At 26.1% G+C, this 72,089-nt stretch overlaps 5 protein-coding genes across 10 annotated transcripts; 2 read left to right on the top strand and 3 right to left on the bottom strand.

Moving 5' to 3' along the window:
• The first annotated feature begins 17,484 nt into the window (after positions 1–17,484).
• On the top strand, positions 17,485–23,706 carry eEF2 (eukaryotic translation elongation factor 2). The gene is made up of 13 exons (XM_011503998.1): positions 17,485–17,578; positions 18,233–18,447; positions 18,530–18,723; positions 19,000–19,208; positions 19,375–19,608; positions 19,912–20,025; positions 20,130–20,276; positions 20,466–20,706; positions 20,805–20,972; positions 21,158–21,447; positions 21,597–21,989; positions 22,865–23,122; positions 23,609–23,706. The coding sequence occupies exons 1-13, from the start codon at positions 17,576–17,578 to the stop codon at positions 23,675–23,677; spliced, it is 2,535 nt and encodes an 844-aa protein (XP_011502300.1). The 5' UTR covers positions 17,485–17,575; the 3' UTR covers positions 23,678–23,706.
• Positions 23,707–26,974: 3,268 nt separating this feature from the next.
• Positions 26,975–31,018, top strand: Snx1 (sorting nexin 1). Its single transcript, XM_011503997.1, has 7 exons — positions 26,975–27,267; positions 27,706–27,954; positions 28,236–28,482; positions 28,558–28,722; positions 28,853–28,974; positions 29,062–29,361; positions 30,515–31,018. Exons 1-7 carry the CDS (start codon positions 27,178–27,180, stop codon positions 30,860–30,862), a joined length of 1,521 nt encoding a protein of 506 aa, XP_011502299.1. The 5' UTR covers positions 26,975–27,177; the 3' UTR covers positions 30,863–31,018.
• A 7,863-nt stretch (positions 31,019–38,881) lies between these two features.
• LOC105365758 (E3 ubiquitin-protein ligase MARCH8) lies at positions 38,882–48,651 on the bottom strand. The gene is made up of 5 exons (XM_011503996.1): positions 48,467–48,651; positions 47,930–48,021; positions 40,841–41,021; positions 40,338–40,603; positions 38,882–39,232 (listed from the first exon to the last, which is right to left on the bottom strand). Exons 1-5 carry the CDS (start codon positions 48,581–48,583, stop codon positions 38,971–38,973), a joined length of 918 nt encoding a protein of 305 aa, XP_011502298.1. The 5' UTR covers positions 48,584–48,651; the 3' UTR covers positions 38,882–38,970.
• A 3,309-nt stretch (positions 48,652–51,960) lies between these two features.
• Positions 51,961–53,087, bottom strand: LOC105365756 (E3 ubiquitin-protein ligase RNF4). 6 transcript variants are annotated; one of them, XM_011503993.1, is made up of 3 exons: positions 53,048–53,087; positions 52,356–52,554; positions 51,961–52,277 (listed from the first exon to the last, which is right to left on the bottom strand). In XM_011503993.1, the coding sequence occupies exons 2-3, from the start codon at positions 52,541–52,543 to the stop codon at positions 51,986–51,988; spliced, it is 480 nt and encodes a 159-aa protein (XP_011502295.1). In that variant the 5' UTR covers positions 52,544–52,554; positions 53,048–53,087; the 3' UTR covers positions 51,961–51,985. The 6 variants fall into 6 exon arrangements, with proteins under 6 accessions (XP_011502295.1, XP_011502296.1, XP_011502293.1 ...); XM_011503994.1 differs by lacking the exon at positions 53,048–53,087 and adding an exon at positions 52,977–52,994; XM_011503991.1 differs by lacking the exon at positions 53,048–53,087 and adding an exon at positions 52,641–52,678.
• A 4,918-nt stretch (positions 53,088–58,005) lies between these two features.
• Positions 58,006–69,592, bottom strand: cnk (connector enhancer of ksr). The gene is made up of 15 exons (XM_011504077.1): positions 69,471–69,592; positions 67,283–67,872; positions 66,692–66,802; positions 66,082–66,332; positions 65,070–65,596; positions 64,240–64,756; positions 63,305–64,094; positions 62,243–62,711; positions 61,996–62,125; positions 61,405–61,884; positions 61,174–61,314; positions 60,156–60,796; positions 59,230–59,640; positions 58,727–58,941; positions 58,006–58,533 (listed from the first exon to the last, which is right to left on the bottom strand). The coding sequence occupies exons 1-15, from the start codon at positions 69,526–69,528 to the stop codon at positions 58,315–58,317; spliced, it is 5,550 nt and encodes a 1,849-aa protein (XP_011502379.1). The 5' UTR covers positions 69,529–69,592; the 3' UTR covers positions 58,006–58,314.
• Positions 69,593–72,089: the final 2,497 nt, after the last annotated feature.

Below are 72,089 nucleotides of genomic sequence, written 5' to 3'. Positions count from 1 at the left end.
TCATAAATTTAATTAGTGGAATAGTTATTTATATAGTTTTCAGTGTTTTTCGCTAAATAGCGTCAGTAGAATGATAAATATTTGTATAATTTAATTAAAAATTTACTTCCACCTTGAGTCTATTAAAATTAAAAAAAAATAGTGAATAATTGAAAAAATAATTTTAATTAAAATTTATTACAAAAGGGAAATATTATTACAAAATATTTCGTATGATAGATATAATAGAGCTTGTTTAAAATATTAAATTTTAAATAAGTGATTAAGTTACAATGATGAAACTGAAATAGTTATATTTAAGACTGCAGTGAATCTTATAAATTTATGTAATTTTACCTTAATCAAGATGATAATTTTATTTGCAGAAACGTGTTCAATTGTAAAGCCAACTTTAAACTGTGTACTGATTCTCGGGGCTTCGGCAACACTTTCAATTCGAGGGGCTCTTATCGTTTACAAAGGTTCTAGTTTACGGTCCAACCAAGCTAAGAGCGTTGTAATAGCCATTGAAAATATTTGACAGTTTATTCGCTCAAATTTTCTAGCATTATATATATTTGGCACGTGCCAACAAAAATTGCGTCTAAAAATTTTTATAAACTGTCAGTTGAGCTGCAAATTAGCTCACTTTCCTCGAGTAATATTATTCATTTAATATTTTGCATTTTTATCTGTACGATAATAAACAGCAACCTATAGTATTAGAAGAGTTATTGTACCTGTTATAGTTGAATTATATATGTGATTTTAATTAAACAGATACGTTCAATATTAATAACAAGTATTTTTATTAATTCTTCGCGTATCAACTGTTAATAGTATTGAGATATTGAATTTTAGTTTTAACAAATTCAGGCATTTAACCAAATTATGTTTTATTATTGTTATTATTTGAAAAGTAATTCTACAGATATTATAACTCATGTGCATTTTGTATTTGTACCTCGTATAAAATGAAATTTGGGAATATCGTTCAAAGCTTTTAGATATATAAATATAGAATATATAAATTTATTCTTAAAACAAACTACTGTTAATTACAGCTTCAGATAATACGATTTTTTTTGTTATTTAAAAGGATTTAATATAATATATTTTTTATATAAATGTTTTAAAAATATATTAGATTATTGAAAATGTATTAAATTGTTAAGCGGATCTGAAAAATAAATAAGTATAGTATAAGAATATTTAAATCAATAATTTTAATTTTATTTATATTTTATATAACTCTAGGACAAATTTTTACAAATACCGAATAAACAGTTATGTTTAAAATTAGTTTAGTAACATTTATAAAGCATATAATTTATTAAATTGGACATTTATTTTTAATTAATTATTAATCATTCAAAATAAACGAATTATATTATATTATATCATATTATAACGAATTATATTATCATATTATAAAATAATATATTTTCTGTAATTTATAAATTAATTAGTTAATTTTAAGAGTCGATCAAAATTTAATGAATTTCTTTTATAAATTGTCATATACTTTAATATACAAAAAAGGAGTTAATAAAATAAAGTAAAAAAACCATTTAGTAAAATTTAAAAATTCGCGAATAAATTGGATACTATTTACTATCCAGGATTATTTTTAAAAAACAATGTCAACTACAGTGGAAAAAATAATCAAAGAAGAAGTTCTAAAGCAAACAAAAATGGACTCAGCTACGATTTCTAAATTGAATGAGCATAAATTGATCATATCATCGGAAAAACATAGACCAAAGAGAGTAACATGTTACGTGTGCGGACGAGAATTTGGCACAGCGAGTTTTCCTATTCATGAGCCTAAATGTTTGCAAGTACGTATATAAATTATTCTTAAAATAATCTAACTGCTTTTTACTAATTACTGTAATAACAGTATTTTCTTATTCTTTTAATTAAATTAAAATAGTATTAAATAACAATAAAAGTAAATATTTTCTTGACATTTTCGAATGACTAATTATTTTTTTAAAAAAATTACAATATTATAATTTATTACCTAAAACTATTTCTAACGTTAATTTGTTTTAATTTTATTTATTCATATCAGAATATTGAGATTTAAAAATAAATATGAATAATAAATAGACTTTTGATACTAAATTTTATTTATTTAACACTAATCTCAACTTTTTATTATTTTCAGTATTGTATTATTTTATTACCATAATATATACATATATACATATAATGGTATATTATTAAGTTACAAACTAAAAAAATATGCTCATTTTTAATAATAGAAAAGATTTTGTACTTGAATATGAGTCTTAAAGATACTTTAAATATGATCTTAAATATTTTAATATATACTGTATATATATGTATATATATACATATATATACATATATATGTATATATATGTATATATATACATATATATACATATATATGTATATATATGTATATATATTTATTTCCCACTTTAGGTAAATTAAATTTTAATTTTTATTATTAATCAATGACTTAAATATTTAAAAATACGTATAAAAAGTGAATCAATAATACTTTTTTAAATTGAAAGCTCAAATAAGAGAAATGCATAATTTGTTAAAATCAAAAACATTCTAGCATCATTTTTTAAAAAGAATTTTATAATTTTTTTAAATTCTGGAAATAATGAAAAAGCACTATAGTTACCTAAAAAATAAAATTATAAATTCTTTCAATCAATATTTTTTGTTCCCGGTAAATAATTGATATGCTATCGGTAAGTTGTAAATGTTACAAAAAAAATGTTTTATAAAAATATTGATTAAATAAACAAGTTTATACTTTAACATAAAAAAATATATTTGTATATTACCTAGAATTAAATATTCCTTTTATTTATTTTTTTATTATTTTTATTATATATTTATTATTTTTAATTTATTTTTGAGAAAAATGCTTTATAAAAATTTTCAATTAATATAGAGATTTATATTTTTAGTTTTAGTTTGTATATCAATAAATAAGTAAAAGGATACATTTCCATTTCTACTTATTTGTATCATAATTTTCATATGAAAGTATGTGTTCGGAAAATAATCCCACAATTTGACTAGTCAGCCAAACGTGCAATAATTAACGTAGAACAATAAAACCTACTAGATGTTATGTGGGGTTGCCGGGCAAGTAAAGGGTGAATGCACTAATTAATAATTAACACATGTCTTTATTATTTCTATTTATTTGAATTGATGTACAAAAGGGTGAATTACAGACGAACTTTATATTTCTTGATAATCTTGTGGTGTTGAAATATATTTACTATGAATGAAGCAGGTTATAATCTATTGAATATTATCGCTAAGAGGTTATCATGATTGTAGTGCTCTGATCAAACACTGGAATGCCATTGTGTTTATCTTAACACGTGTGTAGTTGCCTTTAAATATCGGTCGTAAGAGAGCCGAGATGGAGCGCAAATTATTCTTAATTTTAGACTGAAAATTTGTTATTGCTTGATTCGAAATTTATCTTATCAATTTAAAAAAATATCAACAAATATTGACATTTCTTATTGGCTTTTTATTTTATGTTATAAAAATTACTTCAAACTATTATTCAATTATTAAATATTATTTTACTATCAGATATTATTTGCTTCATGCTTTTCTTCATTAGGATAATTGACATGAAAGAACTTCTTATTAAAACTCAGCTAGCTAAACGACTCATCTCTCCGGTCCTCCTCCGTGAGAGTAGGTCGTGACCTATCCTTCACTGTAAGAAGTATTTGGAAAGAGTAAGTGAGGGTACATTACGTAGTCCCTTCTTAAATGGTTCACTGATCCCGCTCCACTTGGGGAAAGAACTTCTTATTAAAACTCAGCTAGCTAAACGACTCATCTCTCCGGTCCTCCTCCGTGAGAGTAGGTCGTGACTTATCCTTCAGTGTAAGAAGTATTTGGAAAGAGTAAGTGCGGGTACATTACGTAGTCCCTTCTTAAATGGTTCACTGATCCCGCTCCACTTGGGATCCCTTCTTCCTTTATTAATTAACCAATCAGTGGTTGATCTTGGGTCGCACAATAGATTATGCACGCCTTCATTTCCACTTCCTTCCGGGCTCAGTTCCGAATTTGCTAATCGGGAAAATGTCGGAAGGTGGCGAGCCTTTTCCACTGGTCACCTCTATTTGGTTGCCTCATCCCTCTCTGGGCCTTGGCTAGAAGAAGGGTCCGCTTGGGCGTGGTCAATTTTCCAATACGATCGACCAGATGTGGCATAGCCAAGAACAATGCAAGCATTGTCTTAAAGGCCGAGTGCGCACGTATGGTCATTGCATGTTGTTACACGTATGGTCATTGCATGTTGTTGCACGTACGGGTTTTGGGTTGCAGTAAAATATTTGTACTCAATGCTTCACGCATATCTGATATTCGTTCTGAATCTACTTTGGGGTTCTCCCGGCAGTAAACCCATTAGGTTCTACTGCACTGGGAGTATGAGCACGTTCCGTTAGAGTTTTCCAGATGTTTTATGACACTAGTACAAATTATTATGAGCAGGAAAGTTTTGAAGTCTTAAATACAATTTTCATGACATTACTTGTCAGATATTTTATTGCCTTTACTAAACGGAGTCTCTTATTCTCAAACAGTATGTGATTAGATTTATGTTCTTTTTTATATTACGAATTATATTTTCTTTTTTTTTCTATCCTTATATTTTGAATTAAGTAAAATTAAATTTTTGTTTTTGTAAATTATTATCAATTTGAAAAATTGTTTTTGCTGGAAGTAGAATAATTATTGTGCATTTTAAATAATTGTATAATCCAGTTTGTTCATTCATTTTGAAATTAACGTTAAATTTATAATACTTTATTAATTTGTACAATTTTGATATGGAAATTTATATAATACTTTAAATTACTGTATAAAAGTTTAGTTATAGTAAAGATAGTTATCATCTTTAAATTTAAAGACATTTATTTAAACATTGTCGTCTCTCGTGTAATTAATTTAAAAAATCTTGTGTTTTTCAATATTTCATTAAAAATTATGAAAACATGGTAAAATGCATATCTATGTATGTATATCGAATCCACTAGGGTTCAATATTAATCAATGTTATTTTCTCTTAAATATATCAGTGCATTCAGAATATTGAAAATTAAAATATTCACAGTGAAACTTTATACAATTTTATACATGAAATAATATATAAATTTTTTTAATTTTTATTGTTATTGTAAGTCGCTTTAGCTAATGAACGGATTTTTATGTGTATATACACAATGAAGGAAAGTAAATAATAGGGCAAATAATGAGAGAAAGAGAGAGAGAGAGAGAGTGGGAGGGAGAGAGAGGGAGAGGGAGGGCGAGAGCGAAAGAAAAGAAAGTGTGATTTTTAACAATAAATCGGATAAACAAAAATTGTATTTATTTAATTATCATTCGATGTATTATTATTATTTATTTGTAATATGTATGTATATATGATGAGTGAAAATTGAAGGATTAATTGATGAATTCATTTAATTATTATTTATTATCCATAAATATGGACAGAAAAGATATTTCTCTATTGACACATCAATAAGTATCACATTAAAATTAATAATAATTATTAATATAAGCAACAACTTTCTATTAAATAATGAAAATAATTATACAAAATTGAATTATATTCACAAAATTGTAAATACATATTGCACATAATACTTACACATTTAAATATACATAAAAAATTAAAAAATGCATATACGAAACTATTTACATTAGATAAAAAATGTTTTTATTTTTTATTTTATTATTTATATATATTTTATATATTTATTTATAATACAGATTGATTTTGTCCTTAATTTGATTATACTTTTCATTGTAAATTTAATAATACAAATATTTTATATCTGTATTTATATGTACGTGTGACGTCACTGATAAGGTGGCGGCGATGATGCCGCCGTTGCCGCTGGCGAGAGATAAGCGCTATAGCGGTTCGAGGGAGGGAGGATATGTATACCGTGTATTAGTATTGCTGCTTACTTAGTTGACGGGAGCCGTGTATTAGTGATCCGTAAGAACGTGTGTAATAGCGTAGCTTACGTGCGTTGAGGTGGATCTCAGTGGCAGCGTTGATAGGTCGAGTGAGATTGGCTTCCGTTGAGCTGGAGTCGATTTGTGCAGTGTTAGATAGCCGAATGAGCTTGGCTTTCGTTGAGCTGGAGTTGATCTGTGCAGCGTTGGATGACCGAATGAGCGTAGCTTCCGTTGAGCTGGAGTCGATCTGTAGAATGGCGATCCGATCTTGATGAGTGCTTGGTTGAACTAGTAAAAGGTCGAGAGCGGCACATGCAGCTCCTTAAATATTTTCGGACCGGTATGCGGCGGTAGCGCATCGGTGACTGTTACTATGCCGCTATTTTTCGTGACGACAATAGGGCATAGCTTTGTAGGGTTCATGTGTTATTACTTCTCGGAATTATGGTCGTACATTCGACTATTTTGTCGAATTGTTTATGACTCGGCGCGCAAGTTTTTCGAACTAAGTATAGGTGACTTTACCTCTCCCACTTTGTTTACCGCGTAAAATTGTTGTAATCCGTAACACTATTATTTCATCAAACTTTATTAATTGTTATTGAACCATACATTTATAATAAACCAATTAATCATAAGGTGATAATAATGTTTATTAATTTCAGTATATTTATATTTATTTGATTACTATTTAAAACGTTGAAAATAAAAATAATAAAATGTTTCTAGTTTAAAGATAAGTTGAACATAAGTTTTTAGATTGTAATTGCTTTATTGCAGTTATTTATATTTTTTATATTAATAATAAAATACTTAAAAATTTGGTAATAGAAATGGCGCCGGGAGAATATGGCATTATCAAGTCCTCAGCGTCTCAAAGTTCCTCAACGACCAAAGTTTCCAATTGATCATGAAGATTGGAATAATGCCGCTTGGAAGCAGAGCCAGGCAATATATTAATATTTTAATGCATAAAATTCAATTGATAATATTCATTAATGTATTTCTATTTATATGTGTGTATATTAATTTACGTTTAAAAACAAAAATTAAAAAATATTCTGTAACAGTTACATAGCTATATTTAATAAAATTTTATAAAACTAAATTTATATAACAGTATACGTTTACGTTAAAGATATAATTAGAAAATATATTAAAAATATAAATGTAAAGTTGTAACTTATATTATTTGCTTATTTATATATTTCAATTATACTTATATGCTTACTGCTAAATAGAAAGTAAATATTTCTAATTGTGATATGAAAAATACATACCATTAATTTTATATACAGCTTTTTTATTTAGAATCTTTTTAATGTAGCTATTGATATTTATAAAAGAGCATTTAATACATTTAATATATAAATATCTTTTCATATATAATTTATTATCTGATATTATTTTTTCATTAAATATATAATAATGATAAATTGTTAATCATCGATGTATTTAAATTATGCAGTTTAGATAAGATAATGAGTATCTTAGTACGTTATACTTCATTTTCATTTGTTACAGCAACAATTAATTATGATATCACTGTTTAAGGCTCTTCTAATTCCATGTCAAAAATGCAAAAGAACTTTTCTAATAGATCGACTAATTATTCATGAACGAAGTTGTCGTATTTCAAATAAGGTATTTTAGTTAAATAAAGAAATAAAATTTATTAATTATATATTATGTCTTACACTATTATATGAAATATATCAACGAATAAAACAATTTTCATTTAAAAATGCACGAAATTTTAAATTAAAATCATGGAACTTATCATTTCTTAAAATCCAATAATTTATAAAATTTTAAACATTAATATCAATTATTTTAATAACATTAATTTTATTTCTGGTATAAAATAAAAATAATATTTTAAATCTTTAGTATTAATCAGAACGTGTTAATTGTGCAGTATGTATTTTATTCATTGATTAAAATATTACGTACGCACAGTAAATATGAGATATAAGCTATATAATTAATGTTCGATTTCATTTAACAGAGACGCTAATAAAAACAGCATTGTTAACAGCAACAACCATAATTGAATAATATATTGATAATATTAATCGAATTAAAATCGATAATATTAATCTACAAATAATTAATAAAAGTACGAGTGAGAATCAGATTACAACGATTTAAAAACCTTAAGCTGGCGCTGGTTGAGCAGTAATATCTGAAAATCCATATCAACTTTCAATTATAGCAATTTTAACAAAAAAGTTAATTTGCATCAACACAAAAGAAAAAATTCCTATAATCACATATTATTTAACAAAAAATCATTTTAACTATTTATAATATTAATTTTATTATTCATTTTTTAAATTAATTATTATATGGGGCCTATTAGCTTTATGATACACGATTTCTTTTATTATTAACACTTCATTAACATACCCTGAATGCGCATTATATATGCTTTTTATATTGTTTCAATAAAAATTCTGATTGAGAATATATGCTTATGTTGTCTGAAAACGTAAAATCTGTACATAATTGCATCTTTAATGTAATAAGTTTTTTCTACTATTGAATAAATAATACTGACTAGAAGGTACTTTTTATTTATTATTGAAATGAATAAATATATTATTAGTTCTTTGTTATTTAATATACTAGTCTCAAAGAAGAGCATACCAATAATATAGCACATATTTGAATATATAAATATTTAAGCAATCACATAAAATGAACATTTATAATAATATTTAATTGTATAATATTATTTGAAATAATAAGCAATATGTAACTTAAAATATTTTATTAACCTGCTTATCAAATATTATAATATATATTTTTTATGATTGAGATGATAAATATATTGAAAAAAACAATAACAATTAAATATTTTAAAACAAGTATAAAAAAAATATTTAATTCTATTTTATTTTATTCATGGGTATTATAAATAATAATAAATATAATTTATATATTTTACAATGTCCTTTTTATACTCAATTATACACATTAGATAGGATAAAAAATTGTCATATATCAAGCTTTGTTATAACAGTCATGAGAGAATACTACTCTCGACTTCTTTGCTTATATAAGTGAACTAAAGAAGTCGATTAAAAATGTTGAATTTAGAATTCGTAAAATATAATTGACTTAAGAAATTAATGGAATAAGTAATTATGTATGTGTTACGGATTACAACAGTTTTAAGCGGAATACAAAGTGGGAGAGGTATGAGCGCGCGAAGCATTATTTGGTAATCATTAGCCAACGGACTCAACGAATGCTTCTAACCGAAAAATTCGAACATACGACCATAATTCCGAGAAATAACAAATGAACCCTACAAAGTTATGCCCTATTGCCGCCACGACAAATAGCGGCATAGTAACAGTCACCGATGCGCTATCGGCGCAGCCAGTTTGTACAAGAATATGTAAGTAGCTGCACGTGTCGCGATTACTTCTTGCTAGTACCAATCATGCACTCTTCACAGCGGGATCGCTATCCAACCTTGCCATCGCCATTGGGAGGCCATGGCAAGCATCAAGCAACCTAAGGAACCAATAGTGATGCCACAACTATACTGGCACCCACGCCTCCGTAAGCAACGCAGATGCTGGTTCCTTACTACTTCTTCTAGTTAACAAGCACCCATCATGACAGGACCGCCACTACTCTACACTCGCGGTTTACGCCCGCATGTAAGTAACGCCGACGCTCGTTCTTACGACTACTACTACAGCGGTTCCTGCCAACTCAAGTAAGATGCGACCAGACGGTCGGTCTTACATCTTACCCTTACACCGCGGTTCCCGCCAGCTCAAGTAAGATACGACCAGACGTTCGTTCTTACATCTCACCTCTACATCACGGTTTACGCCCACATCGAGCACACGAACATGCAGTTCCGTTGGCCAATGTTTACAAAACAAATTTTCGCGCGCTTACACCTCTCTCACTATACATTCGGCTTAAAACTGCTGTAATCCGTAACATTCCGCCCGCTATCATCAATTCATTGATGATTAGAATTCGTGTCTTCGGTGGGAGCTAGCAGGACTAGTAGAATGTGGGGTGGTCTTGTGATTGTGGTTGAGTTATCTTGGGCAAGCAGTGTGGAGATTTCCTAAAATGTCAATTATCCAATGGTATTCCACATTTACCTTGGCAAAGCTTACTATTGATACCCATTTTTTATATAATGCGAAATGAATTCATATTCTTCTTATGCTTGGATAATTTCTTAAGGGAGGGTTGTCGGGTGATTGCGAGCGAGTTCCGATGACGTGACATATATCATGCTATCCTTGCCTGGTATAGTTTGTTTCTGTCTCTTGTAGCCCTGAGTTATTCTGTCAATGCCCTTATCGCTGTGTTCCTGTTGAATACTTCCACAGGGGTTGACTTGTGCCCTTTTTGTAGAATTGCTTAGACGGCCTGAATCTCCGTCATTGGTAATGTGCTGAGAATTCATTCAAGATGTGGTTGGACAAGGTGGGCGCGTCTTATTCTGGACTTCATCCTAATAAATTTTATATTTGTACAGTTAGTAATACAATTTACTTATGGTTGTTTAACGGTATTATTGCGATGAGGACAACGCGATGAATTAATTGCCGTTTTTTTCTCACTGGTACCGCCCGCCATGCTGCGATTTTGTAGTTGAATCGGGTTCCAGTTGTAGTGCAGCGTTTTCATCTCAAAGGTCATGACATGTCTGTCAATGCGTGATGAGCGGCACGGCCAATGTGGGTTGTAGCCGATGTATTAGTAAGACGAAAAAACGAGCGACGCGTAACAGTAACTGTTGGCTAGATTTTGAATTAGATGTAGAGGGTGGAAAGTGAATCTTTTCAATCCTTATGTAAATATAATGAGCGATATGAATGACGTTGCGATCTTATAAGCCTAAGCGATTTGATTTACTATTAGAACTCCCTGAACTTGTATTTAAGTTTACTACTCCTTTTAATTAGTATTTCCTTGCGAGGAGAAAAGGTTTATATGTATTAGTATTGATTGTTCTTGCTCCTCAGTGGGCCTAATCATCTGAATTGATTTTAACAATGTCGTTGTTGTCCGAACCCTTGAGTATCTTAATTCGATGTTTGTTTTGCGGGATTTATAGTTATTTAGTTGTACAATATATCCTTAGACATGTTGTTTTGGGCTAGAGATGATTGTTCTTGGGCTTAGTTTTATGGTTTACGGTTTGAGTTATCAGGTGTGTAATGATGAGTAGAGGCAGGATGTAAGAACGAGCGTCTGGTCGTATCTTACATGCGTTGGCGGGAACCGCTGTATTGGCGGGAACCATTGCAGTCGTAGTTGTAAGAACGAGCGTCGGCGTTGCTTACACGTGTTGGCGGAAGCCGCTGTTGTCGTGGTCGTAAGAACGAGCGTCGGCGTTGCTTACATGTGTTGGCTTGCCTAATTCTCGACACGGCTTTCTGACATTCGCTGTTGCAGTAGCACAGCATGTAGGCTCTTCCTGCACTGCGCCCTTTGTACAGTATTCGTGGTTGACACCTGTCGTTGGCCAGGTGTTTTCAAGCGAGTTAAATTCCATTGCGAATATCTTATGTGATTCATCCCTGGTGTCTTGCGTAGATGATATCTCATCCATGTTGGAGTTTGTGCTCCATGTGCTGCGCGTGGTTGCACCTACTGAATCCTTGATCTCCCTTTTGTCTTGGGTAGACATGTTATTATAATAAGAGCAGTAATAGTGTACTTACAGAAGTGAAGAAAACTCTTTTGTAATCAGTGATCCGTTTACACTTGTTCGGGATTGAAGCAGTCCCATGAATTTCAAACAAAAGAAAGGTCATACACGCAGCCCGGCATACCGCACGTGCGGACCGAGGCGGGCACTCGAGAAAATGTTTACAAACAAAACTCGGCAAGTCCGAGCAAGGTTACGATTTGAAATATTATTTACTGCCAGCACTCACAAAAAGGGACGCCTTCGAAACTTCTAGAAGCTTCGTTTTCTCACGCCAAAGGAAAATTTCTGGAAGGGACGCGCATCGACACTGTTGCCGGCGCTGAAGACGCCGCATGCACATTTAAGCGCAACGCGCCATGAGGCGACGCTCATTCGTACAATCACTTCGCTCTCCATCAAGCGTAACTGCCGGTCAGTGCAAGTATACTGTAAAGACGCCGCGTGCCCACATTTTCGACAACATAAGCTCACTCGTAAAGTTCACTTCGCTCTCCATCAAGCGTAACTGCCGGTCAGTGCAAGTATACTGTAAAGACGCCGCGTGCCCACATTTTCGACAACATAAGCTCACTCGTAAAGTTCACTTCGCTCTCCATCAAGCGTAACTGCCGGTCAGTGCAAGTATACTGTAAAGACGCCGCGTGGCCACATTTTCGACAACATAAGCTCACTCGTAAAGTTCACTTCGCTCTCCATCAAGCGTAACTGCCGGTCAGTGCAAGTATACTGTAAAGACGCCGCGTGGCCACATTTTCGACAACATAAGCTCACTCGTAAAGTTCACTTCGCTCTCCATCAAGCGTAACTGCCGGTCAGTGCAAGTATACTGTAAAGACGCCGCGTGGCCACATTTTCGACAACATAAGCTCACTCGTAAAGTTCACTTCGCTCTCCATCAAGCGTAACTGCCGGTCAGTGCAAGTATACTGTAAAGACGCCGCGTGGCCACATTTTCGACAACATAAGCTCACTCGTAAAGTTCACTTCGCTCTCCATCAAGCGTAACTGCCGGTCAGTGCAAGTATACTGTAAAGACGCCGCGTGGCCACATTTTCGACAACATAAGCTCACTCGTAAAGTTCACTTCGCTCTCCATCAAGCGTAACTGCCGGTCAGTGCAAGTATACTGTAAAGACGCCGCGTGGCCACATTTTCGACAACATAAGCTCACTCGTAAAGTTCACTTCGCTCTCCATCAAGCGTAACTGCCGGTCAGTGCAAGTATACTGTAAAGACGCCGCGTGGCCACATTTTCGACAACATAAGCTCACTCGTAAAGTTCACTTCGCTCTCCATCAAGCGTAACTGCCGGTCAGTGCAAGTATACTGTAAAGACGCCGCGTGGCCACATTTTCGACAACATAAGCTCACTCGTAAAGTTTAAAATAAATATATTATATTTTTCAGCCTTGTCCGTTATTGATTTCCTTTAAAATTATCCTGCCGAGAGACTAATCCACTGAACTATTGAATTGGCAGTTCGAGCCATAAGCTAACCCTTTAAAACCGAACAACACTGTTGTTATAATTATGATTATTTTCCTTAGTATTTGATGCATGCACTGATTTCGAAGGACCAAATTGTCTGGGATCCGACTAAAAACCTCCTAATGATGGTGGGTGGAGGCTTACTGGCAAGTCGAAGGGGCAATGCAATTTTTCAATACTGCCCTTAATGTTTATAGTCTTCCCTTTTATTAAATATAATAAATAATTAATAGTTAATAATCTATGAATATCGGAGTGAGTGTATGATAGAATGAATAGATGAGTGCTTGTTACGGACAAAAAATTGAAAGTCACAAGTGGGAGAGGTATGAAAGCGCAATTCAGTTGTTAAACAAAATACTAGCAACGAACGTTCCAGGCTATGCCATGATGACGTCACGACCACTATCGTCATGGTAACAAACATCAGCTTTGGAGAATTAGTGCGATAATATTTAAGGGCTGCGCTTCACGCAGAGCAGCTCAGTTTGCCTCAGTCTATTAATAATTACACAATCATTATAAAATGCACTATATATTTTCTACCACATCTACAGAAACCACGGTTTAATAATATATAATTAAGTATTAATTAAGTATCAATTAAGTATTAATCTACAAAGAAATAGTAACGTTTATTCTAAAATTATTAATAGTGTATTAGTGAGTATAAAACAATAGTGAAATATAAAATATATTAAAGCAACTCATATATAAGACAAGACCGATGTAACATAGGCTCGGCATTAATCATATCACTATTAAAACACATTATAGATAAGAGCGATGTATCATAGGCGCGGCATCAACATACTACTATTGAAACATATCACAGATAAGACAGACGTATCATAGGCGCGGCACCAAAGTATAACACAAATATCAACAATTTAATGTATGCTAAGATAGCATTTATTCATTATACAATAAAAGAAGAATACATTCATAATACGTAACAATAAAGGAAACTTTATATTTAATCTATTATATTATTTATACTTCATAATTAATTATTATTATTATTATATTCAATAAAGAAGCAAAGATAAACATTAAAGGTAGTCTTGAATAATTGCACTGTCCCTTCACTTGCCAGCAACACCTCCACCCACCATCAAAGGAGGTTTTAAAGTCTGATCCTAGACAGTGCTTCTTCAATAATGTTAGTAGCGATAAGTCTGTACGTGTATTCTTGATAGCCTGGAGGGTGATTCCCCTTCTTCCTTTGGGTTGAGTAGTTGTAGTGTATGGAGTGGTGGGAGAAGTGGGAGAGTGTTCTTTGGCCAATGTTTACAAAACAAATGTTCGCGCGCTCACACCTTTCCCACTTTGCATTCGGCTTAAAACTGCTGTAATCCGTAACATGAAATATGTTTATTATATTGTTTATCAATATAAGGTGATATAATTTTTTGTAAGTTTTGTTGTAACTGAATTTTATTTAGGTTAATATTCGTTTCCAGGTAAATCATATTAGTTTTATTATTAATTTGCACTTATTTTCAATAAGTTGTTATTAATGTCGGACACACACGAAGACATTGGTAATCGTGTCCGTTTCGTATTAGGTTATGTTTGAGAATAAGAGACTCCGTTTAGTAAGGCAATAAAATATCTGACAAGTAATGTCATGAAAATTGTATTTAAGACATCAAAACTTTCCTGCTCATAATTATTTGTACTAGTGTCATAAAACATCTGGAAAACTCTAGCGGAACGTGCTCATACTACCAGTGCAGTAGAACCTAATGGGTTTACTGCCGGGAGAACCCCAAAGTAGATTCGGAACGAATATCAGATATGCGTAAAGCATTGAGTACAAACATTTACTAAAACCCAAAACCCGTACGTGCAACAACATGCAATGACCATACGTGCGCACTCGGCCTTTAAGACAATGCTTGCATTGTTCTTGGCTATGCCACATCTGGTCGATCGTATTGGAAAATTGACCACGCCCAAGCGGACCCTTCTTCTAGCCAAGTCCCAGAGAGGGATGAGGCAACCAAAGAGAGGTGACCAATGGAAAAGGCTCGCCACCTTCCGACACTTTCCCAATTAGCAAATTCGGAACTGAGCCCGGAAGGAAGTGGAAATGAAGGCGTGCATAATCTATTGTGCGACCCAAGATCAACCTCTGATTGGTTAATTAATAAAGGAAGAAGGGATCCCAAGTGGAGCGGGATCAGTGAACCATTTAAGAAGGGACTACGTAATGTACCCTCACTTACTCTTTCCAAATACTTCTTACAGTGAAGGATAAGTCACGACCAACTCTCACGGAGGAGGACCGGAGAGATGAGTCGTTTAGCTAGCTGAGTTTTAATAATAAGTTCTTTCCACTATTGTGAATTAGTGTACAGTTGAATTGATCTCATCAAGACTGGATTGCGTGGGACCTGACCACTTGTGGTCTCACTTGGAGACAAGGAAGAACTGAAGGGTTGCAACATTGCAAGGGAACGTAATAACAAGCCATCGAAGAGAGACTGGAAAATCACGATACACTGCAAGTAAGTCCTTACAGCTAGTACTCATTCTTGATTTCTCGGCTTATGTAGAAGACGGACGGATAAAGTCCAACTACGGAAGCTTCCCGGACATACTCTTGAACAAGACCAGCTATAAACGCCACATTGGCTTCGCAATCCCTCCAACTGCAAGTTGTTCCAGCCACAGATGGCGCACAGCTTCGCATAACCTCCATCTCGGCTCTCTTACGACCGATATTTAAAGGCAACTACACACGTGTTAAGATAAACACAATGGCATTCCAGTGTTCGATCAGAGCTTAAGATAAACACAATAGCATTCCAGTGTTGGATCAGAGCATTACAATCACCATAACCTCTTAGTGATAATATTCAATAGATTATAACCTGCTTCATTCATAGTAAATATATTTCAACACCACAAGATTATCAAGAAATATAAAGTTCGTCTGTAATTCACCCTTTTGTAAATTAATTAAAATAAACAGAAATAATAAAGACATGTGTTAATTATTAATCAGTGCATTCACCCCTTACTTGCCCGGCAACCCCACATAACATCTAGTGGGTTTTATTGTTCTACGTTAATTATTGCACGTTTGGCTGACTAGGCAAATTGTGGGATTATTTTCCGAACAGGTTAATTTACCAAATTATTAGAAATAAAATCTGTTATAAATTGCCCATTATTGCACATTATGAAATTGAATTCGTATTTATAAAGTAACCATGGGATTTCTAGGGCTTTATGAGAAAAATGAATAAAATTGCTGAATGTAGTCATTTGGTAATTCAAGTGATGTACTATTCATATATCTATGTTATACTACATACTAACACTAATTTAATAGAAGAGTTCAACAGACGCATAAATAATCTTACATGAATAATAATATTATTATTATTAATATTATTATACACTGACTTTTTAAAAATAAATAACTCATAAATATAAACTAAATACTATCACTTTATTCTTCAAACAAAATTATTTAAAACTATAAAACGTATTTGTTTCTTTTCTAATTTTTGTCATAATAAATATCTAAAATATTTATAATTAAATATTTTTTTCAATAACCCAAATAAAAAGTTTGCGCGAATATAATTTTTTTAATTTATAATATCAATATTTATTCTATAAAAAAATCTTGATTGAAAATAAACATTTGAGTGAAATTATTTATTATTTTAAGAATTGAATTAAAAAAAAAGTAATTGTTATATATAGTTTTAAGTAAAAGTGTCACAATATATTCATATATAAATAATATAATTTTTTAAAAAAGTTACATATGTTATTTATCTTAATTTTAATTTTGACAATATGAAAAATAATTATTTAATGTTTAATAATATATGCTTATATAAAAATTAAATTACATTAGATCAATCAATTTTATTTAATACCATTACAATTATAAAATTGATTATTTCATAGAAAACTTATTCAAATGATTAATTATTCATTAAAATATATATATTCATTATATTTAAAAGTTCGAATAAAATTTCTATTTATCTGATAAATTTTATGAAATATTTTTTAAATTAATTCAAGTAAAATAATTAATTATGTAAATTACACAATCATTAAAAATTGTTACCGAACTTAAGGATTAATCTAACAAGGAATCAGCATTAGTGGCGTTCTTATTGGTTGTTATAAAATAAAAACTCGAAATTTTAATCGAATCGAAACTCGAATTACTTATGTGTCCCTCAGCCTTTATCTTCTGTCTACACTACCTCTAGTGCTCACCAGTGTCGCCAGTAGCGTAATATACTTGCGCCCCTCTTTCACAGTCTTCTCGAAGGAATTCTAATTGCAATCGTTCTTTTCCAGTGGGTCCGCCATTGTTGGCACACGTATATTTTTGAGTAGGTTTGCTGTAATCGGATAACATCTAAAATGGTACGTAGCAAATATAAGAAATACTTGAAACCGCGTTTGCCGAATGATCAATTATATATGAGATATAGAGTCTTTTGAGTCACGATTAACCGTTGATTCTCAAAAATCGGAAAACGACCGTTTGTTATAAATTGCGCAACTACTTCCATTCTTATCACCATATAATTTTCCATTTATCCTATAGTCATTATAAATTATATTATGATTCATTTATGTTCATGGATCGGTTTTTAAATTTTTTGTCATGCTAATAAACAATATGTAGAAATTTGTGGAAAAGCATACAAACTTGATTTTAAACAGCAAGATTCGTTTTAACCAGCCAGCTGTAAATGTTCGCAGCAATTTCATGAATTTAATTGTTTCCGTGTTTTCATTTTCATTCTTTTTTTTTTACATCGATATTAAGGTGTGAAAGTGATAAAATGAGTAATAGTTGACCATGTGGATGGCGGGAAGGTCTACTTTAACTTTACACGTGTTAGAAATTAAGATGGTTTTACCCGCCGTTAACTCAATTGTTAAAGGCAAACAGTACATTAAAAAAAAAAGGTCTGACGATATTTTGTATTAGTTTTGTACGGTTTCAAGAATTATGTTTAAAAATTAATATATTATTTAAAATTATAGTCACTAGATTGTAACTACTTTTAGGTGAATTTCACAGTAGATGAAATCCGTAGCATGATGGACAAAAAAAAGAATATTAGAAATATGTCTGTTATTGCTCATGTAGATCATGGAAAGTCAACATTGACTGACTCCCTTGTTTCTAAAGCTGGTATTATTGCTGGTGCTAAGGCTGGGGAAACAAGGTTCACTGATACCCGTAAAGATGAACAAGAGCGCTGTATTACCATAAAATCTACGTGAGTTAATTAATAATTTATTTTTTATATTGTAGGATTTTATTGTTATTTGTACATTAAATTGTGGATATAATATATTTAGGGCTATTTCTATGTTCTTTGCACTTGAAGAGAAAGACTTAATTTTTATTACAAACCCTGATCAACGTGATAAAGATGAGAAAGGTTTTTTGATTAATCTTATTGATTCCCCTGGACATGTAGATTTTTCCAGTGAAGTCACAGCTGCTCTTCGTGTAACTGATGGAGCTCTTGTTGTTGTTGATTGCGTTTCTGGTTAGTGAGTAGGAATAATTTTATAAAATTAAGAATTTAAAATATAAAAACTTAGAGATTAAATTGTTTAGATAAAAATGTAAGTGTAAACATGAGAAATTAAAAAAAATATTTTTTTAGTAATTTAGTATAATTAGTAATTTTATAATTTAATGTTTTTCATCCTTTCAGTTAAATTATTCTAATTTTTCTTATATTTATCTGTTTATTAAATTGTTTATAGTAAATTATATTTATTTTAATGTAATCTTTAAAATAATTTATGTATTCTATCAGGTGTATGTGTACAAACTGAAACTGTATTACGTCAAGCTATTGCAGAACGTATTAAACCAGTTTTGTTCATGAATAAAATGGACCGTGCTTTGTTGGAACTTCAATTGGCTAGTGAAGATCTTTATCAAACTTTCCAACGTATCGTGGAAAATGTTAATGTTATTATTGCTACATACTCTGATGATGATGGGCCTATGGGTGAAGTTCGTGTAAGTAAATTCTGATAATAAAATTGAAATATTTTATTATCTATATTTTAATTTGTGATAATAATTTATTTACAAATCTGTTTTGAAAATATTTGACTGAAAATACCCAATTAAACAACAGAATTGATTATACAGAAATATTAAAATTAATTTTTCCTTATTTTAGGTGGATCCAAGTAAAGGTTCTGTTGGTTTTGGCTCTGGACTTCATGGATGGGCTTTTACTTTGAAACAATTTTCAGAGATGTATGCTGAAAAATTTGGTATTGATGTAGTTAAATTAATGAACAGATTATGGGGAGAATCGTTTTTTAATCCTAAATCAAAGAAATGGAGTAAACAAAAGGAACAAGACAATAAACGTTCCTTCTGTATGTATGTCTTGGAACCTATTTACAAGGTTTGTATTAAGTTATTTTAAAACTGAAATAGTTCTTCTGGCACATTGGCGTCTCTCTTCAGTGTAGAAAAGGTTTTTTTTTTATTAAAGAAACCAATTCATACACAATGACAGTGATGACATTGCATTAACAGAAGAAAATTAAAAATGTAACATTGTTAAAAAATATCATTGAGCCTCTATCTTTATGCTCTATAGTGATATCCTATAACATCGAAACTACATTATATTTAAAATAGAAAATTATGGTACAGATATTAATATTTAATTAGTTTTGAAAATATAAATTTATTTATTTTATAGGTTTTTGATTGCATAATGAATTATAAAAAAGATCAGTGTGAAGATCTTCTTAAAAAACTGGGAATTGTTCTTAAGCCCGAAGATAAAGATAAGGATGGAAAAGCTCTTTTAAAGGTGTTGAATTTATTTCAGGATATAATTTATACAAAATAAAAATGAGCATATTAAATATTATAAAATCTTTACTTAATCAATATATAAAATGAATAACTTTTTAGGTTGTCATGCGAACTTGGTTACCTGCTGGAGAAGCTTTGCTTCAAATGATAGCTATCCATTTACCATCTCCAGTTACAGCCCAAAAATACAGAATGGAAATGTTATATGAAGGACCTCTGGATGATGAAGCTGCTATTGGTATCAAGGTGATAGCTTTTCATTCATTAAAAAACAAATTTAATTTACTTAATATTTAGATGATGATTGTTCATTCACAGACCTGTTCTGAAAAATTTTGACAGATTTAAAGAACGGCCAACTGATAATTTAAAAATATTTCGTATTTATAACTTATTTAAAAATTAACAAAATTGTAATATTAATTTTCTTTTTAGAATTGTGATCCAAATGGACCTCTTATGATGTACATTTCAAAAATGGTACCTACATCCGATAAAGGTCGATTTTATGCCTTTGGTCGTGTATTTTCTGGAAAAGTTTCTACAGGAATGAAAGCTCGCATTATGGGACCTAATTTTCAACCAGGTAAAAAGGAAGACTTGTATGAAAAAGCTATTCAGCGTACAATTCTTATGATGGGACGATATGTTGAAGCTATTGAGGATGTTCCTTCTGGTTAGTTATATTTAAAACAAAATTAATCAAATATACATTTATAATATGTTTTATACATTAATTATAAAAATATATTTAAAAATATTCATTCATTTCAGGAAATATTTGTGGTCTTGTTGGTGTGGATCAGTTTTTGGTAAAAACTGGAACTATTACAACATTCAAAGATGCTCATAATATGAAAGTCATGAAATTCTCAGTTTCTCCTGTTGTTCGTGTAGCTGTAGAACCTAAAAATCCTGCTGATTTACCAAAATTAGTAGAAGGTATTATTAATTTATATAATTGTACAATTTTATTTTAAATTTTATAAATTTAATTGATGAAAGTTTTTTTTGAGCACTGGGTTATGAAATATCGTGATTATCATTGACAATCTGAAAAATAATTAAAAGTTTATAACATATGAAATAAATTACAATATTTTTTAATAAAACTATTTTATTTACAGGACTTAAACGATTAGCGAAATCAGACCCAATGGTGCAATGTATTATTGAAGAATCTGGAGAACATATTATTGCTGGGGCAGGTGAATTGCATCTTGAGATTTGCTTAAAAGATCTTGAAGAAGACCATGCATGTATACCCATAAAGAAATCAGATCCAGTAGTGTCTTACAGAGAGACTGTTTCAGAAGAATCAGACCAAATATGCTTGTCTAAGTCTCCTAACAAACATAATCGTTTATTCATGAGAGCACAGCCGATGCCGGATGGTCTTGCTGAAGACATTGATAATGTATGTTATCAAAACTTATTATTTTGACATATTTAAAAATTATCGATTTTTTTTAGAGATACAAAAAAAGATGAAAATATATATATATATATATATATATGTATATATATCGTTTCTATTACTTTAATTAATATTATTTTGTATTTTAGGGTGACGTCAATCCAAGAGATGATTTCAAGATACGTGCTCGTTATCTAAGTGAAAAATATGACTATGATGTAACAGAAGCCAGAAAAATCTGGTGTTTTGGCCCTGATGGAACTGGACCAAATATTCTTGTTGATTGTTCAAAGGGAGTTCAGTATCTTAATGAAATCAAAGATTCAATGGTTGCTGGTTTTCAATGGGCTGCAAAAGAAGGTGTATTATCTGAAGAAAATCTGCGAGGTGTGAGGTTTAACATTTATGATGTTACATTACATGCGGATGCTATACATAGAGGTGGAGGACAAATTATTCCAACAACAAGACGTTGTCTTTATGCTTGCCTTCTCACTGCTTCTCCGAGACTAATGGAACCAGTTTATCTTTGTGAAATACAAGTAAGCATTTATATACATGGATATTTTCTGTTTATTATAAACTTATTGATTAAAATTAAATATAAATTTTCAATAAGTTATTAAAAAAAAAACCAATATAGTTATAATTTAAGTATTGATGTTGAATATGTTCTAAATAATCAATATTTTCAATTTTCTAATATATGAATAAAATTAAAATATTGTTTTATAATAATATAATAATATAATAGTGCTAGAACAGCAACTACAAATATAATATTTATAATATTATAGAATAAATAAAAATGTCTTATGCACTATTAAATATGTTAATCTATAAATAGTTTTCCTTATTAATTGTATTATGTTCACGATTAAGTTTATGTTAAAATTTATTTATCAAGTAAAAATTAATTACTTGATTTTAAAAATCATTTTAGAAATTTTTATTTGAAAAATAATTATAGCAATTAAGAATTTATATTCTTAATAGATAGGCAATAGATACATTGTAATAAAATGGTTCAGTTTATATATTAGTAACAAATTTAAAATGTGTATATATTTCATTAAATATAAAAAATATTTATACAGTTTTTTCCAAATAGTAGTCTGTAAAAATAAAATACTTTAACGATATTGCGGTAATCTACATAATTTTTTCATTACTAATTCTTACATTTTGTAAACCATAATTATTATATTCAAAAGTAATTTCGATGTTAAAAATGTTTAATGTTTTATTTATTACATGCCTTAAAAGAATGTATAAATCTTAAGAAATATATTTGGTCTGGTAATTTTTAATAAAAATAATTATTAAAATTCTTGAGTAACAAATTTTTGTGTGTATCCATTGAGAATATCACAGATTTAGTATAAAAATAATGCATTAAAAAAATTATTATTTGTAGTGTCCAGAAATTGCAGTAGGTGGCATCTATGGTGTACTCAATCGTAGACGTGGACATGTCTTTGAGGAGCAACAAGTGGCTGGTACCCCTATGTTCGTTGTAAAGGCATATCTTCCGGTCAACGAATCCTTCGGTTTTACTGCCGATTTACGTTCTAATACAGGTGGTCAAGCTTTTCCACAATGTGTATTTGATCATTGGCAAATTCTCCCAGGAGATCCTTTGGAAAGTGGAACTCGTCCATACCAAGTCGTACAGGTAATTAAGTCATTCATATTTTAATTTTGCCCACAGTCATAACTAATGATTGGTCGTTTGTGATCATATCATTTTTAAACTTGTGGGAAAGAAATTTTGTTTTTTAAGTTTCTGCTTCCCAATTCTTATTTTGGTTTGCCGGAATAGGGAAACATACAATATTTTGCATTTAAATAGTTTAGTTCTTAAATCTTCATAAATAGTTTTGTGTCTTAATAAATAAATGAAATATTTTATTTTAAAAAATTAAAACACATTTCAGAATAATTTTAAAATTAATCTATGTTTGATTGATATAATCAATGTTTTCTATTTTGTATCTGTTAAGCATTAATAGATTTTTCATTTTTTTTTAAATATTTGATGGTTATTTATACTAAATTAAATTCTCGCTTTTTATTATAACATTTGATCATATTTAATTAGACTTTTTAATTTATATTTAATTTATGTTGAATATTAATAATATGAATTTTGAATTTTCAGGATACTCGTAAGAGAAAGGGTTTGAAAGAGGGCTTACCAGATTTGACTTCATATCTTGACAAATTGTAACCATCATGAATGCACGCATTATATTTAAATAATTATTTAAATATTCAATTATTATTGATGGAGCTGTATACGTCTCTACCAACGGTCGTTATATGAACTTTGTTCCTCCGCGCATTACCGTGGAAAATAAAAATTATAAATATTACAAAAAAAACGAAGAGCTATAATAAATTGTAATTACAGAGAAGAGTTGAAGAAAGAACTTACTTTAGCACGGGAAATACTATTTTATACATTTATTTAATTGAAGTGAATATTAATCGCTGTGGCATATCTTAACAAAGCCATTGGCTTTGTTTAAAAAAAATTTATATACAATATTGAAAAACGTGATTGTATTAATTTAAATTTTTTTTTTTTTTTTTTTGTTACTATTTACCCTATTGTCCTTTTACGTTTTTCCTTTTTGATTGAATAAAATAGACGTTTCTATCAATTGTGATAAAAATTGTTTTTGATTTTTGAACGAATATTTAATATTATATATGAAAAAAAGTCAAAATAAGTGGTTTAAATAATGTTTTTAATAAACTCATATAATTAAAGGTAATATTGAAAATTAATGTTCTTTTAAAAAAAATTTCTAAGGCAGCTACATAATTAACTTACTTTGAGTTTCAGACTTCAGAACTTTTAAATAAATGTATCTTCATAGTTTGAAAAACATGATCTTGTAATATATGAATTATTTACATTATTATTTTAATTTCAAAATTATAATTATGATATTCATCTTTAAAAAGCAAAATATTTAATAATAAATTAAAAAATTTTTAAATTTATGGAACAATAATAGATGTTTATTAAATCGAATTGATGGTACTTTAATATATCCCTGCTAGTGATTCAGCAGCCAAAAAGATATCTTGTATATTCTAGTTAATTTACTATACCATTCAGTATGTGAAACCTAAAAAATTGCTATTCATTTATCTATAAAGTTAATAAAGTCAACAAATATAATTAAATCCATTTTTGTATACATACTAAATGATAATACTGCTGTCATAAAATATTTTATATTTAATTTTTTTATTTTACAAAAGGATATTTTCAATTTGAAATTTTTATTAATATTGACTGCATAGAAATTCATTAAAAATAAATTTTACCTGCAAATTAGAAGCTATAAAATTACCAATGGTTATCGTTAGAATAATATCTGGTATTGATTTTTGGTGTTTTGTTATTATTGATTATTATATTGATTATTGATATTTAAATAATTTTACTATATACACAAGTCATTTGTGTAAAAATTTGTAAATTTAAATGTCTTGTGATCTTCAAGAATAATTACTCCCAAGTCACCATTTTTCTTGATTAACTTCTAATAAGAAATTTTTTATATAATTAGAATACTATTTGGAATAAAATTGTTTCGTGTAACAGTTATTTTTTCTCGAGCTGCTTTGACTCCTGCAGCAAAGCCAATTGGCTCAATCTCATCAAATGTTGTTTCAATTTTACTTCCACTATTTTGTAAAAAAATTATTAATTCATTGAATTGATTATTAAAATTAATGTATATGTTTACCTACAGTATAATATAAATAATAAAACAATTTTTTAGGATGAAAAATAACTTATTTGAATTGATTTTACAATAAGGTCAAACTTAAGATATTGAATAAAATCTAAAAATTATAGAGAAATTTAATGTACTAGAATTATAAAATTACTTTAAAAATTTGTTATGTATTAATTTAGTTTTCAGTTTAAATAATTTTTCTTATTAAGATTTTATACAAGGTTAAATTAAAATTATAAAACTTTATAAAGTTATTTCTTTAAAAATTAAATTGTTAAAAAATATACTGTAATTAAATTAACTGATTATATATATTTTATTTATATACCATACTTATGGATGATTTTTATGTTGTAAGTTTGAACAAACTATTTTTTATTTGTTTTTAAATAATTAACCGGAAAAGTAAACTACAATTTTTAAGTAAATTTTAATCTGTTATATCTTTTTATGTTATACTTTATTATTTTTTTCAATTTACAGATATTGAAATTTTGTGTAAAAAATACTTATTGTAGTGTTATTACTTATACTCACTATCAGTGGCATTTACAAAAACATATTGGAAAGCTTCACTTATACGAGCTATTTTAGATTTTTTGTCAATTGCTACTATTACTTCGTCTCCACTCAAATTTGAAATATATAAATTAACATGACTCATAAGTGGATAATTTTTTAATATATTTTTTTAAATATATTAAAATTATATTTTAGGATTTTAAATTTATGTAAAAAATTTTTTAATTTCATTGGAATAATTTTTGATAATACATAAAATATTTAAAAATTAGATAATATCAAAATAGTATAAATATATTTTACATTAAATTAAACTTTAAATATTTAATGATAAAATTTGCTAAAACTAAAATATTTACAATAATTAGATCATGTAGATTAATATCTAATGTAATTATTTCATTTTGAATAGATAAATACAGTAAAATAAAATAAATAATTTTGAAACTAATATATTTAAATACAGAAATGAGTATATCATTTATTTTTTTAATAGTTTTTAACTTTAGAATTGAAAAGATACATTATTATTTAAATGGTTAATTAATTTTTTTATTAAAAATTCTTCATTTACAATATATTAATGCAATTTAAATATAAGTACAATTGCTTTTAAAAAAAAGTGAAAATATACTTACAAATAAATTGACCCATTTGTGGATCAAGTGTGAACATTGTAAATAATAGAAGATACACTAACCAACTATTAAAGTATTGTTAAGAGTTGAAAATTCTGACTTTTTTCGATGAATTCGATCCCTGATTCCTCGTTCAACTCGTCAATCATATCGTTAAGCGACACTAGACAATTACTTTGTTAATTATTGCAATTTAATTTTAGGTCAGCATTAATATAATACGTTAGTTAATTGCAAATCTGAACCTGCTAAAGCGCAAAATGCAGATATATAAATACAAATAAATATGTTTCATTATACTCGTATATCACATAAACGATAATATCAACGCGAATCCATGTGACAAGTCTTTTATGCAAAAAAATATTTTGTGTCGATCTTTTGTGAATGCGCCATTACCATATTAAAACACCGTTGCAAGGATAGCTTGTTTTTCATATCAACAGATGGGTAGTTTTTATCTCTTACTTAGTTTTTTTGGAATTTTTATTAATATAAACAGAAGTTTTCAAAAAACTTATTATACATTAAGTATAAAATATATACTTAAATAAAAAATTGCAAATTCTATGAAATAAGTAAGTATCTGTAAAATATAATTTTATTCAGATACTAAAAAAATATATATTATTCATGTACAATGGTATTCAATACCTCAAATAACATCATAATTTGTAACTTCAATCGGAAGATTTGTTTTTATTTGCTGATTATTGTCATTATTAATAGGTAAATCTTTATAATAATAGTGTTGTACTCGGAAACGAGATAAGGCGAAAAAGAAAATTAGGTTTGACAGCTTAGTAAAAATGGCTGACAATAACGAATTTCCGCCCCTTAGCAACGATGGTACGAAAAATGATATAGATGATGATAATGTATTTGCTTCTGCAATCCAGGTAATACGTAAGATCAACAGTTTTTATTAATACCAAAATTTACGTGTTAACTTTGTAAAAGAGAATTTGATAAGATATTCCATTTTTATAAATTTGATTACCTTGTAAGTGATTTATTAAAATATTTCTTATATTAATTCAAACATTTTAATATTTGTACTTAAATCATACTAGGTTCATAATTGTATAAAAGTAAAAATTAAAATGCTTTTATCCAAAGATTTTGATTAATAAGCAATGTCTATTCTTATAATATTTACAAAATCATAAGAATAAATCATTATTCATAATTGTTTTATAAAGGAATGTTTTATTTAAAAATATATATACATAAACTATAACTTATATAAAATGTTAGAATTAAGAAGTATAATATAAAATTATTCAAACTATTCATTACATAAACCTATATACTTAATTTTAATAACTTACATTTAGGAACATAATGCTCAAGAAAATACTTCATCATATAATGGTGAATCAACTATTTATGCAGAACTACCAAAATTATCATTGAGAGATACTGTATCAAATAATTCTATTTCAATTCATTCAAATCCTGCTGATCTTTCAGATTTAGTTATTCCTATTCTAGATCCAATGAATATTGATATTGATGATTTACATGACGTTCCAATTAGTGATAATTTAATATCTAATAATATAAAAGCTGAAATAGTGGATGAGGTATTTTATTTGTAATACTAATTTCCTAATTTTATTAAAATATTTTTAACAATTTATATCTTATTTTATAAACAAAATTTTAATTTAGAATGTTGATAAATAAAATGAAATATAAATAATTATATATAATATTTTATATAAACAAAATTATTTGTAACAAAATTTTATTTTTATATATAGATTATATTAATAATAAATTGTTAACAAAACTTTATTTTTATATATTAATTTGTTACAGATTAAACATATATATTTAGATAAGTATTTTAAAAATTTTTTAGGTATCAAATGAATATCCAGATATTTTTATTGAAATTATTGTTGCTTCACCACAGAAAGTAGGTGATGGAATTGGAGCATATGTTGCTTATAAAGTTGAAACCAAGACTAACATACAAATATATAAAAGAAGTTGTTTTGGTGTAAATAGACGCTTCAGTGATTTTCTTGGTTTACATGATAAACTTACAGAAAAGTATTTACGCAATGGTAGAATTATACCTCCTGCTCCTGAAAAAAGTGTTATTGGTTAAAATTATTATTTTATAATTAAATTAACATTATTACAAACTAATTATATAAACTTTTATTATATACTTTTAGGTACAACTAAAATAAAAATGTCAGGAGAAAAATGTCAAGAACAAAACTACGGTTCTTCAGAATTCCTTGAGCGACGTAGAGCTGCATTAGAAAGATTTTTAAATAGACTTGCAGCTCATAATATCTTTCGATTAGATCCTGATTTTAAAGAATTTTTAGAAGCAGGTAATCTTATTTTCTTATAAACATTATTATATTGCTTAATTTTGGTTTTAAGTACTCCATATCTGAAAAAATAAAATTAAATAAAGTAAAGATTAGTATAAAGTATTTTACAATAGACATGAATTTTCAGATATAGAATTACCTAAGGCTACTAATACGTGTGCTTTAAGCGGTGCTGCAATGATGAGACTATTCAATAAAGTTGGAGAAACTGTAAATAAGATTACTTATAAAATGGATGAAAATGATACTGTAAGATTTAATTTCTACAGTATTTCAAAATTATAAGCAATAAAATAGTTTTTAACGTTTAATTTTATGAAAGTTTTATTATTTCAGTGGTTTGAAGAAATGGTTAATCACATTGACTCTCTTGATATTCAACTTCGTAGCTTACATGAATCAGTAGAAACCTTAACAAATCAAAGAAAGGAATTAGCAATTTGTACAGGTTCTACAGCTCGATCTATAGCAGTTCTGGGACATGGTGAGCCTGGAGCTTCTCTCGGCAGAGCTTTGGCACAATTAGCTGAAACATTGGAAAAAATTGAAATAGTTAGAAAAGCCCAAGGAAATAGTGATCTTTATCAATTTGGTGAAATAATACGTGATTACGTAGCTCTAATTGGAGCAATTAAGGTAAATCCACTTGTATCAATGTCTGATAAATAAATATACAACTGTAAAATAAAATATGTTGCTTGGTCTTACATACATAATATAGATTAGGTAGTCAATATTGTGCTACAATTAAGAAAATCCCTTTGCAAACTAAAAGGCCAAGATGCAAACTTGACCATTTTTTTTAAGTTCTCTTTTATTTTACGTAATTTTGTTTAAAAAATTAGCATCTATGATTGTTAAGTATTTGGTTATTGATCAAAGTTTTCAATATTTAAACTAACTTCTTTGGGAATAACACAATAAATAAGAATAATAAATTTCTCTTCTTAATGTCAGAACTCATATCTATATATATATACATATATATATATATTTTTTTTTAATTATTAATTGAATAACGTAAATAAAAAATATAAAAAAGGATATGATATTAGAAGTACAATTAAAAATATATGTATGGCAAAAACTAAAATCTGGATTCATTGACGAAATGTTTATTTTTTTGTGATCTTCATTACTTTTATCTAATAATAATAGTGATTTTTTCAAGTTATTGAAAAATATTTTATTTCTTATTATTTTCTTTCTTATTAATTTCAGCATATATTTAGAAGTGCTGATAAGATATATTAAAAATGTTTAAAAAATATATATATTTGTATATTTTGTGAATTAAATTATATAAATATAGCTTAATTTATTTAGACATATTTTTTATTTTAATGAATTAATTAATTTTACACTTTGAAAGAATTAATAATTGAAAACAAATATTTTATTTAAAACCACAGATATGTATTTTTCTCAGTTGATAATTTTTATTAATTAAAAAAATATATATATTTATTTAAATAAAAGTAAGATAATAACATAAAATATTTTCATTACAATTTTGTTTATATATTTAAATAAATATAAAATTCTAAGAATTTTATATAACCTGCCTTTAAAATAAATTTAATGCCCTAAATTATATCAGAAAAATAAGATAAAATATACTACTATTGAAAGATACATGTAAATTTTTTTAATTATATATATGTATACATAACAATGTACAAGTTAATATATTGAAATAAGTTATGGACTGTTCAGTCATTTTGATTCTTTTATACTATTTCTTTTATACTATGAAAAATATTTTAAAACAATTGTTTACATTTATTAGGATGTTTTTCATGAACGAGTGAAAGTTTTCCAGAACTGGCAACATGCACAAATTATGTTAAATAAGAAGCGTGAACAAAAAGCACGTATTGAACAGTCCAGTCGCTCAGAGAAAACTAGTCAAGTGGCCACTGAAGTCATTGAGTGGGAAGCAAAAGTTGATAGAGGTCAGGAAGAATTCAACAATATTTCAAAAATGATAAGAATAGAGGTGGAACGTTTCGAAATAATACGAATACAAGATTTTAAGAAACAACTTATACAATATCTTCAAATGATGCTGCAGCATCAATATCAGCTTATCAAGCACTGGGAGAGTTTTCTCTCTGAAGCGAAGACCATTGCCTAAGCAAATATATAAACATTATAAACTACACTGGACTGTAAGTACATGAAAACAAGAGAAAATAAAAAAAGTAATTCATTGTGAATTTATGCTAATAGCACTTTTTAAATTATCAAAATATTATATTTAACATGTTATAGCAAGATTTAACCTTTTTAAAAATTGATTCTGTCATTTTTTTATTTTGTGATGTATTGTGTGTATACTAATTTTTATTCATGATGTATTTTGTTTTTCTGAAAGTTATACATATGTACACTTAAGAGAATTTAGTAATGAATATGTTCAGTAAGTTTTTAGTTAGAATTGTTGAAGAATTTTTCATATTTGAAAATGTATTTGAATGATTTATTTATTTAGTTCTACACTGTACATATGAAAAATAAATTTCTGTAATTTTCATAACTTCTAAATAAAGTAAGATAGTTTAAAAACTTGTATATTTAATTTTAAAACATTGTAAAAATAAAATCAATAATTTATTACGAAAATAACATTTTTAATAAAATATTTAATAAGAAATTTATTCTACATTTTTTGTTTAATATTTATATGGTTATATTAGTTAATAAATAATTTAATTATATAATAATGAACAGATTATGTATTAAAATTGAATTGTTTAAATATTTTAAATAAAATAAATATTGCTTATATATTGTTTATATATCTATTCTTCTATTAAACAATTATTAAAATATACTAATTTTTACTAAAATCTTAAATAAGCGAAATACAGTAGCAAATGCATTTAAACTTTTATAAAAGTTTAAATGTTAAATATAATTGAAATGATACTTAAACAAGTTCATAAATTTATTAATTATAATCACATTAATTTAAATAATTAGAAAATGAAATATATATATTTGGAGGAGAAGATTTATACATTAATTAACAAGTAACAAATATTTTTAATGTACTCCTCTGCTATTTATTAATTCTGTAATGTGTAAAACTGGTGCGCAGAAATAGACCAGTTAGAATTTAGAAATATTTTTATTCATTTACACTGTGTGTAATGGATCAAATCAAGGACTCAGAATTACTATTAATATTTATGAAATATGTACATTCTAATAGTATATATAAAAATAAATCTCAGAATGACTTTATTTTCATGTAAAGAATATTATTTTTAAGGAAATAAGTAATGGTATAAATCGAAATAGAAAGAAGAATTAAAAGTGATAAACTAGCATTAAGAGAATGTGTAATTAAGATAAAAATTTAATTTTAAAATAATATTTCTACCAATATTAAACTTCAAATTTATTCAGTACATAAACGAATAACATTTAACTAAGTTTGTAACTAAATTTAATTACATGGCGACTCGAATAATTACCAACATAAGCGAAAGGAATTATGAAATGCGAGATATATAGAGTCGATAAATGAAAATAAAAAAACTATAAAAAGGATATACCAGCGAAGATTTGAATACTTTTAATCAAAAACTGTTTTCATATTTTATTAGTAACGGTTTTTCAATTTAATTTTGTTTTGCATAAATTCACTATTATTAGCGATGAAGTAGTGAAAGATTCCCAATCAAAGTTTACTATCGACACTATTTTATGGCTAAAAACCTATTGATAAAAGTCTTACAATTAATTTTTAATTATTTATTTTGTATTTTCTTTTTATGATACACCATTCTTAAAAAGCCTAAAATTGTTTTTTATCCTTTTTTATTCCACATTTTTCACTTCATGAGTACCTTAACTACCTATATGCATTTTAACAAATTCTGCTTGGAGGTTGGCTGCCTTTTTGACAATACGGTTATATTAATATTTATTATCTAACTTTTAATGTTTTAAATTTTAAACTGAATATTTTATTTGTTTTTTTATTTATAAAATAATTTTTAGAAATTCGACATACAAATGAATGTAAAGGAAATTACAATCTATGTATCCAATAATAAATGGTATTGTTAAATCCTTTATAATATAATATATTGGTTTTTATTTTATAGTTATAATTAAGTTATTATTTTAAGTTATAAGTAATAACATTTATTTATCGATGTTCAAAAAATTTGTGAAGTTTGTACTAAATCTTTTTCGTTATTTACAAGATTTGAATATTTATAAAATAACATAAATTTTGATACTTTTTACTTAATCTTATTGGATGATAAGTACTTGCAATTTTATATTTTATCAAAATCTCATTATATTTAACATTTAACATGGAACTTATAAATTCTTGATAATCCTAAAAATATTTCTTTACTAATATGTAAAAAATGTTAGATAATAACATTTTTTAAATACGCTGTATATAATTCAATAATCTGATTGTTACTAAAATTTATTCATTTTGTTATTTATTCATACGATTTTAGGATTATTAATAATTAAAATAATAGTCATATATAATAAATAAATTAGACACAGAAGTATTTTCCTACTAATAAAGCTTTTCCTAAAAAAAGTATTTTAGTTTTATTATATATATATATATATATACTCGTATGTAGATAAACACATATTTTTCTATTAAATAAGATCTTCCTAATATATGGAATTAAATGTGATAGACGTAGGAAACATTTACTATTACATCATTGCTTCATGAATAACTACAATAACTAAAAAATTTATATAATATATTATGTATCTCCATAAACAATGTATTATAATCTAATGAAAATGATAATTCAATTAAATAACATTTTTTTATTAAATTAAGCTTTACAATGTACAAATTCAAACAACTATAATACATTTTTCAATATTAGAACATTACTAATATGAAATTTAAATAAATGATTAAAATATTAAAAATATCATTACTGTAAAATATGCCTGATATATCTTTAAAACATGCAAATATAGTTATAATATAATAAAGTGATAAATTCATATTTTAATATAAAATTATAATATTTAGGTAATACATATTTGATGTTTCAGATATTTTACATCAATAATTAAAAAATAGTATATATAGATGTCGAACTAAATGTTAAATTAAAAAATAGTCTATTTAGATGTCAAAATTAATGGTAAATTAAAAAATAGTGTATATAGACGTTATAATTATTATTTACGTGTAGTCTTTTTATACTTAACACACGCGTCTCTTGCAATTTATGGTCATACAATAATATCATAATTATCTTGATATTCATCAATTTATATTCAAATCAGCTATGTACTTTTAAGTGTAATTTAAATTTTCACAGATTTATATACTATATGCTTTTATTATTATCATTGATTTCTATCATTGATAAATTAGTTGATTTACATCCATGCATTAAGAATCACTTGTGTCACTGGTTTTCAACAACTATTTTTACAAATCATCAGAGACTGCAGAAATTATTTACAATTTGGTTTTCAATAGATCCTATAAGTTCAAATTACATTACAGCTTATTAATAGAGTACGTTTGATAAAAAGTTTTTTACTTAAACTATACGTATTTGCTAAAATTATTTGGTCCAATTAAATATACTCAATATGTTCTTAGTTCACTTTATTTTATACTTTACACTAAATGTATGAAAGAATCTTTTCATAAAAAAATATTGTAATTATTATTTTGTAAGTATCAGCATAAAAACTTTAGGATGTAAGTTAAAGGAATATGTTGGCTTGAGTAAAAGTGACAGACTGTCAGAAGTTCAAAAAATTATTATTATTTGTAAATATAAAAAATTGAAGGTTTATATTGTTTTATTTAATATTAGGTAAATATAAAAAAGTATTTGTTTTATCTATTGTACAGTACAATTTACGATTATCTTTGAAAGTATATGATCTTCCAAATTCAAGCATAAAAAAGAGAAAAAAACATTTACTTTATTATTTATTAAGATATATTAAAAAAAAAACTTAAGGCTGTAAGTTTACTGGAAATGACGATGATAATAGACTTCTTAGGAAGGAGTATGCCCCTTGAAATGTAAACAACATGGCCTCTGATAATGTTGTAAAGATTAGCAAAGACATGCACACACTCATTGAAAGGACGTGTGGCAATGAAATTCTAATAGCGTTAGTCCACACTCCTTGAAAGGACGTTTGGCGAATTAAAAACTATTTTTACTCACAGCTATACCGTTGCCTTTGCCTGATCCTGTGATGAATAGTTACTTGGAAGAAAGACTACTGGCATACCTTCGTGATAAGGAATACTTCGATACCATGCTTTTTGTAGTCGTATATTTTCTTGTAATGAAGTCAGCACCCTTGACTGCTTGTAAACTGTTGCACACTTGAAAATTGAACGTGTGTTCCTTGTAATAGCTTCACTGAGAAAGCGTAACCGAGTGAGTAGCTTATGGCTGTCAACTTTGGCTGAATAGCGTAAATGACTGATAAACAGACTGACTGGTTGAATTACAACGAGCCCTTAAGTGTAGTGTGTTTCCTTTAAATATCCATGCGGCACCTTACTTATGACATTCGAGACTAAATCTTAAGAAGTTTTGAGAACTCCGAGAAAGCAATTCTTTAGAACGTGGAGAATTCCAACTGACGTTGTTATGCGGAGGCCAGATAAACATTATAGGACGTTCGAAAGTAAAGCTTTAGAATATTCTATAATTCGGAATCAATTGTTTACAGAATTCGAGGCTTATACCTTTCCGAGAAAGGAAAATGCTCCAATTTCGAACCAATGTAAAATATTAAAAAACATTTGTCTTTGAATATTCTATTAACTAAAGTGAGAAGTAAGATATATTAAATGATGAATTTTTATTCTAAGTTGCTGAAAAATTTTGAGAATCAGCGTAACATATACAAAAAGGAAAAGTGAACATAGGTACGCGACATATGACCAGTGTTAAATCAAATTTCAGCTTGTTTTATATTAAAGATAGCTTAAAGAAGCTTGATAAAGATCAAATTAATCTTTTACTGATTTACACGATTTACAAAATACTATTCTGTTTTTATACTCGAATGAAATCGAGTGTTTCTTTTGTTTTTTTAAAGATATTAATAATCGATTTGACAGATTATATTACAGATAGATTATTTAGCATCAATGTTATTATTTTAATTATTGTATATTAAAATATTTTACAACGTACATTTTTCACAGTCCACTTTTTTAGTTCTTACAATTTATATTAAATTTTATTTTGAAAAGTTTAGAACATATTTTATTTTATCTATGGTTAAGTTAACCAATTATTTTTTCTTAAAAGTGAATTTCGTGTTAATATAAATATATTATTTAATGAAATTGCTACTTATGCTTTAATTTTGATTTTATCTTTTTCCTACGTTTGTGTCATTATTCTCGATAAAAACTCATAACATACATTGTCGAGATGCGACTTAATATTTCATAATACTACAAAGTATAACAATTATATATACAAAAAATACAAACTATAAAAAATAGTTTTAATATTTTTCTATATTCGAAAATGTCATCTGAATTTTTTTGGATATTATTCATTTATTAAACAGATAAAAACACCATCAATAGAAAAGCATACCTTTATTTGGCTATAAAGATAATAAATGAATTCAAATAATAATAAAAAATAACAAATATTTAATATGTTTAAAAACTTACTATGTACCAACTATATATTCTATGATTAAATATGAATACAATTTTAAAAATTAATATTTTCTAGCAAGTTACCAACAGAATTGCAATAAAAGATCGTATTATAATAAATACTAAATATTTAAATATATCAATTTAATAAATTTAATAAAAATAAAATTGTTTGTTTTCTAAATTGAGTTTATGCTGATGTTGTAAGGATCAGCATGGGAAGATGGTAATGGTGATGGTAATGGTAATGGTAATCAATAAGACTTCGCAGGGAGAGTAAGCATGCTTAATAGGAGAGAATACGGTATTCTCTGCGGTAGTTTTTACGTAAGTCGACCATACTCCAAAGGAAGTATGGGAGTATTAGAGAGTTAGTCACATGCAAAAATAATAAATGATAAACAGGTCCTTCGAGGACGGAAGGATTTAATAATAGATAGTTATAGTGAATTATTTGAGATGGAAAGGTGAAAGAACGTTCTCTGGTCTGGTTGGCCTGAGAGAGAGTGTTGCTCCACCTGTCTTGACTGTAGCTGGGTCAAAAAACGATCTCCGGCCTGGTTGGCCTAAAGGAGCGTGTGGCTCCACCTGTCTTGACTATAGTTGGATGAAAGCACAATCTCCAGGCTGGTTAGACTGAGAGAGCGTGTTGCTGCCACCCTTCTTGGTAGACTTTATGTGAAACGTGATTCGAGCGTACAATATTAGCTTGTACATATAATATAGAAGATGTACCTTATGAACTACCGTCACGGTATGCTGTTTGGTTGCCTGTCTCGCGCATTTTATTGATTACAATTCCAATGGCATCACTGTTAAATTACTAACTTCTTATTGCTGATTCTGTTAATAATGCACGTATATGTTGTAGGCCGATTGCCAGCCTTGCGGCTAAGATTCGTAATCGTAATTGATAACTAATACTAGATAGATTAAAGTACATTAATTAATAATAACAGATGAGTGAGCGAGTTGTAAAATTACAGCGAGCTATAATTAATAACTGAGTAGATAGTAAATTACACCGTAAGCCAGGTGCATTGCGACTGAGTGGATGTTAAAAGTACAGTGACCGGTGCGTAGCGCGTTGCTCTTAAATATTCGCGTGGAAGCTTACGACGCCGACAACAGCGCCGATGCCTATTACTCTACCGAAAATCGTCTTGACGTCAGAGAACGAAGCTCTGGAAGGTTCTAGAAGCTTCATCGGCGTTGCTATGCGGAAATATTGTCGTATATTAGAATTTAAGGCGTAGGAAAATTCCTGGATTCGCTGAATCGTGTTTACAAACATAAGTGTCCGATAGGTTGTAACTTTCCCAATTTTAAATTCTGCTAAACTGCTTCAATCCCGAACACAATTAAACTGTTTAATAATATCTACAAATATAGTTACAATTTTTAATCTTTAGGTTCAGTTAGTACTTTTATAATAGTTATGCCAATTTTGTAGTGAATATTTTTGTAGTGTAGTGTGTAGTGTAGTATATGTAATGTAGTTGTGTATGTTATGTAATGTAATGTAGTGAATAGTTTAAGATTAAATGTGAATTTTAAGATTAAAGAAAAGAATATTTTTAATATTAATTAATATTATAACATTTAGAATAAAGAATTATAGTTATCTTATTTTACCTTACTGTAAAGCAAATACATTTTTTAAAATATTACTATTAAATTGTCTAAAAAGGAGTATAATTATTATTTTCATTAAATTTTTAATTAATTTCATTTCAATATAAGAGCAATATTAAAATTTAAAGATAGAATTTCTGTTGCAATATATTGAAAACACCAAAGTTTATGACGAATTCATTTCATCAATTTTCTTTGGAAGTATTTAACTCGTGTTTAATATGAATAATAATTTATTCTAATACACAATAGATAAATCAAAGTTCCATGTTTCAATAAAATCGGATTTATATAGTACTTTTTATAATAAATTAATTTGCATTTAGTATATAATTTCTAATTATATATATATTTCGTCTAAGTTTATTACTGTATGAAATTACAAAGAAAATTAGAATATTAGCAATTTTATCGTTAATAATATGTATATTTCTTTACATTAAATATATTTTATATAAATACAGTGTTCATTGAACGTACCAAAAAAAGAAATATATCGATTTTATAATAATTTTATTAATTTAGCAATTGACCTTCATTATATATATTTAAATACATGGTTTATATTTATATCATTTTAAATACGGTAAAAATGATTTAATAACATCACAGATACAATTATGTATGTACAAAAAACAATTGAAAACGAATGAAATTTCTTATCGTTCTTAATAAAATGAATATTATTACATTATTAAAATTTCATTTTTTAATTGTAATTTACTCATTAAAAATTACTAATTTTTTTTCACATAAAATTTAGAATACTAAAAGATGGGATTTGAGTAATGAGTTTTTTCGAAAAGAAATAACTTTAGAAAATTGTATTTAAAGTAATTACTTCAATTTTTAAATATTTATGTTCTCTTTCGTGTTTTCTCATCTATTTTATTCATAGGCTCCTGAATTCTCTGTTTCTCTATTGTAAAAATAAGTTACAAATTGTCTTCTGATATAGAAAACTTGTCAAATACATAGAGCTTGAGTTGAGTATCGTGTTTCTGTGAAATCAAATCACTGTCTGGTTTGATAGTTCGGGAAGCGCAAGGTGGTTCAATGGATCGAGATAAAAGGTTGCGATTCAGCTCTGACATTGAGGCAGTTCCATCTTTCAAAGATACAGTTGCTTCACGAAGTGACTCTGTTGGTGAAGTTGGAAAAACCACTTTTTCTGGAGCATTTTGTATGAATATTACTCTGAAAATATTTATACATTAAAATTACTTATTGCATACTATTATTAATGTACTTTATTTTTTTAATTTATGTAAATTGAAAATTAATCATTTATAATCTACTCCTAAATAAAAATATAATTTAAATTAAAATACATTTAAGCCTAAAATCGTATAAGAGAAATGTAAACAAATTTGACTGCTGCTAATATAAAAATGAGTCCATTCTTTGGCAATAAACAACTGTATTATATATATATATATATATATAATACAGTTGTTTATTGCATATATGTTAGATATATGTTACGTTAATTAAAACATTTATATAATGTTACATTTGGTTATTTAATAAAATATTTGAAAGATGGCTTGTATATTTTATTTAAAAATTGTTGGAACCTATATTAATAATCTAAAGTTAAATATAATTTAAAAAATATAGTACCATAATTTTTTTCGGAATTAATTACTATTATAACGTTAAGAGTAAAATATGAGACTTATAATACAAAACAATACAACATAGAAATATGTAGAAAAATTGATCAATTTCTTATTTTATTTTTAAAATATTTGAATCTTCATAATTTGAATAATGATGATAAAACACTTAATTATTTTTTGCTTAGAATAAAAAATAATAAAATATAAAACTTATTTTCTACAGTAAACTCCACTATAAATGAATAAAAAGGAGAAATATTTAAAAACTACTTTAATGTTTAAATAAATCTTGATAAATTTCTTCCTCGAATGTTTAAAAGAGAGCATTATACTTAACATTGAGATTATTTACTGAAATTTTTTATATTAGAGATTATTCAGATGATAAATAATATTAATTAAGGATTTATTTTCCATTTAGCATTTTGAATTATCTGTATTCCAAATTATATTTATGGTTTTCAATTTTTTAAAAATAATTAATATACATAAAAAAAGGTAATTTTAACGAGAAAATGATAAAAATAAGTGTAAGTATGAATCAACTAGTTTAAGAACGTATATTCTTAAAAAATTAAAGGTGTAAGTGTGGAATGTATAAAAAAATATTTGATGTTATACAATAAAACGTTTAAAGTAAAACTAAAAATAATTTTGTTAAATTCAATATTTTTATTTACCTATTGAACGTTTTCCATCGTCGACACAGCATAATATAAGTTTTACACTGAATATACATAAATACTAACCCTCCTGTACTGCCTATTACAACAATAATAATTTTCATCCAGAAACCCCATTCGACAAATCCTGTCCTAGCTTCTTCAACGGTTCGCTCTACTAATACATACAAAGACCAAGCAACACAAAGTACCGCAACTACATAAAAAGTTACTGCAAACCATAATTTACGTACTTCACGTTCTGGCATTTCCAACTTTTCCCACTATAACATTACAGAAAATATATTTATTTTAAAATTTTTGAAAAATGTTTAAAATATACAAGTATTTTTATTTAATTGTAAAATAGGTATTTAATATAATGTAAATTTACCATAATTATTGAAAAACTTAAAATACAAATCTTAAAAATAATTTTAATTTATAAATAAATATTTTGTACTAAATAATATTTAAGAATTATATAATTTCATTTTAAGAATTAAAGGAAAGATATTTACTTCAGAGAATGGTTTTGTCTTAGTATGCATAATAAATGTGAATTTACATAATTCACAAGAACTTGTATCAGAAGCCTTTATCCATTGTCGAAGACAAGCCTGGTGCACATACCGAAGACTTCCACTGCAGTAACAAGGGGCTAGAAGAGGAGCACCAACTTCACCCTCACAATGGCAAATACTTTATTCAAATAAATATATTAGTGTATTTTACTATTTAATACGTATTAAATATACTAAAGTATATACTAACAAATTTCTGTATATTTAGATACAAGTGGAAAACTGGAGACAATCATTAAAAAGTCATTTTAACCAATACAATAACAAAATTAGTAATTGATCTATTATTTATTAATAACTTACATATTAGTTTGATAACAACATATTAGAAGAAATTAAAATTTTTTAATCCTAGATTTTAAGAAAATTTGAAACTAATAAAAGTTTAATGTTTATTTGAAAAATTAAAAAATATTAACTAAATAACGTAAATGCTTGAAACAGTTAAGTAATAAAACTTTCCATACATTTTTATTAGTGTTATATAATATATATATAATATTTTAAAAATTGTTCAAGAATTTGAAAAGTTTTAAATGTTATCATTAATCTAGAAACATATTTATAATATTCCAAAATGCTCATAACTAAATTTATTAGAGATTTTACATAATAATATTTAATTTGTGTATTACAAAATATGCATAGAAAATGTTATTATCAAACTATTAAAAACATTCTGGAACTCTATTCAACGATTAGGAAGGCGCTGTATATACGGTATTTAAAATTTTTAATTGTATCACATACTATATATATAATAAAATAAAGTTTTATCATTATTATTGTAAATTCAATACAATTTCATTTTCAAATACTTAAAAAATACTAATATTTGATATTTTAAATATTTAAATATAAATATAAATGTTATTTCAGTATTTTTGAACATTTTTTGTATTATTAGTAAGCACCGATCGTTTAATCTTTGTCGATAATTGCATAGTAATGTAGACGTGATTATAAAAAAATATATATTTTTAAAAGTCATTTTTAAATATATATTAATTTATAGAATTATGCAAATGGCATATAAAAACAAAATTTTTTGTTTTATGTAATTATGTGTGTGTCTGTATATGTACTTTATTTTTATATTTATTAAACAAAAGGATAATTAAAAATAAAACATAAAAATACAGTAAAGCACATTAATAAATTAAATGATTTAAAAATGTAATTGCTTAAATGAGTTATAATATAATGAAATTTAAAGCCTTATCTTTTACAGTGGGAGAATAAAAATATACTTGATAAGAAAAAAACCAACAATCGCAATAAAAACAGGATTGCTTAAAATATAAGTACTTGATGAGAAATGTCAATTAATAAGATAAAAAAGATATAAATCAGTCATAACAATTATGAATACATATATAAATTAACAATACTTTTGTTCGAATTAATAATTTATTAAAACATTAGAAAGAATAAATTAATTCAATCAGACAAGTTTTTAGTTTAGTAATATTTCAGCTATCGGCATATAATAGAAATTGATTTAATAATAAAATAAATTAATGAACATTTTATGATCAACGTAGACATTTGATACAATGGCATCAATTTAAAAAGAGATAATGGGAAATGGTAAATTATTTACAGATCATTATTTATTATGCGTATTATTACAATCGTATTAAAAAAAAATATTACGGTAAATATTACTACATAATCGCTTAGGAACATCTGATAATTAACATACTAACTATTAATAGAATCACATTGTCTAGGATTAGACTAAAAACTCCCATATAGGTCCGCTCCAAGGACATTGTCCACTGGTCTTGGTTTAGTATATTCTAGGTCAGCTAGGATCGGGCTCTGTAGGTATGGCCAAATACGTCGCAATGAGTTGTAAAACGGAAGTAGTATTGTCAATGACTTGATGAAGTTGAATAAGTTGATTGAACAGTGAGAGATACAGCACCTAGTGCCTGAGTTAATAAGGATCCACCAATTCCATACATAAGGACGGTAGACTGTTATCGTGTTATGTTAAGCTTACTTACCAAATCCTCAGTAACGAGCGTGATTTCCGAACCAGTGTCGATTAGGAGATGAGATTGTAGTGTGGTTGATGATACCTTCACTTTAACCAAGGCAGTGGCCAATAGAGCTGCCAATAATCCTCGCCTGGGTGAGTTGACGATTGCTCGGTTTAGTCACTTTATGTGTGATGAAGATGATGAATTGCAATTTGTTGAAGTAAGGCATTATTCCTCGTGTACATTGAGTGGTACCGTTTCTGATCATTCAGGCAACATGGTTAGTTCGTGCATAATCTCCAGAAGTGGGTCTTCAGACAGTTGAAACACAAACGGCGTTCCATTGCAAAGACCTTCCATTCGTTAATTCACAATTCTTCAAATTTTTTACATGCCGTTAGTGCACGGTCTTTCTGTCAGTTGTTGCATTTTTCTAGTATAGGTTGGTTGTGAGTGCTCTTGTAGTCAGTCCTTATGAAGGACTGACACACCCTTACCGGTTTATAGATTGGTAGTTGAGACTGGGTTTGACCCCTTGGCTCCTTAAGTTCATCTGCATAGTCTAGTGCAGTCACTTGCACCATCAAGGATTTTAATTGCGCAAATTTTGGATAGGAGATGAAGTCACTGAGTGATCGTTCCCACTCAGTTTTTCATCATCTTTTATCTGTTATCATCTGTTATCAAGTTGTTTCAAAACTAGATAGACGATTATGCATCCAATGGAGTGGTGCTGTCTAACAAACGCAACCTTCTTAACAAGCTACTTGCATCAATAATTAGATCTTATATCGACCTTTCATCATCCTTTACTGTTGTTCAATTGAAAAAGAGTTGGTGGAGAAGAGATTGGTGTTCTTGTATTGCCTTGTTAGAGTCTCCTATGCCGGCACCGACCATGTCCTCGTTGGCAGAGGAAATAATCACTGACTTGATTATTATTCTACATTCCTCATCTTCCACGGAAATGTTGAGATTGAATGTCTTTATCTCCATATCCTCCTGTATACCTATGAAAAACTTCGATTTGATTCATATTGTTACAAATGTTCTTAAGGCCCCATTGCAATTGTCACCTGGCAACCAATGATTGTCAGTATAGCTTTTTATTGCTGGAACCATTCTGATAATTATTAAGCAAATTATAAATTTGATTATAACCATTGCCTCTACCAGCTCTTCTATTCATCATATTGTAATCTCTATTATTCGGTGTGCCATGATTGCTTGACAAACGCATACCACGTCTCACTCTAAAAACGATACCTTGATTATAATTATTGAACGTGTTGCTGTTGTTTTCACCTTTCCAATTGTCATCGTTCATTATATATAGTTATCTGCGTCGATGTCCGTGAAATGTGTCCAAGGATGGCAAAGCTGCTCATGACTGCCTGATCATTGGCGATAAGTTTTTTCACGTTTCCTATTGACTTATCTAATTCACTACGTAGTTTTTTGTTAAGTGTGCGTGTTGATAATCGGTTCTTCGAGTCCTTCCTTGAGCGATCGGCATGTTAGGAGTTGTTGCTTCCCCTTTTCTTCTTCTCGTGGTTGGCAATTTATTTTCGTACTGTAGTATAAGAAAGGAATAACAATGGGATACTTACAGTATTGAGGATTTTTCTTCCACTTGTGACACAAGTAACGTGTGTCCAGTTGATAGGAACTATGATGCTTGTAATGACTGGCGCGCTTGCACCTAACTGTAACTAACAGTGCCTAATTCGGCTAACGTGTATTTTCCTACATTCGGCTGACATAATGTATCTTGGCATTTTTTCTCTTTATTTATTTGCAAACTATACAATAATATGATTCAAAGATTGTGTTGAGACCTTGTGGGGTCTTTGTTCCTGAGTGATTTCACGTGGAGATAGCGTTCACTGCAGGTCAAGGTGAATGTTGTAAAGCTCCGGGTCCTCTTGTTGAAGTGCGCTTGGTGCAAATTCCTACACTGAGAAATGCAAGGATGTAAATCCTTGACACTCCTTGTATAGTGCCACGTATGACCTTTATTTCAGAATACAGCTCCGATCACAGTAACGTCTTAGTGCTGGAATCCAGTGAACGGCCCCGAATACAACGACGTTTAATACAGAAGTTTTAATTTTCAAGTTTCAATTTTCACTCTTCGAGTGCCTACGGCACCCATTTCAAATGTAAAATTTCAATTACAAGTTTCAGTTTTTAAATTTCAACTTTAATGTTTCAAATTTCAATTACAAGTGTCACGTTTCAAATTTTAATGTTTTAATTTTCAAGGTTTAAATTTCAAATGCACATACACACGCTTCAAGTTTCAATTTTTACTTTCAGTTTTTGATTTAGAGTTCCAAGCGCAGTGATTTTTCAGTGCCTTTTATACCAAAAATAGACCGGAATACAGTGACGGTAAATACAGAGGCTCAATGTCTTACCCACGTGTGGTGTGTGTAGGTGGTGCGCTTCGTATTTAATAATTATTCTTGAAATACAGTCACCACTCTTGACTGCTTAACCGTGACACTTAACTCAGTTATAAATTATTTGGCGTCACTGTTGGTTTACGATTTTATTATTGCTGAGTCTGACTGAAGTATGTTTGGTATATTAGTAAAACTGATAGACTGTTATAGGACGGAGTTTCATGGCAGTTTGAATAATAATTGAGAAAAAATACAGTGAGCCATAACTGATGTCTGAATGATTGATAAAAATACAGTGAGCAATAACTGATGACTGAATAATAGATAAAGATAGAGTGAGCCCAGGTGTGTGGCCAGCTGCTCTTAAATATTCGTGTGGCAGCTAACAACGCTGGCAACAGTGCTTGGGCTTATCGCTAGGCCGAAAGTCTTGATGACGTTAGAAACTAAGCTCCAGAATGTTTGAGAAGTCCAGAAGGATGCTGCCATGCAAGGTTCGAGAATTTTTAATCGATGTTGCTATACAGAAATATTCTAGGACACTAGAAAATAATGCATAGACTATACAAGAATTCACAGAATCAATGTTTACATAAATAAGCGCCCTAGAGCTTGTTTTTTTTAATTCTTCGAATCGCTCCAATCCCGAACACAGATTCATTCATAAAAAATCTTTTATTTACTAAAAAGTATCTAAAAATGTCTGCATTATTCCTATTCATTATACATCAAATAATACATTAATTAAAAATGGAATATGAACCGATAAAATAAGGTTAAAAAATAATACAAATTAAAAGTTGGAATATAAAATCAAGGAAATTCAAAATATTTAAAAGAGTTAAGAACAAGAAACGAAATTCATAAACAACACAATAACAGTGTATAAAAAAAGAAAATTGAATAAATTCCTTCTTTGTTATTGAACGTGGTAATGATGATTTCGACATGTTGATCTTGAAAAAGTGTATGATAATATAATAAAAATATATTGGCTTGCACCAATACTCAAAAAGTTGGAAATTATAAAGAAAGAAAATGTTTATAAAGATCTTTTAGTTTTTAGAAAATATATTTTAATTATGTACGTGAGACTGTAGAAGATTTCATAAGCGCAAAAATTGTTACACCAGCCAAATTAAATTAAAAAATAAATATTTAAGAAAATATTTATATTGCAAAACTAAATGAAATATAAACAAATCGAGGAATTATATTTACATACAAATGTTTGTGAGAATTGTATTGCTTTATTAAATTATTTATTTATACACAATTATTTCTATCTATATCATGGCCAATACTTTTCAAACCACCAAACAAGTTGATATTAAATCAAATAATTAAATCAATTTACTAAAATTTCAAGAAAATATAGCAGAAACATTGGAACAATTAAAGAAGGAATAAAAAAAAGTAATATACAAATACGTATAAAAATGATAATGTTTAAAAATTATAAAATGCTTAGTAATATTATTACATATATAAATATCTATAAAATATTATCAAAATGAAAAAATTCGTTTCTAATATGTGATTAATAAGTTACAGATATTGATATTTTGAAAACTACACGAACCCTATATATAAATATATATTTAAATATTAATGTATGTATTTAGTATATATAAATGTTTTTTCATACATGTATGGTTAGCTGGAATGATTAAATTGTTACAATTATCGTGGAAATGATTTTAAATATTACTTGTCAGAAATAACACAAATCATTCTTCTTTTCTTTTGTTGACAAATAATTAGGAAGTAAATATAGCTATGATAAAGATAAAGAATTGAATATTGCTAAATAGCAGAAGTATGTATTCTTAAAATATAAATATAAATAATTATATATATATTTATTATTTGTATTTCAATAAAGTTTATTTTTATTTAAGAGTTATATGTAATAATGGACCTGATATTGAACAAAATTTTTTATAGTTATCTATTAGTGTTATTTGATTTACCAAATTAATAATATTTTATATTACTAATATAAGGGTCACAATTCAAGAAGAGTGTTACATATATAAAATTGTGTCTACTTCTGTGTAGATATTTCTTAAAAAGACCACATCTTTAATATACTCATAAGAATTGAACAGTGAATTTTGGAATAATTTTAAAAATGACATTCCTCGTTCATATTTTATAATATATAACAACCTGAAATCTAAAAAACATTTTATATTTAGTTTTCACTACTACTAATATAAATATTTCCCAAAAATTTTAATAACCAATATTGATATGCAAATTTATAATTATATCATAAATACAAATCCATAAAAATATATTGCAAAATCTCTACTACTGCATAGATAATTTGGTTTTTTTAACTATATGTGTCTTATTTTATAAATGTTCAATACCTAAGGTTATATTTTCTATATGAATTTATATGTAATTTTTATATAATAAAATGTACCATTTTTTTATTTCATGATTTTTCTAATTCCTCATTTCCTCTGATGTCATTAAAAAATATAAATGAATTTTCATTTTAAAACTTTGAACTTTTATTGTAAATACTGATCAGTGATTGTAATCACTGATTCTAAATTGAAATTAAAAATTCTACTAGCATTTCAACTATATAGAATTGAAACTTTGAGCTTACTTACCGACAAATATCATGATTACTTGATGATAATGTAGTCACTGATGAATGACAGTGATCTGAGATCACTGTAACAATAGGACCATATACTGGTTCCTATAAAATATACATTAAAAAATTTTAGTTTTATCTTTAGTTTTACACAATAACATCAAATAGTTATATTTGCTAAGATATAATAAATCCATAAAATATAAAGTAAATTTAGGTAAGATTATCACTTGTATTACATCTTTACTTTCAAAATTATAAATAATCATATAATAAATAAATAAATATCTTAAAAAATGTTATAATTTTATGATTTTATAAATTCAGTTAATAAAGTACTTAATTGAAAAAGAATCATATTTAGATAATTTTATTTATAAAAATAATGTTATGCTTCAGAAACATTTGATAAGTTACTTAATTAATAATTTAAATGTACTATTTGCAAAGATTAAATTAATGTTGAGACATGCTAGAAAATGCGATGAAGTCAATAAATAGTAACACTTCTTAGTTATAAAAATGTTGTAGTTTTAATAAAATTCTTTACCCTTGGTGCCCACTCCAGAATATGTTCTACAGAATTTGGATTGGATGCATTTATAGAACTGATTGACCGAGATGTCTGCCAATCATTTGGATTGACATTAATTTGATGAAGTGGCATTATTTTTTGCCAAAGAAATAAAAATATTGATGTGATTCTTACTTAAAATTATTTTATTACATATTACTTCCTGTCTAATTACTGTACTAAAACTATCTAATTAAATATTTTTTTATTATTATTACTTCCATTATTTTGTTATGCCAAAGTATTTTATACTATATCTAATAAACATACAATATATGTATATACATTAATTATACTAATATTATCCTTTTTTTTTAATTTAGAAAGTATATTAAAAATTAATACAAAATTTAAATATTTTGTAATCTTTGACTTATGGATATAATATTGTTTAATAAACTTCTAGTTTAGTCTTTAGGCATAAAATAGAGCAAATATATTACATTTCCTCTTTCATAAATTTGAAGACAGTTATATATAAAAAGATATGAAGTACTTCATAATTAGTATATGTCCAAAAACATGAAGCAATGGGTACATATTCTTCATAATAGAACTCCCACCACTTGTTTGCTTGTTATTTTTGTTACTAATATACAGCTGTAATATAAAAAATTTGTATCCAGTTTGAAACAAAGATAATGTAAAAATTGAGTAGAAATTTAGAAGCAACATTATATATGTAATAAAAACTAATATTAATCATATATAATAATTAAATAACCAAAAAAGTTCTGTGCTTTGATTGTACATTTATATGCTTATAAATTTCTTTAAAGATTCTAAAAATAAATCGAAACTGTTGTTGAAATATCAATATATTATTTTCTACTAAATGTGAAGTAATTAAATGAAGTATGATAACAAAACTTTTCACAAACAAACTACCGAAGAAAAGTATTGACGAATATCTTTATTCATCAAGTATATGTAGAAATTTTGATTAAATTATTTACGTATCAACGAAAAGGTCACGGAGGTAAATGTATATATTTTGTTAATAAAATAATATATACATATTTACATATGCAATTGTGAACAAATATATGCGCTAGCAATGTACGACTTTCTGACTCACCAGCAATAAATTTTTTTCTTTTGTACTTCCATAGGTTATATATATTTTATTATACATATATATTTTACTAGCCTAGAATCGATCTTGTTTTTATATAATTCTTTGTATTTTTGATATACACCACTATGCAATAGAAAAGCTTATTTTATATAATAATTTTTATTAAGAAATAATATAATTAAATACAAATATTGATCACTATTGTATATATATAACATAAGATGGTATAAAGAAATTGAAGACGAAAATTTTCTTTATCCTTTTTTTTACTAGCAATATTATTGATGTTCTAAGTAAAACTTTTACAATAATTCTAATATGACGCTCGTGATCACACATAAAATTAATGTGAAATTAATCATTTTACTGGAAATTTGACATTTGTTTTAGTTCCATTTTTCTTAACGTGAATTTCTGATAGTTACTATACATTCTAAACTTCGTTAGTTCTTAGCAAACCAGTCAGAGTTAGAATCATCTTTATGTTAATACAATATAAATATATTCTAAAGTGTTAGAGTGATATTTTTAGTATACAATTTATATGTAAAATCTGAATAATTTTCAAGTTACAGGAGGAGTAACGTATCGTAAATCTTCAATCGCGATTGATGAATTATATAGCAAAAAATTATGACTATTTGACAATTGCGAAAATGTTTAAAACAGAACCAATTGAAGACGGATCAAACAATAACAATAAGACGATTCACCTTGTCTATATATAAACTGTTACTGGAATTAACTACAAAATCAATGAAATGACTGTAAAAAATAATGTTATAAAAGTTCAAAAAGAGAAATTTTTTCGTAAGTTTATCACATTAGTGCAATACCTAATATGCAATGCTAATAAAGGAAGTACAATGTAATTACCAGTAAAAGTTGTTGAAAATTTCAGCATAGTAATATATAAGTTGTTACATATATAAATACCTCTTGATTAAATAATACTTTAATAATAAAATAATGCATTATTAAAACATAAATTTAAGATAGAAACGTGGCATAATTATACATAATTTAAATCATATAAGTATACTCAATTATTTTCTGTAATAAAGATTATTCAAATACATCATATCTAAAAGCAAAATGTTACACCCTCTTTGTTACCGCATTTTCTCACTGACAACTGCTGTTCTCTCTAAAAATGAGCAAGAATTATATACAATATCGTATGTTTTCGTAATATTCAAACAACATTTTTTAAAGTAATGTTTTTATTATTTTCAAATTTATTAACATATAAAATAATATTTTATTTTTTATCTTATATTTTTTTATATTGTAAAAAGTTTAACAAAAATAAAAATATTTTGGAAAAATAATGTGGCACCATTCTATTTACTTTAGTAGAATTATCGTTATATACTATTCTTATTTTATACTGAGTATATTAAGAGTTAAGTTTAAACCTCTATAATATATTAAGTAAAAGTTAATAAATATTTTATATTAATTTCTAATAAATTATAAGTGGACAATAAACAATTAACAATCTCAAATACAAATTGCAGTTAATTTAATCACTAGCACTCATTATGAAAACTAGTTTTCTCTTTATTATTAATATAGTTTTTTTTCTTCAATTTTATAGCAAAATCAGTATTTCAATTAATAATTTAATTAATTTAATTTAATATTTATGTCGTTTCAATAGATTAAACAATTAAGATTATATAGAAACTTTAATTTTTACTTATAAATTGTGTACTTTATTCATCCTCTATACTTTTTTCTCATAAATAAAATTAAAATAATTTTAGCACTATTTCCTAATTGAAGTTTTAATACAATTAAAATGAAAGAATCATTTATCTATACAAAACAAAATAATATTTTGAACAATTTTCTTTTCAATGAGTAAATTAAATAAATTTTAAAATTAAAATAATTTAATAAAGAATCATTAATACTTTCAAATTAAATAATTGTTTATTTATTTTGTTCAATTCAATGAGGAAAATTATTTAATGTATATTTTTTTCTAGATTATTTAATAATAAAATGAATTAATACAAAATATATAACAAAAAATTGTTTTTCTGTTATATATTGTTATTAAGATGCTATAAAAATATTCTTATTTTAAACATATGATAAATTATAATAAAATTTTAAGGATATCTATAAACATTTTATAAAGAAAAATATTCTAGAAAAGTTATACTAAATTTATATGAAATGAGAATTAAAATGATTTTATAAATATAAATATTATGTACATATAATTGTAGGTTAAATATATATATATAATAAATTTATTAATGATTTTATTTATTAAATATATAGAAACTCATAATTTAAGGTCAACAAAATAAAAAGATTATAAAATACTAATTTTTTGTAGATTTCATATTTGTCTAATTATTATTTCTTATCTTTTCTATAAAGTACTTTTTTATTTAAAATATTTAAATATGAAGACGAATACATTTTGAAAACTTAATTGGTCTTTGACAAATCGAACATTTACTCTTCGTTTGAGTAATAGCTTTTAAACATTCTAAACAGAATACATGGCCACATGGAGTTGACATTGTTTTAATATTTTCATCTGATAAATTATCCAAACATATAGGACAACTTAAAATTGATTTATTTTCTGTTTTTGCTAATACTGGTATTTGTTTCGTTATATTCGTATTATTTGAAGAATCATCTAAATTTATAGTCTCATCTAAATGAATGATGACAGAAGAATTTCTGAAAATTAATTTTTATTCAATAATTTTGTTTATGAAAGATCTTAAATTAATTTATAATATAAAATTCATTACTTACTTAAAAAATTTTTGCCTTTTTCTTGGTCTTTTATTTATTGGTTCAATATTTTCAGATTCTAAAGATAATTCTTCAATACTAGTTCTTGGTAAAGTAAAAGCTACATTAGGAGAATCTTGGGTTAAATCAATAATATCCTCTGGTTCTAAAACTGTTGGTGTTTTTAGTTTTCGAGTAGTACGTGACATATTAACTATAACTAAAAAAGTTTTTATTTCTAAATATTTATAATTTGTGTACCTCAGAAGTCATGTAATTAAGTTGCTATGACTATAGGCTTATAACCTCACTTAATATGAAATGATTAAATATTTTAATTACAATTCAGCACAGAAATTTTTATATCTTTTAAACAAGTGATAGATTTTTATACATATTGATATTATTTTATAGTTAAATTTGAGTTTAATATTCATTACATAAAATAACGTTTTAAATATGAGCATCAAACTTCTGCAATTTTTAACCCAACTAAAATTGTTTTAAATCAGGATAAAATTTTAGATATAATTTTTTTCATCGATTATGATAGTGTAGAATAAAGTAAAAATATGTAGATATAATTGAAATTATGAATAGAAATATGAAAGCACTGGATAAAGTAATTAAACTTTCTATTACGTTAAATATGCTTTATCATCTAATGATAGTTTTTATATTAGCTATATATTAATTGATAATTCGTCATGCACCTGTAAGACTAAAGAAAAACCGCTGAGAGCGCTGCTAAACATGAAAAGTAAAGCATATTAACCTGTAGTATGCTCTAATCCTTTTTTAGACAATCCTTTTGAGTACAAGTTTTTTCATTTACTAATAATTAAAAATGAATAAATTTACAAAGTAGTAATGATATAACATATTTTTATTAAAAAAATTACATATAAAATATAAATATTCAGATTTTAAATAATACGAAGATAATTAGAATAAAAATGATTCACCAGAAGCTTAATATAATTTTAATATGAATTTAATTTCATAACAGAAGAAATAAGCATTGATTTATTTTATAGCTATTGAATTTTATAGATTTTAATATTATCTTAGGCTGATTGTGGTTTTTTTAGATTATTTTATTATTTCTTGACATGATTACATAGAATATATTCATAAATGTTGCATGGAATATAACAAAATAAACTTCTAGCAGATGAATTTGTACTTTTATTACTCAGTTGGAGACATAAAACTTTTTGGATATTATTGGCATACATGGACCAATATCTATAGCCGATACCGAATTATCTTGAGATTTAAAATAGAAATATTTTTATGTAATTCTAAAGATGTTGCAATTAATTGTTACAAATACTCCTTTTCTTATACATTTACATTCTTTGAAACATGAATATGGTGATATTAGTTAAGAGCATGTTTAAAATATTTTACCAAATTTTGTTTGAAGATCAATGTCAAACTTACAGTCAGTGAAAAACAAGGGTTTTTTTTGTTAACCCAATATTTAAAATATTTGATAATAATGTTCCATACATTTTGTAAGTTCTTGATCATAAGTACTTTATGATGTACTTATATAGTTTAAGCCAAACCATATTCAACATCCTAAAGAAAAATATTTATTTATTCAATAATCAAATATAATCATTATAGTTTTGCTTAATAGAAACTAGAATATAAATTGTCTTGCAAATGAAAATGAATATGCAGTTCGATAGTTAGATATTTGAAATATACTATTTGAAAAAATTATGAATTTTTTTATTTATGGATAATAGTGAATTTAAAATAATTTATGTACAGTTGTAACTTGGTAATTATATTATTATATTTATTTTTTATGTAAATATTTATATAATTATACTTTAATCATCGTATGTATGATTGTAATAAGTTTAAAACAAACAAATTAGATAAATAATGTGTTGTTTAAAAATGTTATGTTAAAAGTGACTATTTAGTTTCCTGAATAGTGACAAAGAGAAAAGTCAACTAAAGTTAGGAATAGTTGTTTTCATATTATTTATTGTGGTACAAGGATGCATTTTATACTAGAATCAGAAATGTATGCAGATCTAACAAGATTGATTTTTACTGCAAATTAGTGATTTAAACCTTTGGTGAAGTAGTATTACATCTTCCCTGAATGTGCCTGCTTGCAATAAGGGATGTGTGACTACTAAAATTTTTTTTATATACATGCATGATGATGTTATTGTGTATATAATTTATATATCCAACTATAATTTTTATTTATAATTAATACATTAATTCTTTTTACATTACAAACTATTGCTTTATTTTTATTATATTAAATAATATATGCATTATAAAAAATGTATTTTAATTTTACATGTTCGATAAGATATCTATTTGTATAATTCATTTGTGATAGTGGGGAAAGCACATTTGATTTATTTTATGAATATGTGAAGATATTAATATAATTAGTTTGTTTACTTATATAAAAGTAATTAAGATTTGATATTAGTTATTTTAATTTAAATTAAATTTTGTATATGAACTACAAAAAAGATTAAATAAGAACAACTAAATCTTTCCAATAAATTATTAGTAGTTTCGCACATTTTTTTTATTGTGTCAATGCTCATGATTCTTACCAATATGTATAGGCTAGAACATACATATTTAACTGTTTATTTTATTAATATGTATATTTTAATTTAATCAAGCTCATTTATACTATATAATTCGTTCAAAATTTGTTAATGTATTAACATAGTGTCAAATCCAAAAAAAAAAACATATTAATCAAATTTCATCAATACACATTAACAATTGTTAATTAGACAGTTTAAAGAGAATTATTAGAAATATTTTCGTTATTAATAAACTCAGATAAAAATTAATTTTCGTAATATAAAATATTTATATCTTTATTATCGGATATTATTTTTGCTCAGTTGAGTTATGTAATTATTCTTAATACTTATTTTGTTTATAGTCTATATATATATATATATATATATATACATAAGTATAAGTTGTCAATGATAAATATTTATTAATTTCATTATGATAATGAAAAGGCTAGCAATTTCAAACTTAGAATATGATATAATTATAATCTATATTTTACAAAATATGAATTTTGAAAATAAAATTAATATACCTGTCAGTAAATGAAATTCATTCTATTTCTCTTTTATCAATTTATTAATTTTTTTTATTAAAAAAGAAATATATATATAAATTCTCTGAAAATTGATTATTTTCTGTTATGTTAATAAATTTAGTTATTTAAAAAAAAAAGAATATTTAATCCTTTCATATATTGAACATTGTTTCTTTCTGCTAAATCTTCAGAAAAATATACTTATTTTAAAATTAATACATCACATAAGAATATAATTATTTATTAAATAATTTTTTTTTCAAATACATTAATCTTATATATATTCAATAAAATTTTCACAAATATCCTCTATAAATAAACTTCAGTTGCATTTCTAATTTAGTATGTTATTTATATTTTAATAATCTATAAATATTATATAATGTTTCTACATTTCTTAATTTTTTGTATTACATAAATAAAATAGTTAATATTAATGAATTAAGTGTTTGAGATAAATTTAATTATATTCAAAATATTCATTTGAAATTCATTAATAATTAATATAATGAAAATATATAAATTAAAAATATTTTGATTATAAAAATTTTGAGAATAATTTTAAATATTAAATACGATTGTAAATATATATTAAACAATTTTTATTCCATAATATAAGGTATATTTATATTTTTATTGTTATACAAGATATTTATTATTTGAATATGATCTAATATTCTAATTATTTATAGAAATTAGATTTAGGTAACTGTTTTGCTTTCTTTTCAATGTGATTCCAAACTTAATTTATCCGTCAACATAAAGTTTTTACTTTTTTTTTATTTGAAATTCACTCAACATATTTGTTGACATTGATATTTAAATACATTCGATGTATATATATGTACATATAAATTCTAATATTTACACGGATCATTTTATTGTACACCTACATTTGTTTATTTAATTAAAATCTGATAAGGTGTAAGAATTGAAGGTATTTAGACAATAATTTTTTAATAAACAGCATATAAATGTACAAAGTATATTTGTATTATCTATTACACTAAATTATAAAAATATATTTAAATTAACAAATGAGCCTTTTTTATTTTCTCAATTTTGTAAAAGTATGTAGATAAAGGACTAATGTAAGAGTTAAGATACAAAAATAATTAAGTAAGCAAAATTTTATAAATTTAAATAGTTATTGGCTTATTAAAAAAACTATATTATTATTAACGTAACAATTGCAAATATTTATATGCAAATAATATATATAATTTGTTTATACACAATATTGTTTTAAAACAAGGTAATCACTAGTCTCCACTATTGAATTTTCTGCTAATGCATTATAATTATTGGACGCTGTATATTATCGTAATATGATTAACAATAATTTCTTATAATATTTAACTCTTTTAAAAATATCATTAAGATAAAATTCTTTTTAAATGAATAAGACTAAATCTTTATAATAATTTGAATGTTTTTTAATAAAAAATACAAATTGTGTTTTTAAAAACCTAATATTTATTACAATTTTATTAAATAATACTAGTGGTGGAAAATATACAATCACCATTTAAAAATGCTTTTATTCAACTGTAAACAAAAATTTTCATATTTTGTAAATTAATTCTAAATGACAAAAATTAAAAACGCTACACGTTATATATATATATATATATATATATATATATATATATTTATAACATTAAAACTTATTATGAGCGATGTAATGGCGAAAGAAATTTAATAACATTTATAATACGTAGACTTCTTGGCACATGTGATGTTTATACTTCTGCCTACAGTATAGGCGCATAATGGACGGTTATTATGAATTGTATTACAAGTGTAGAAAAAGTTACTTAAATTTTTTTGTATCTTCACATTTTAGTAATCATATTGGCATTTTTAAAATTTTTCATTAATAAAATTACATTATTAAGATTTAATCAGATAATTTATACAATTACTTAAAATTAAAAAAAATATTTTAAATATTTACTATTTTACAAATGAATATAAATTTTTTTCTTTTTAATTTAATTTTGAAAATGAACATGATAAGAAATTCTTTTATAATTTATAAACTTATTAATTATTATGTTGTTATTATCCAAGAATAATAAGGAAGTATTGACATGTAATATAAATAGTTGTTATATAACATATTTATGATATTTCTATTAGGTGAATCTTGTAACATAATCAAATAAATTATTATAAAAAACAGTTTAAGTATGAAATTTAGCTTACTTATTCAGTTACTTTAAACATTTTTTAAAATATTTGTAATACAAATTTATAATTTGTTCTACTATTATTACCATTATTCATTTTATTTACTTATCTAATAATAACACTTTCTAAATTGGATTTCATTATTACTTTCAATTGACTTTTATTTTTATAGATATATCATTTACAAAATATTGAAAAATTTTGCATGAAAATTTGTTAACTACTTTTTTTTTTTTTTTTAAATAATTTTATAAATATTCATAGAGTTCATGTTAAGGATAAATATTGTATGTTTTTATAAAAAAATATAAATAATTAAAAAAAAAAAATTTTAATGTAAAATAAATCTTATTATTGTACTTGATCTAAATATAAATAGCTCAAGATATTAAACCATAGAAATGGAATACCTGCTACATATACAAGGTCTGCAAATGCATATGACAGAATTTTGATACAGGCAATTACCATTTACACATTAGAACATCTAAATTAATTGGTGTTCATATATGTGTAAATATAAGTATTTTATTAAACTGTGTAAGCATCAATAAGTTGAGATCTCTAGTGCACATGCAATGTTTGATATGTAATACACAGTACAAACTAGATAATATGGAATATTTTTGTTTACTGTTATTTTTTATAAGTAAAAAGGTTATTTCAACGTTAATCACTATAATTTTGATTGTTTTTAGTACTGCGATAATGAAGTAGTGATGCATCTGAGAGCGAATAGGTTCCTGGCTCAAAAACTGGAGGGTACTCCAGACCTGAGTAATCAGGTGGTGGTGACGTTGGTGGTGGTATGTATGGAAATATAGGTGGTGACATGTGATGTCTTGTATTCAATCTCTTTTGATATAATGTCACTCCACTCATTATACACTACATTAATAATAGTTAAAAATAAACATTAGACAGATATAGCTCTCAAGATTAATTTCTAATGTGGATTAATGCAAATTAAAATATATCTATTTCATTAATTTAGTAAGTATATTAAGACACGTAAATAAAACAGTTATTAAAAAATAAAAAAAATATGATTAATAATTATGTGAACTTAAATATTACTTACTGTTGGAGTATGAGGTATAGTATTTGAATTCCACTCATTGGCCAAGTTCACTGAATTATTATCCTGATTAAATATCCGATATTGATTATCTCTATTATAAGAACATAAACATTGCATTATTCTATTAGTTTTAGGATTTTCAGTGTCAGAACAACTATATTGATATTGATTGGAAGATTTGTCATGAAATAATGTTCGGTGTAATTTTGGAGAACCTAAAAAAATGTTTTATATTTGCAAAATTATAAATTATAAATAAAAATATGAAACATAAAAATAGGAAGAACTGAAAGAAACATAATATAAACATGTTTAACAACAATAAAACAATATTTACACAAATTCTAATAATAAAAGCAATAATATTGTATAATTTTTAATTAATTATATAAAAATATTTTAGTAATTATTCAAATCTTTAGAATATGTACATATTTTTTATTATTTTATTATACACTCTAATTATTAATTTTGATCTAAATAATGAAAAATTGATAACTTGCCTAATAGTGTTTTTTGTGGTTCATATGATAAATTCAATGAACTAGATTTTTGTAGATTCTTATTTCCAAATAAATTCCTCAACCCTTTATTATTTTTTTTTTGTGCTGTTCCTTTATCTAACTGCGTTTCATAAGCAACTTTTATACTATCTTTTTCAAAAATTGGCAAAGGTATAGGTGGGGAATGGTATTGAACGCCGCGTTTTAACTGTGAATTGTTAATATTGAAACCTTTTTTATCAGCAGAATGCAGCAACTCGATCCAGTTGCGTTCTGAGTGGATGTGATTATGTCTTCGTTGATCAGCCATATTAAAACTACCATTACGTGCAATTGATGACTTCTTTTTGCTGTATTGTATAGTTTCTGAACAGGCATGGCATCTGGGATCACCACTCGAATTTGAATGACCTAAATAATACATTAATATGTATATTTAAAATATTATAAATACATAAATACTTGTAAAGACAAAATTATGTATTAAGTCATTTTTTAAATTAGGAAATTTTAATCTATTTACTTTTTAAATTGAATAAAATTAATGTAAAAGAGTTTGCAATAATAATTGTATTTTACATTTTCTAAGTTACATTTAAAAAAAAAAATAATCAAAATATTTTCAAAGACAAATAATTACTTATATTCATGTTTTTTTAAATCTTGAGTTACATTTGATTTTTTATACTAAATTTTAATTGTTTTTAAATGTTAAGCTAATTTTTAATTTAAATTATTGGTGTGAATACGAAATGCGAGTTGAGTTAATTTTGTTTTTGGATATATATATATATATATATATATATATATATATATATATATTAGTTTTTAGTAATATATGTATTGGTTATATCGGTTAAAATATAATTAATTAAAATAGCTTTATATTATACAAAAAAAATTATATACAACAATCTTACTGATATTTTTTAATATTTTCTTTTTAGTATTCTGTAAATCTTTATTAGCATTATCACCCTCAATAATTCTAGACCATGGCTGAGGCTTCAATCTTTCACCATAATCTAAAGTTGAAAATTGAATTTCACTATTATTTACTGTATTCATAGGATTATTTTTAAAATCTTCATTATTTAAAATGTGTAAATATGGCTGGTGTCCTTCATAATGATTATTATTTGATGGATTTTTAAACTGGGTGTAACTTGATTTCAAAGAGTTCTTGTGGATTTTGCTTTTCATCGATTCATTTCTCACACTATGAATATTTGCTTCATTATCAAAAGGACAACTGGATGTACAAGCTTCAATATATGTAGGATTCCCTAATCTTCTTGATGATAATAATATATTATCTTCATTATTTGGAAAACCATATATCATATGGTTGTTTTGAACCATATTAGTTATAGGACTACCGTTAGCAATATTTTGATCCTGAAGATGCCTATGACCATTGTCCAGAAAAGTAAACTGTGCACTTTTATTATTATTGTTATTAATAGTATGTACACTTTCTTCCTCTTGCCGAGAAAGCATAAATTGTTCTAATGTAATAAACCCTTGAAATTCATCAGAATGCTGATAATTATGGCTTATTTGAGATCTAAAATGTATTAGTACACATATGAAAAATATTGTCATTGAATTTTAAAATTATATACAATATCTAGAATGCTTACAATAGTGTTCAATACTAAATATGAATTATTAATAAGATATACATTTATAATATACACTTTACTTCAAAATTAAATGATATCAAACATAAATGTTCATTTATTATTAAAAAATAATGCTTATAATATAATTATAATTATATTATGAAGACTAATATAAAGTGAACAATTTTTTTAATTAAAAAATATGGTAAAATAGTTTTTCATTAATACAGAGTATTATACAAAAGTGATTAATTATTTCTTTGATATATATGCTTATATAAATTTGATATATATTTATAAAAATAATGAATAAATTTACCTATCTGTAGTTTGTCTATAATCACTCATCTTAAGAGATGAATTTAATACATCACTTGTACTATGTGAAGTACTTAATCCATAAAATGTACTTCCAGCAATAGTTATTTGTAAGTCAGGTGTGCTTAATTTCTCTAGCTTACTAAAATTATATGCATAAACATTATTTATTTAATTGATTGATAAATTACAAGTTTTAGTAATAGATTTGAATACACAAATTATTAATAACCTATTTGGTGTTGTTGGCAAAACCCTTCTGTAACTTCGAAACTGAGCAGTAGGCACAGGAACATTTTGAGTTCTAGTTCCTAAAAATTTGAGATATTTCCTATCTAAACTTGATCCAGATATTTCATGATCTTTCATAATGGAATCTTTTTTACTAAGTTTCTTGAGTGATCGAAAAGCCTTTTCTGTTACAGGTTTTGATTCTATTGAAAGGCATTTTACTTTAATTTTATTTTCTATATCACTTTCATCTGTTTCACTGAACAATCCACTAGTTTGATCAGCTCCAAAAGTTGCTCTGTTTATGGCATCTAACCACATGATAAAAGTATCGTCTGTATCTGCAGCAAAATAAAATACAGTACCTGTATGGTAAACTTTGAAGGCATATTTTCGTGATTTCACTTCAGCAGCCTGAGAAGCTGTAAATCCTGATAGAACAATAAGGCAATTTGCTTTATTGCTATTTTGACTTTTAAATCTGTAAGATTTTATACTGATAAATTTAATTATATTATATACAAAATCATTTTAACTACATAAATCTGATTTTAAAAAGAAGTTTTATTTAAAGTTTTTTTTAAATACAGACCTATATAATGATGTATCCTTCATTATAAACCATGCTCTAGCCCAAGCCCCACCAGCACCTCGACTACGGTAAGTTAACCATCCTTCTAAATCTCCAGGAGTAATGTCCTTAACACTTACATTTCTTCGTTCTAAGATATTTTACCATTTATCATTTTAAAAATCGATATTATCAATGAACATTTGCAAATTAAGTGTATATATTTCAATTATCAAAAAACTGAGTAAGTAGAACATACAATACTTACTAGTTAGATTGGTATTTTGTTTCCTAATATTTTTTGGACTACTGCTTGACTTGATTAAAGTACTATGTAAACCTATACTTTTAGCTACCGTCATAGCTCTGTTAACCATACCCCTTTCATGACTTCGATCTTTTTCAAAAATTCGTTTATTATCTGACTGATGTAACGAGCATGAATCATCAGAAAAATCTTGAGGTTGCGAACAAATAGATACATGCAACTTTGATTCATCTATTGACTTGGCTTCTGCAATTTGAGTATAACCAAAAGAATCATCAAGTAAACATGTTACTTTTATCTCCTGTGAAAATGTTGGTTCATTTATGAAATTTGAATCAGTTTTGAAGTGTTCACTTCTATGATGCTCAGGTAAATTTTCCTCTTTTATAGAGATAATCTCTCGAGCCATATCAATTTTTTTTAGATTTTGCCAAACCTTGCTTCTTTCTGGGATCTTTGGCTTTGTTGGCTAATAATTTATTAAACATAATATTTTAATTTGAGTAGCTATATACAAAAAAAGTACTAATCTATAGTTCTAAGAATATACTATTTTATTTTATTTTATTCATGTTATAGCTAAAAAATAATTATATAATTATGGTTATGTGAACGTTATTAATTCTATAATCATTACAAGAAACTTTTGTTGTCTAATATTTAAGATGACTTTAATCCATGATTATAATTTTATGCCAAAAAGATATAGTAATACAATATACTGATATTTAAAAAAATTTATGTTAGAGAAAAATTAATAAATCAAAAGTTTCAAAACTAATTATAAAATAGATATCAATTTTTTAAATAAACATTGTTTTATTAAAAATAATTTTAAAAAATAAGTATAAAATAGTATAAATTTTTATAATTGTTATTTGAAAGTTACAAAGAGACATATGAAATGTAACTTCTAAAATGAGAATTGAGATATATACTTTGTTTTTAATACAGCTGTTTATAATTAAATATTAACTGATAACTGAAACTGATTATTTATACTGTACATTTATTTAAATGTTTTTAAATGCTTCATAAATTAATTGATCATATTTATCATACCTGTTGCTGTTGATGATTATTTTGTAAATTAATATTGATCATTCGTTGCTGATGTTGAGTTATATCAACATTCATAGTTGATTTTGTGATGTATTTTCTTGGTGGTGGTATTGGAGGCATTAATTTAATCTTTACTTTAGATTTTCCACTAATATCTTGTTTCAAACTTTCTGAATGAATCGGATGAGATATATTATTTGAAATTGGTGTTGGATATTTCATACTAATATTCCCAACTACAGCATTTTTGTAGTGGTGTACATTCGGTGATAAAGCTTTAATCATTTTTTCATTTTGATTACTATCCTTATGAAGGTCACTATATTTTTCACTAATCTCTTCTATAAATTGCTTGATGTTGTGATGTTTATTTTCATTGACTTTAGCTATTTGCACGATTGATTCTGTATGTTCTTGTAAGGTATCATCAATATTATTGAATTTTTTTATGGTAATTTCACTGTTACTTTTGCAATTTGTACCTCTCTTTTCATTGTTACTATTCAATGGTCCAAATGTATCTTCACTGATTTCCCTTTTTGATTCTATGAACTGATTATTAACACTCTTGATAAAATAGCCTGATTTTGGCATTGATAACATCTTCACAAAACCATTATTTTCCTCGTCGGTATAAAAATCTGCAGTTATATTACAGGAATCAACTTTAAATTCGTGTACGTTATCATTGAAATCAATATCAATATCGTCAACTTTAATGTAAAATCTTGTTTTTATTACATCACAAACTGAAGAAATCTTTGAAGTAATCTTTTCTGTACTCTCAATACTACAAATAAAGTTATTATTAATGTAATTCATATTAAAAGAACAAAAATAACTTCAAATATAATGAAAATGTTATTTAATTAAAATGAAACATTATTTGAATGTACTAATTAACTATATTTATTAATTTAATGCAATAACATTACCTTTTATTGTTTATAGTCTTTTCAATATCAGTAATTTTTTGTGCTACATTGCCTATGATTTGTGTATTAAGAAAATCAACTTTTCGATCATTAATTGTACAATTTTGCATATATGTTTGTTTGTGTTCCTCCAATTCTTCTGTAAAGTCAAAAAGAGGCAATTCACTCTCATTTAAGTTACTATTATTGTTATTAACAAGATTAGTATTTCTCATTCTCTGCTGTTTATACTGTTTATCAAGGGCAATTTCGAATTTTTTATCAATAAAATCATCATTCGATTCTGTGAAATTATTACTTGGTGTACTATGACTTTTATCAAATGTTTCATGTTTTTTGTTATTCAATTCATGGATTACAGTTCTTGAATGTTCCTTATTGTCATCTGTATAATTGGAACATTTACTCTGATATACGGATTCTTTAAAAGGCACAGTATAATCACTGTTTTTATTATCACTTTGAGCATCAACGATTATTTTACATGAAGTTTGCAATTGGGCATTATTCTTATTCTCTGTAATGGTCAGTATATTTTATAAATATAAATTGTTTGTTCTATAATTCATTTATGATTTCTTGTATTTTTGTACAAATAAATATATGAAGAACTAACTATACATAATATTACTTTCAATTAAAAAAACTTTAAACTATGTTCAAATAATCAATTAATATATTTATTTTTTCATTAATAAAACTTTTTTTAAGTTTGAAAAAATTTTATGTAATAAAAGTTTTAAATAAATATTTATAACAACAGATCAGCATCCAACATTTTAATATACAACTATAAATATGCAAACAAATTAAATGGATTAACTACTTACCAGAATTAGGTATTTCAGAATATTTAACATTAATACCATTTATAGTATTAACTGTGATATGGTCTCGTCTGTTATTATACGTAAATCGATCATCACACAAATTGTTATTCTGAAATTGTACTGCTCTACTATTACTTATAGTAGCAACTCGTTTCTTACAAGAGTGTTGCTGAAAGTGAAGGCACGTTTGGGATCTCAAATTTACTGGCACTTTCTGCACATTATTCAAACCATGAGCGCATGAAACCGCTTTATCATGTAACTTGAAGGTTGTACTGTGCTTTTCTTTAAGTTCTTTCCAAAATTGTTCAATATCAAAATTATGTTTAATTGTAGATGAAGCACAAGTAATAGTGGCACGTCTTTGAATCAGGTTGCGTGGTCTAACAGAATAAAATCGTACCGACGACGATGTTTCAATTTCAATATCTGAATCACTATTATCATCATCAGTCATCATTGTATCAAATATGGAAACCGTATCGAGAATTGAAATTGGCTCAGGAATGGAAATTTTTGGAACGTGTCTGAAATAATTGAATTCCGTTTTTTTAATTTTTAATTATAAATTAAAATTTTTTTAAATATTTCAAGTATTTTAAGTATTTTATTTATTATTGAATAAATGATTTTAAAATGTATATTTAAAATCAATTAAAAAATGTTGAAATTATAATTTATTTTATAAGCATTTATCATAAGAAATGACAAATGTAAGTACTATAATATTAATATTTCTTATCTATTAAAATAACTTAGAAGATCAAAGATTGAATTAATAAAGAAATAATTGGCATTAAATTAAAAATTTTTTTTTTTATACAAATTTTTTACATACTATAAATTCAACTTCAACATTGTAAGTCAGTTAAAATAGGAATTTCAGTTGTAATTAAGGATTTATAAAGTAACTAATTGAAGCTGTATTAATCTATGAATATCAATATTAATGAAATCAATTTAAAAAATATTTCACATATTTATATTAAACGAAAAATAATAAAACTGTTACCTTGGTAATGGCATTGTAAAATCAGGTATTGTTAGTAATTCTGGTCTTGGAGAAGGTAAATTATTTTGCCATCTAGTTGCATAAGGGGTTTTTTTATTGCTTGGCAATCTGTATGGTTTAATATATATTTGACCATAAATTTTCGTGTGCCTGGGCCTTTTTTTTAAAGTTAATAAACTTTCTGCAGGATTTTCGCGAAATAGTTCTAATACGTTCTTCCTTTCCCAACCCACTACAGTTTGATAATTAACCTGAATAGATGACTCATAGCATTTATATTACATTATTATATTATTATATTACATAACATCTATTATAAATTTATATTTAATTCAATTACATACAATACATACAATATTACATACAATAGCTTTTATATCTACATGTAATATTGATTAAATATTTTGTTATTAAAAATATAATTATAATTATAAGAATAATAGTATTTTCAATATTTTATTATTTCATGAATTAATAAAAAATTAATTCTAATAACAATTGTAAATGAATAATTATTTTAAAAAATTTTATTTATGTATCAGTTTTAAACTATAAAAATTATTTAATTTAAATAGAATAAATTAATAATATAATAATGTATTTAGTTTACCTGTACTATTTCATCACTTTCTTCTATTTTTCCACACTGATGAGCTACTGATCCAAATTTAATTTCTGTGATTTGATGTGCACCATGAAAGGAAGGAAGAACACAAAAACCCTGAATAGAAATAATATTTTTATATTAATTGGTTGAGAAACAAAAAGAATATACAAATTCTAACCATTTATTCAGCATCCATATCGCGTTTATTATCACAAGAGGAAGTAGAAGCTCTGTTATAATTAAAGGAATTTTGAGATTCAAGATACTTTTTCTGTAGTTATCTGCAAACTAACAAAACTATAGACTTCAAGAATAACTCTTAAATTTTATAATATAAACAATTTTTTATCTTGAAATAAAAGCTAACTTTATGAGCTGAATAATAAATATATTGTGGGACATAAACACAATTAGTTTTTATAAAAAATTTTAAATATTTGTGTATTAAATTTGATTTCAAATAAATTGCTAATTAATAATATTTGTATCAGTTAATATATAATTTTATATGCTATAATTTTATTAATATAAAAACAATACCAATATGTACCTTAATACAACATTAATTAATTAAAACATGTTTATTTATCTTACCAAATCATCACCAGGTCTTTTTTTTAAAGTAGCCAAATCTAAACTTGAAGGTTGTAGTAACAATGGATCAGCAATATCTTGAATAATATTGTCTGCAAGTTTAGCCATTTGTTTACATGTGGTCCTGATTTCTTCAATTGGTTTTTCAGCAAATCTATCTCTTTGTGCACATGTAGCCATCTCCAGTGATAATTTAAGCAACTCAATCTTTTTATCATTGTAAGTCTGCTGTCCACTAAATGGTTGTTGATCTAACCACCTTATTAATGGCTTTACCACAGTAATTATTGCTACTACATCAGATAGTGTTTGTGTAGTGACAGGTTGTGAGTCATTCTGTCTGACCAATTCATTATGTAAACTGAGTGTTTGACAAGATAGGCGCATTGCCAAGAGCTGAAGATTTTCTCGATCCAGCTCATAATGAAAATTTCTAAGGTATTCAACTGCCTCAAGTATAATCTCTTGATGTCCTAGCTTTAACACACCTAAATGCTCCAAATCCTCAGGTCTAAGATTCAATAACTGCTGTCCACTGACATTGTGATTCATAAAACTATGAATATATGGAAGAATAGAGTTCTCTAATCCTAAAAAAAGAATAAATTATTAAATACAATAAATTACATCATATGAAAAAATTAACGACTAAATGAAGTACAAATTTCTAAAAGACAATACAATTTTTGTAAATAATTAAAATTTATATATGATATAAAATGCAAATAATAAATATTTGATTAATTACTTTTGCTCATTACAAAAATCTTTTTGAATGAGATTGTAAATTAAGGTTATATTTATATATTCTATTTAATTGGAAAAATAAATTATTGATTTTTATAATTATTGTAAACATTGTATTTTTAGGCACATCATAGAAAGTAAATACATATATACATATATATATTTAATATATTTGATTAATATTATAACAAACTTTAAAGTTGATGCAGAGTAATTATAGATATGATTATATTGTAATTACTAACTTAAATAATAATGAAAAATAACTAACAATTATTTATTGATTTAAATCAAACTTAAAATATAATTTATGATAGATTTATAATCAAATACTTGCATATGGTATGTAAATATTTATATATATATTATATTATTTAATATTAAATTCCCATAATTTACAAATTAATTCATAATAAATAATATAAGAATATTAATCATTTTAATCTTTATTTTTGTAAACTATAAGATTTTTTACTTATTTTATATATTCAATAGTATAAATGAAAATTAGTAAATTAAAATAAAACAAAGTATACCTCATGAAATTATTGAATAAATAGTAATCAAACAAAAAATTGCTTTTTGTATATCATATACATCTATGTGTATCTACATATATATTAAATCTATACCTATGATATATAAAGAGAATTAATATTCTCAACAAAAAAAAATACAAATAGTAGATACAATCATATGATAAATTAAGCTTTATGTAATATCAGTCTCAACATATTTTTTCTTCCCTTCTTCTTCAACAGTCTTTTACTCTTTTACAAAATACAATAAAATTATCTTTTCTTTCCATCAGAAGTTACAGTTTAGATAAAATTTTTTATATATTTTAATTTGTATGGTAGAATGTATAGTCTCTTTGTTTTTAATTAATTAAAGTAGTCATACAAAAAATCTTTTCTACGTAAAATTTATAAGAAAAATACAATAGAATAAAAATATTTTTTAAATATTAAATTTTTAAATCTGTGTAAGAATATAAGATATTAAAGATAGATTAAAAAAAAAACTTAAAAATATATGCTTATATATACCATTGCTCATTTTTTTATAACGAAATTTAATTTTAAAGATAGGGAAATGCAATATATATATGGTTTCTTTTATAAATAACGTTTATTTACAATTTGAATGAATATACGATAATTTAGAACATGCACCACAAAATTTATTTCCGTTTGCTTTACAGATATATAAAAACCGTCAGTTCAATTTAAGACAAGTGAAAACGAGAGAAAATGAAAGAGTAGGGGAATAAGCTGAAGTAATGTTCAAAAAGCCAAAGGACATTTCCAAAAGTTAATATAGACATTTTATGCTTGAAAATAATATTTTAATTTTGATTGAATGCAAAATCGATGACACATTAATGTTTTACCATTTTATTTATAAATTATTGTATATACTTATAAATAGTGATTCACACCTTTTAACCACTCGCACACTTGATTTGTCTTCCACTCAGCAACATTAACATACGCCATCACTTGCCATGACCTATTCGCAATCTGATAAATTTTTTCTTTGTAACGACTTAACTTTAATAGTGACGGTAATGGCAGCACGATAGCAAAAAACTGTAGTATTTACAACTAGAGTGTAAGAGTATATATGCATGCAACTGCCTGTTCTTTTAAGTATGAATACATTACAAGAGCGATTGAATAAAACTTTTCTGTTTTAAATTTTATAATATTAAATTTGCAATATGTATTTTTGTTGCGCATTGTGTTAATACATACTTTCATATGTGCATATTCTAAACACTGTTAGGCAAATTAATTTGTCGTCAAAATCATAACAAAGTTATATGACATGTGCCTTTTTTAGGCTTTCATAGGCTTTTTAAAGTTTTCATGTAAAATGTATATTTAACGCAAATCTAATGAAATATTACCATTGTAGAAGAATTTTTAGGAACTATAAAATTACTATTTATTAAAAAAAAATGAATAAATCATTATACCTGTATTAATTAATAAATATACATTTTTTTAAATAATAATATTTACACGAATTATCTATGCGTTTAATTAAGTAAAAACTATACTTTTAATTTATCTTTTACATTTACAAAAAACAAATTACAGTTTACATACCATGTACAGTAAAGAAATTAATTAAATTAAGAAAAAGCATACAATTTATATCAATCTCTTGATTAAAAAATGATTACGTACAAATCATGTTTTGCTTGTTTTATTAATTATTTTGTGCACTACAAGGGGATATAAAAGAAATAATAAGACACGGCATAAAGTTTTTAAAATAAAATTAAAAATAATTGATTATAAACATTATAAATAAAATAAATAAAATCATAGTCTGTAAAATTAAACAATAATTTGTTTAATTACTACTACCATTATATTACTATTATAATTACTCTCTTTCTCTTATTTTTGATAATTACATATATTTATTACAATTATTATATTTAAAATTCTTTGATATTGTTCGTCAATTATGCAGTTTTATGTTCAATTTTATATTAAAAAAAAAAATTAGTTATTAACTGTTCAGGATTGGAGCCCTTTCCAAGAAAATTAATTCTCTGAAATTCGTCGAAAACGTCCTATAATATTTATCTAGTTTCCGCATAGCAACAACGGTTAGAATACTCCAACCGTATAAAGCTTGCTGTCCTAGAATTCTAGAAACTTCTAAAGCTTTAGTCTCGAAGCCCTGTATAATTCTTCACATCGCAACAGCTGTTTAATGTTGCCAGATAATCAAACTCGTTCGAGTATTTAAAGTAAACACGCATAGAAGCGCGCGCACTTGTTTGAGTCAACTAAGAGGAGACACGCTGTATTGCAAGTGCCACTACTTTATTACTGCATTATAGATTAAGGCACCAGAACTTCTGTCTTACTTCTGCATCCGGAACTGTATTCTGGATTAAGGCGACAATGCCCGCTAAATCTCGCTAAGTGCCACAGCGGACACTACCAAGATACAGTGAGGTATTGAATCATTTATATTTATTCATTAAAACGAGACTCGCACTTAAAACACCACACGTGACACTATATAAGGAGTGTCAAGGTTTTACGACATTTCACTTCCCAGTGTAGTAATCTACACCAAGAGGACCTGGAGATTTACAACCACCAACCTCGACTTGCAGTGCATGCTAACTCCACGTGTAAGCCCACTAAGGAACGGTAAAATCTAAACGATTCTCACCAGCACCGCAGAATCATAACTGTGTATTTGTAAATTAAAACTCAATAAATAGCACGAAAAGTAGTTGTGTTGATTACTGAATTGAAGCAATAATCTCTCACTTATTCTCACTGTTCCATCAGTAAAATGGTGCATATGGTCTAATCCAACCATCTTGGTCCTACGACCACCGGATGAATGGAATTCTGAATATTTGGTCCTTCGAGTCGTGTAATTGGAAGCTAGTGCATCACTTCAATTTTTAAACATCAGGAAGGACGTACCACTACACACTCGGATTATACCGTTACAATACTTCTAGTGCTATTATAAAAACGTAATACTATAACTGTGTCACATCGTATGAATGAATCTCCTTATTGCTGTAAGTATTCTGTTTTTCTTTCTTCTTGTATACTGAATCATCATTAAAAAATGCCAAACAGCAAGAAAAAAAAAACTAGAAGAATTCACAAACCCTGAAATACCTATCACTCAAGAAGGTGAGTAACGTACGACTAACAGTGCCATCACTGTGCGATTACCCGCTGAGCTCACGCTGAAAGCTCAAATCAGTGGAAGCGTATTATTGAAATAAAGGCGCTAGCGAAAGGACTCCCCTCGTCTCATTTGGACATATCCCTCGAAAGAGTCCTAGGAATAAAAGAATAAGTTGAAGACCTACACAAGGTCTTTCAAAATGAACACCAGTATTTTGAAATAATATTGCCGACTGCAATTAAAAATCATAAATACTTCACAAAGCGTACACTGCTGCATGAAGAACAATTTACGACTCAACTCAAGCAAGTAGTAGTTTTTCACCACCCTCCAACTGATGAGATAATGCAAGCGACACACCACCCAATCCATTATT

This window comes from Ceratosolen solmsi, unplaced genomic scaffold (assembly GCF_000503995.2).
Source record: "Ceratosolen solmsi marchali unplaced genomic scaffold, CerSol_1.0 scaffold26, whole genome shotgun sequence".
NCBI classification, from domain to species: Eukaryota; Metazoa; Arthropoda; class Insecta; order Hymenoptera; family Agaonidae; genus Ceratosolen; species Ceratosolen solmsi.
The sequence above is the reverse complement of the archived record's forward strand: the minus strand, read 5'-3'. Positions and strand labels throughout refer to the sequence as shown.

Coding starts and splice junctions, on each gene's coding strand:
- eEF2 (XM_011503998.1), top strand. Junction 20,277..20,465: donor AAGCTGCTATTGGTATCAAG/GTGATAGCTTTT, acceptor TTTTCTTTTTAG/AATTGTGATCCAAATGGACC. Junction 21,448..21,596: donor TTGCTGAAGACATTGATAAT/GTATGTTATCAA, acceptor TTTGTATTTTAG/GGTGACGTCAATCCAAGAGA.
- Snx1 (XM_011503997.1), top strand. CDS start 27,178: ATGGCTGACAATAACGAATTTCCGCCCCTTAGCAACGATGGTACGAAA. Junction 27,268..27,705: donor TATTTGCTTCTGCAATCCAG/GTAATACGTAAG, acceptor ACTTACATTTAG/GAACATAATGCTCAAGAAAA. Junction 27,955..28,235: donor AAGCTGAAATAGTGGATGAG/GTATTTTATTTG, acceptor AAAATTTTTTAG/GTATCAAATGAATATCCAGA.
- cnk (XM_011504077.1), bottom strand. CDS start 69,528: ATGGCGTATGTTAATGTTGCTGAGTGGAAGACAAATCAAGTGTGCGAG. Junction 65,597..66,081: donor TTTACAATGCCATTACCAAG/GTAACAGTTTTA, acceptor CAATTATTTCAG/ACACGTTCCAAAAATTTCCA. Junction 58,534..58,726: donor CTATACCTCATACTCCAACA/GTAAGTAATATT, acceptor TTATTAATGTAG/TGTATAATGAGTGGAGTGAC.
- LOC105365758 (XM_011503996.1), bottom strand. CDS start 48,583: ATGCCACTTCATCAAATTAATGTCAATCCAAATGATTGGCAGACATCT. Junction 48,022..48,466: donor TTCTGGAGTGGGCACCAAGG/GTAAAGAATTTT, acceptor TATATTTTATAG/GAACCAGTATATGGTCCTAT. Junction 41,022..47,929: donor AGTAATCATGATATTTGTCG/GTAAGTAAGCTC, acceptor ATTTGAATAAAG/TATTTGCCATTGTGAGGGTG.
- LOC105365756 (XM_011503993.1), bottom strand. CDS start 52,543: ATGTCACGTACTACTCGAAAACTAAAAACACCAACAGTTTTAGAACCA. Junction 52,278..52,355: donor AAAAGGCAAAAATTTTTTAA/GTAAGTAATGAA, acceptor ATTAATTTTCAG/AAATTCTTCTGTCATCATTC.